Source organism: Piliocolobus tephrosceles, chromosome 4 (assembly GCF_002776525.5).
Source record: "Piliocolobus tephrosceles isolate RC106 chromosome 4, ASM277652v3, whole genome shotgun sequence".
Taxonomy (NCBI): Eukaryota; Metazoa; Chordata; class Mammalia; order Primates; family Cercopithecidae; genus Piliocolobus; species Piliocolobus tephrosceles.
This window is the reverse complement of record NC_045437.1, coordinates 156,109,205-156,181,293: the sequence shown is the minus strand read 5'-3', so window position 1 is coordinate 156,181,293 and position 72,089 is coordinate 156,109,205. Positions and strand designations below refer to the sequence as shown.

The following is a 72,089-nucleotide window of genomic DNA, read 5'->3' as shown; positions in this document are numbered from 1 at the left end:
CTGTCACACTTACCCTAGACCTCTTCATAATCCATTTCCTTTTCACCACTTCCCCCATGCACTTTGAGCTCACTTCCACCTCAAGGTTTGGTTTCACACCTAGCGGGCCCTCTCATATCTTTATTCTCCCTGCCCTTCAAGGCTTGCTCAGGACTTGCCTCTTCCATGCAGCCTTCCTAGATTGCTCTCATAAGTGGGTGTCTAAAATCCTATCCTGAACAAAAGCTCCTTCTGCAGCTTCCTGGGTATACCCTGGGACTCAGCCAGCAGGATTGCTGCCTGAGGCATTCCCAAGAAGCGTGTCTTCCCCACCCAACCCTGAGCCTCCTCGGGCCTGGGAATTCCTCAAACACAAATCAGCAAAAGGCCAAAAACTAAGAGTTTATACCTGACACCATGCAGAGCTAAGGAGTTTTAGACTTTTTCAGGTTTGGCTTCTGTACTTTTAATCAAGTTTACCTTCACCTTTGCTGGCTTCTCTTCCTCTGCTCAGCCTCTAAATACGGGAAGGCCCTAAAGCCTGGGGTTTCCAGAACTCTGCCATTCCCCATCTACCCTCGCACCCCTGGGGAGCCCATCCAGATGTGCAGTTGTCAATGCCACGTCGGTGCCCACGGCTTCCTTGTTTCTATCACAGGCCCAGACCTTTCCCCTGAGCTCTATCCTGGGTTGTAGACTCAAGATCCTCCTCCCCTGTCTTCACTTGGAATGACTCAACATGTCTGAAACTGCACTCTTAATAACCCTTTTAATTCCCACCTGTTGCAAAATTCATTTCCCCCACCCAGGCCTCTTCGTCTCAGTAAAGGATACCACCAGTCGAGTATCCAGTTGCTCGGGATAAACATCTAGGCATCACCCATACGCCTCTCTTCCCCTCACATTCCACAGCCGAATGATCAGCCACTCCAGACAGCTCTACCACCAAAATAAATTTTGAATTCAACCACCTCTTTCCACGTCCACTGCGTCATCCTGGTTCACTCACTACCATCTCTTGCCTGGGAGGACCCTCTTCAGTCGGCTTCCTGCTGCCAGGCTTGCATCTCTGTGGTCCATCCTCCACTAAGGGGCCAGAGTGGTCATGTCACTCCCAGACGGAAACCCTGCAGGGTTCCCAGAGTCTCAGACTAAAATCAGAACCCCTTACCATGACTACAAGGTCCCGCATGATTTGTCCCGTGACACTTCTCCATCCCCAGTTCCTATCACACCCTTCCTATGGGTCTTCCTTCTGGTTCTCAAACACACCAGGCTTGGTGAAGACTCAGGGCCTTTGCTCCAGCTGATCCCTCTACCTAAAGCATTGATTTTTCACATTTCTGCATGATGGGATTCTTCTTGTCATTCACTTCTCAAGTGTCACCTCCTCAGAGAGTCTTTCCTAGACAACCCGGTTTAAACCCACTCAACCCCACGTCATTTTCTACTCCATGTCTCCACTTTATTTTACATCCATGCAGCTATCACTGCCTAAAGGCATCTTGTTCATTTATTTACATACCCATTTATTGTCTGTCTCCACTACAGAATATAAGCTCCAGGGGAGTAGGAGCTTACCTGCCTCGTCCACCACTGCATCCTAGTGCTCAGGACAGTGCCTAGCACTTGGGAGGCGCTTAATACATTCATGATTGTTGAGTATCTTCCCAGCTCTATGACATGGGGGCTCGGCTGGTTCCTTCATGGTAGCACTTCTGCTTTGAACAAAGGAAAAACATAAACTGGGCCAAGGTTTCCAAAAGACAGTTCATTGGAAGATAGCTCCCTTTGGGACATCGTGTTAACATTCTGTTGATTGGCTTTCCAGGAAGAACAGACTCTGGCAAAGGAAAGGCTAAGATGGGCCAATGAGTTTCTCAACCACACGCCCACACTCCTCTCCAGAAGTCAGCAGCCTCCTGTCCAGCGGAGGAGAGTCCGCTCTCCTCCACACTGTCCTATAGAAATGCAAGCCACGCATGTAGCTTGGAATTGTCCTGTGGACACATTTTTAAAAAGAAAAAAAGAAACGTGAAATAAATCTCAATAATACATTTTAACCCAACGTATCTAAAATATCATTTTTCATTGCTTCAGACAAATAATAAAATAGCATCATTTCAATCAACATAAAACTTTTATTGAATATTTCACTTTTCTTGGTACCAAGCCTTCAAACACCTGAGTGTCCTTTATACACATTGAACATCTCAATTTGGACTAGTCACATTTTAGAGACTCAGTAGTTACATGTGGCTAATGGCTGCTATATTGAACTGTGGGGACCTAAAAATAACCAAGCTTCACACATGTAGATTCGAGGAAAGCATAATGTCAAATGTAGGATGCAGTTTTGTTCTCATATGTTTAGTCTTTTTACACAATGCAGGTTTTCTTGCCATAAGACTAAAACACAAAAGCTGCATTGATTTTTCTTCTTTTCCCCTATGTTTCTGCAATACATTCCTTTGGCTTGCCTTAAATTTGCTGCATGTGTAAATAATGGGCACCAGCCCTTCCCTGCCAAGGAACAGAAGCAGTGTTTCCCCCCCTCCCCATGACATTGCTACCATCAGCCTCCTATATTTCCTGGCTTTGAGTTCACCAAGAGACTATTATAGTTTATTAACTGACTTCAATAGGGATCTGTTTCTAATAGCAGAATTAATGAATCCTATAAACCAGTCACACAGGGTGAGAGCAACTCCATTGCAAAGATACAATATGCTTATTTGGAAATCTGAGCATGTGTAGGAATCATACACTTTCATATTAGCAAATCTCTCCCCTGACTCCTACAACTAGCTTATTGTACTGGGCTAAACACCATGCAACAGGGGCTGGGAAACCAGGGACTGCCACCAAAAAGGACGGCAACAGCCTGCTGAAGTGAGAACACAAAACCTGACACTAATACTTCTCAGGCTTGCCTCTTCGGGTGGATCCAATGTGGGAAGAGTGAGAAATTTAACTGAATTTGATGCAGTGAGTTTTTCCTGAGGGCTGGCTGGGTCTTCACACAAGGATCTGGGGAGGAGAAAGGGAGGAATTGGGCAGGATGTGCATCTTCTGGTTGGAGGTTGCAGGGAAGCCACGTGGAAAGTGAAAAGCAGTCTTCCAGTGCTCACCATAACAAGCACGTTCCTGTCTTGGAAACTGAATTGGGCAGGAGTCCCTGGGTGTGGCTGGAGGGTGTTGGTGGATAATCTGTACTCCATGCCAATGCCCCTGGCACACCATAGCAGAGAGTGACACCACCCAGCCCAGGAGCTAGGTCACACTAGAAAAAAAGATGATGGAGAAAAACACGAGGGATGGCTGCAGGCTTCCTTCTCCTCCTTTCTTTTGATGTTCTGGAGAGAAAAGGTTCAGCTGACTCAGTGGACCGAACAGTTAATCTTGCCCTCACAATAAAAATAAGGGCCAGAGAAGGCACAGACAGTGAAAAGCAGCATTAAAGGCAAGCAGTAAACCAAGCAACTATGTCGAGAGCGGAAGTCTGTCCAGTCAGCAAGCAGGGATCACAGGGTGGCCACCATCAGTGTCATTTTGAAACAAATTGCAGCAATGAGAAAGATAGTTTAAAATTATCTGGAAAATGGAGTAAGAAACCTCAGTGATGAGAAATAACTACAGTATAGTAAGGGAAGTTCTAAACTGTGCCCTAAGTGTTTCTATTTTCTTAAATTTTGCTCCAATTTGTTTCCCCTCATACTGCACACATGTATGTGAGTTACATGGCTTGTTCCAGGGGCTTCTCAAATCCAGCTCACATCAGAACCAAACCCAGGGCCTCGCCACAGAACAACTGAATCCAAATCTCAGTGCGAAGGGTCTGGGTATCAATACGTGATTTTGAGGTGCGGCCAGGGTTGAAAACCACCACTCTAGGATAAGACTCGTGGCCTAAAAGGACAGAGATATGGATACTGATCCTCTAATGGAGAAGATTCTAACAGGTCAGGCTGCTCTTGGAGTCATCAACATGGCGAAAGAGTAAGCTCCTGTAGCTGGAAGGGGTCTCGCAGGGAGTGACTACAGCAGAGGAGATTCTTGAACTATTTGGCTAAAGTAGCTTCCAAATCTTAGACACCAAGAGAATTAAAAATCAAAGGCTTCCTGATGATTTTTCTGGGAAGGGTACAGTTTCCATTTCCTAACTCAGGACCTGAGATCTTGAGAATGCCTCCTGCCTGATTTATGTTTGAGAGGTGGCCTGAGAGATTCACCTTGGGTAGAAAGCCTGAGGCGTTCTGAACTATTTCCATGGTTTATGGGAGCAATGGAACAGAATGCTTGAAATACGACTGTCCTCAGAAATGTAAGATGTGGCATTGTGGTAAGGGTAATTGGCTGGCTCATGTGCCAGGGTTGGTACACTGGAGATCAGAATTACCTGGGGGAATCTGGCTTTAAAATACACATGCCCAGGCCCTTCCTCCAAATCTACTAAAGCAGAATATTAGGGGTATGGTTTGGGACTCATATTTTTAAATATTTTCCCAGGTGTTTCTGCCACAAAGTCAGGTCTGAAAACATTTAGTGTATAGTCTTCTCTGATCCACAGGTGGGAAAGCTTAGGTGACTGGCCTGCACAGCAATATCTTAAAAGCTCTGTCTTCTTGATACAAGTACCCAGAATTGTACGAAGGGCCCCAAAAGGAGGTCCAGACTCCTGTAGGGTTGACCAGGCAATCCCATGCATTATAGAGACCAGCAAAGACACTCCAGCCTGACATTTACAAAGACCTGCAGAATCATTTAAAGGAAAACATAATGACATACCTATTATACAATACAGAGGAAGACAAGAAAGACAGAGTTAAGCGGGCTCTGGGCAGCCAGGGAAGGTTCCTTAGACCTTACAGAACAAGTAGGATCTTCATTCATGGACAGGAGGCCTGAGCAAAGTAGCCAAAGACTAAGGGGCCGTACTGAGCACTTTGGAAGCTGACCTATCTGAAGGCGAGGATGCTTGTGAGGCAAGTGGGCTCCCTGCAGTGAGGGCACATGGTAGAGTGGAGGCCTTGCTCTCTGGGCTGCTGAAGCGACTCCAAATACATGGTTCCCAGCTCCAGGTCTCCAGGACCACCTGGGAAAAGGCAGGGCCTGAGAGTGTGGAGTCAGGTGGGCAGTCTACACTGCCCAGGTGAACTGCTTAGGATGCAGGTTGTCTCTGCTGATTCGGATCCTTCCAAAGTTTGCACAGTCTTGGTTTGCTCAGCACCACTCTTCCCTCCTAGAGATGAAAAGCCCAGGGAAAGCCATTTACAATGGAGATGCTGACCTGGCACTCCACAGGAGCCTGAAGGATGGCACATTGATCGGCTCCCAGGCCCTGCAACTCCCAGATAACCCCCGGGCGAGGCCAACACCACCAATCCCCACTGGACTGTCTAAGCAAGTAAGTGCTGAGAGGTTTGGCCATCGAGCAGCAGATAAAATACTGTAGCTCTCCAAACCCCACGAGTGTCATTCTGAGGGGAAAATAACATTATAGGTTTGTGTTAGGTCATTGGCTAATTAGGTGAAATGAATAAGTAGATTTTAAAAGCCACACTGCCGGCGACTCTTCAGACAGAGGCACTGACACTTCCTCTCTTACCTGAGCTCTGGAGACTTGGGGAAAAGGCCATGGCACCAGGTGGCCCCAGGGAGGGCCTAGCCTCTGGTGCTTAGCTGAGGCTCTGAACCAAACTGGGAGGAAGTGACAGGGAGATCGATCAGGGGTGTAAAGACTGCTGTACTCCAGGCAGCCCCCATTCAAGCCTCCCATGGCTCCTTGCTGCCCACAGATACCCAGGCCCAGGCCCACTGCCTCACTTGCCCTTCCCAGTGGCATCCCCAACACTCCTGGGCCAACCTGAGAAAGCAACACACACATCTAGAAACAAACCCTCATGTCGTGTTGAGGTTCACTATCCCGCTGTGTTAACCTTTTCACTTCTATTGTTATTTTTTAAATCCTTGCGACAGCCCTATGAAGCTGAGTCTATTATCATCCCCGTTTTACGGATGCAAACACAGAGGCTCAGGTCACACCGCAAGTAAGGAGTGGAGCCAGGGTGTGCAAACCTTGTCTTGTCTGACTCCAAGGCCATGCACTTGTTATAACTAATGGGAGTTCCACTGTATCAGTCACAGTCCGGTCAGGGAAACAGAAACCATGCTAGGTCCTTCAAATAGAGGAGCTTTCTCACGGTGAATTGCTTACCAGGCGCCGTGACAGTAAGAAGGAAGATAGGGTGACCAAAGATTAGGTAATGCAGGAAGCCAATATCTCCCCAAGGACTGGGAGTCACAAAGACGAGAAAACGTGACCTAGACCTGAAGTCTAAGAGGACCGGCTTCTGTCCCAGGAGCTGAGAGCATGGAGGAAGGACCACAGCTGCCCCCGCCTCAGAGACACCCCTAGAAGAAGACAACGAGCAAGAGAATGAAGAAGAAGGAAGGCTCCTCTCTCTTCCAGCCCTCTGATCTCCCGTGGACAGAACTTGGCAGGGAGCCAACTGGAAAGGGAGCCCAGAAAATGCAGTTTGTGGGTGTTCTGGGCCAGAAACACAGGGTATGGAGGGGCGGGTGAAAGCTGGGACAGAGAATAAAGAAACAGCATGACCTGGCACAGTACTAAGTGCTTTCCATACCCTAAGTCACATCATCCTCCTATCCTAATAACCTATGATGCCAGCACAAATAGTGACCCCATTTTAGAGATAAAGAAAATGAATCTTGAGAATACACATGACATGTTCAAGGTCATCCAGCAGAATCTGGATTCAAACCCATATCTGCCTGGCTCCTAAGCCCAGGGAACTGGGGGTAAACATGGCAACCTCGTCCAAGAGAACTTCGATCCAAGAATCTCACGGCATGCGGCCCACCTGAATGACTCTCCTTCCACGTGGTGCAGTCCTGTCACCACTTTAGGGAACGTGAGCACGGGGATGAATCACATCTTACCTTCTCACAGCCCTTGGCATGCTCCAGGTCCCAGAAATTCTGACAGCAGCAGCAAGAGTCAACAATGGGCTGTGGATTCACAGCATTTATTCCGCAAGGAGCTGCCAGGACGGGGAACACACAGCATGGCCATGCAGGGGCTGTTGGCCAGAGAGGCAGCCCCATCACAGAGCCCAGCAGCAGGCCAGTACTGAAGGCCTGGGGCTTGCTGCTTTGGGTCACTCCCAATTTCATCCACATCCCAAACTCCACTAGCTCTGCGTGCTGCCTCCTTGCTGGATCCAGTTACTGGAGAGGGGAGCCGGCTGTGTCACTGGGGAACTTAACAAGGCTAATTCCACTAAAACCTCCATTAACTTTACTACTTCCGTGTAAGTGTTTCATTGTAAATAATGATTCCACACTGCAGAAACACACTGCCAGAATCTCCCGGCGGACATAAAATTAAATCCAGCCCCCACAGCCTTCTCACGAAGTGCATTGTGATAGCTGCATAATCTTCCAAACCACAGAGGGCTGCAAGCGCTCTCCACCAATTTCAGGGGAGGCTTGACTTTAATCTGCGCTAACGAACAGATCTATGCACCCCGACACCTTCCTCTGCTTTACACCAAATCCCCTCTCAATTCAGATTCCTTTTCTAAGACGAATTGTACCACAGTTCTGAGCACAAAAGAACCTCACTCATCTCAGACAGGGACTTGGCTTAAAGTCCCCCGCCCAGCCCTTCTCTTCCAACAAAGTCCAGCAAAAGATGTTTTAGAAGATATTATATATACCCACACGTACACACATACACGTATATATATATGTATACATACACACACACATACACAATTTCCAGGAAGAACAGCAGAATTTCTAGACCCAAGGAGATCCGCCCAGCCCTCCACCCACATGCCCAACCCCCACACACATAGCTTCCCCAATCCTTTCTCAATGCTGGGTCGGAATCTGCTGTTTCCCTGCCTCACGTTTGCATGGAGCACCTCCCTCCAACCCTGGAGAGAGACTGCACGAAGTTCAGCTGAAATAAGAACCACCTAGAACAAGACAGTGAAGTCAACTTCACTTTGAAAATAAACAGGCATGCCCTCTGTCTCTCCCAGCCTGGGCAGGGGGCAGGAACAGCTTTTGGGTGCAGGGCTCTTGGGAGGAAGCCTTTCCTTCTGAGTTTTTAGATACAGGTTTCAGGGATGCCCGGACCACCAAACCTCTGTCTGTTCCCTGCTCCCACCCTGCTCCTCCACTCTGCTCAGTGGCTGAGAAGCACAGAGGTGTCATTGCTGAGCTCTCAGGAGCCTCTCTGACCTCCTGGAACCCACACAAGGCTCTTCACCCTCTCTGCGTAAGGACGCTCAGCCTGAGGGGCGCATTGAACTGCAGGCTATAATTTAAGTGTCTGCTTGTGTGCTCTTCACTTGCTAAACTCATAGCACTATTGGAGTCGCAGGCAGGTTTAGGTGACCCGAGAAATTCACAATACATCCACAGATCAAGATGAAACCGAGCTGCCCACGCGTTGTTCCAGATGAGACCTCCTGTTTCCACATTCAAATTTCCAATTCTGATTTTAAAGAAGAAAAGCAATAGTCGGTTTATCAAAAACTAAAATCCTGAATGAAGCCTTGCACATGAAGAATATTCAGGCTGAGGGACCTCCACATCAACTGCTCCTGGCCAGCACCTCCTTGTTAATCAAATGACAGCATGGCAGCCACCCTCCCTGCCCTTGGAGATGGGCTGCTGCGTTTAATCCTCACCGCAGCCGCATCAGGCATTCACTTCAGCTCCATTCTTCACATGAGGAGGTGGCCACTCATAGGCACACTGACTTGCTCAAGGTCACACAACTATAGAAAATGGCAGAAGGAAGACTCAAACTTGGGTCTTCTTGCTCCAAATCCTCTTCCCAGCATGGCACAGCGCAGGTTCTGCAGTGCCTCATGTCAGCAGGCCTGAGGGGTTGCAGTCGCAGAGGCCCGTGTCCTCCAGGGCCCCTTCCCACCAACACCTCCTCCCCCAGAAGTCCTTCCCCACAGAGCAGCGCAGCTTGCCTGGGCCGGCTGGGACAGTCCAGCTGTCAGGCTGCATTTCTCTCCACTTATTTCTGCTTCCCTCATGACCTCAGTTTCAACAAGATGTGCCTTTAAATTAGATCCCAGAAGGAACTTCAAGGCAAATTCCCACATTTGTGACGTTTATGGAACTTGTCACTGTTTATGCTATTATAGTGCCATCAGCTGTGAGGGCACATTCTTCCTGGTTACAACATTGTTTTTCTTCCCTTTGGGAGGGAAGCACCCTTGAAACCAGAGGCTTGTCTGGTACCAGCATAACCTCCTCATTCCCTACTCCACTTACGTCTATTTTTCTCTGTGGATCATGTACATGGTCTTTCAATTTCGTGTCTGTGATTTATACATTACAGTGTTTGCTATCCTCTGTACAACAGAGAGAAAATAGTTACTTTACAGGAAGAACAATATGACAGGCTCCCAACTCTACAACATTCGCCAAACCCAAAGCCAAGTGCAGCTTGAGCTTTTGTAAGTGCTGGAATTTAGGCTTCATGTTTCACTTTCTCTTGTAGGCAACTAAAGAGCAGAAACCAACTCTCTGTGGCCAGCCCTGAGCTAGGGACCAAGGAGGAACCAAGACATGTAATATCTTATATGCCCTCCCTGGGGACTTCTCAACTTGTTGGAGGGAAAAAAGATTCATTAAACTACTAGAAAACAATGCAATGTATGTTTTTGATAGTGTGTTCTAATAAATAAGCTGCTATTTTCAGAAAAGGGTGGTAATAGGAAATGTTTAAGATTTGAAGGGAAGTTATAAGAGAAAACATTGATTGTGTTTGAAAACTATACATTTTCTGAAAACTTGTTTTAATGGATCCCTTTAAAAGCTTAATACAAACTATCTCATAGGCTGTTGCCAAACTTTGAAAAGTCCACAAGGAGGTAAGGAAAGAAAATTATTAAATTGTAAAAATACTGATTAAAGGAAGAAGACCCTTACTTTAGAAAAAATAACTTTTTTCCGGTTAGTCACAGAATTTCTTGAGGGCTTCGTGCTAACATCATGCCTTCAGCAAAAGGTCATGATTTCTTTCTCATCTTGTTCTTGATAAGCCTGAGCTAAAGACAGACCCTCCCTGGAAATGAGCCATCAAGGACGAGAGAGACAGCAGCTGAATGTAGTAGGAGGGAGAATGAAGATGAAAAGTAAAAGCAAACAGGAGTAGGACATAGCTACAGTGACCACATGTCCTGGCTTCCTGGGTCAATTCAGTATACACCCATTGTTCCAGCATAATTATTAACAGTGTCCCTTTTCCTTACCAGAATAATCCTGATTGGGATAATAAGTAACACGGGCCACTCTAGAAACCGTGGCAACAAGAGTTCAGAGGCAGGAATTGTCAGTGTGTGCTCAGGGGTGAGAGGTGCTATGAAGACTCCAGCTCAAGTGGAGAGTTGAGCACATGAGGGGAAAGGGAAGAGGGCGCTGTGGAGGAGGTGCAGGGCTGGATCTAACAGGGCCCAGGAGCCAGCAGGGAGGAGCTCCTACTTCATCCTGTGGGTATATTAGGGAGTCACTGAGGATTCTTGAGCAGGATAATTATGGCCCCAGGCAACAAGCTCAGAAAGGACAAGGAGTGAGATACCAGAGGCAAGGAGACTGGTCGGAAATTCAGTTGCCAGGAGTGGTGCAAGGAGGAGGAACACAAAAGGCAGGAGGATCAGACACCAAGGGTCTTACAGGAGCCCAATGGGGGCACAGTGAGAAGGGAAGAGTGAAGACAAGTGACCGTGGGGGGTCACACTCAGGCACATTTCTCAATCAAACCTTCTGCACTTCCTGAGTGACGAAGATGACTTTCCTCCAAGACTGCATTGCAAGAACAAAGAGAAAAGCTGATATGACAAAATGCTTAGAATTATGTCTTTGATGTATGAACACTCCTCGCCCCCTGGACCCTGATAAACAGAGTTCACCCCGGATTCCCTTGATGGATCCAAAGTGCACATCTTTAATAACAAGAGGTCTCTGAAGGTAGATTTCCTCTTCCATTTGTGGAGCTATTTCCATTTTTAGGGTCTTGGAGATGCTTCCGATTAATTGTTAAGTTAGCCTTTTGAGACCTCAATTTATATGCAGCATTGACCAGTGTCTGCAAATAATCTGAGCAGAGGAAGGAAGATGTCCTTAGGAAATTAATGTAATCGTTTCAGCTCATTATTTGAAGAGCACGTTCTCAGAGCCCAGAAACTTCATTCATTCATTCAAAATTGCTCTAAAATCCAATTAAAATCAGGGGTCACATACAGCACCATTGTTTATTTCTTCATTACTGAGAGGGGAGAGTAGACTTTAAAACTGCAGAAATCTAAGGAAGGTGAGGGTGGAGCCGTGGGGAAATCACGCAGGGTCCCCAGTGAAGCCAGAAAGCTAAGGATGTGAACATTCCGGGGGGCGTCATGGAAAGGCACACTCACCAACGCTTCTGGAAAGGCAACATTTCAACAAGAATATGAATCCCATCTTTAAGAAACAGTTTTTAGTCCTTCAGCAGACATTACACATCCTTTTTCGGACCCATGAACTCTAACGCCAAGCAAAAGGAAGTCCAAAACCAAAAAACAAAGAGTAGAGAATTACCTCCCAGAGGTAATTCTGCCAAAAGTCTGAAGATACATGGGAAGGAAATGTGATTCGTTTATTCATCAGTCCTTTTAACAATATCCATAGAGCTCTTACCTAAACTACAGCAGTGAACAAAACAGACAGTATCTCTGCTCCGGAGTAGCTTACATGTGGGGGCGGGAGGTGGGGTTGAGGACATGGGCACGGAAACCGACCATGAACAATAGACAAGGTAAACAGGTAAAGCATGTGGCACACTAGAAGGTGATCAAGCACCACAGCACTCAGGAGACAAACGTTCAAGGCAAGAAGTCAAGAACTTCTGGATGAGCAAGAACGAAACAGGCAAAGAAAGCAGGGTCAGGAGCTGGCCACCACCACGCTCCTGGGCCATTTGTAGGTCCAAATCAGCCCCTCTCAAAAGTAGCTTCAGCACCCCAGGAAATACATTGAAATGAAAACATCAGAACAGAGTGTCCCACAGCAGCCCTTCTAGTCCCCTGAGCAACAATCACATTCCACAGGAAAGGACTTCAGCACAGCCCCAAACCATGCCCCTGTACCCAGAATCTCTCCCCAGCCCTGCACTCTCCTCCTCTCCAGGGGCTGGTTCAGGCCCCCTCGGACAGAGGGAGCGGTGAGGCCTTAGTCTGAAAGTCAATCTTAGGGGACTTGTCACACAGAGGAGAGATCTCACTAGAGGCCAGATCCTCAGGATATCAGAGACTCAAACACCCAGCAGGGCTGAGAATATCTCCCAGAGAGGCAGTATGGTGTCCCGGACAGAGTGCCCCTCTCTCCCTCCCCACTCCTCCACCAAGCTAGAAACCAAGGGAGTCCTGCTGGGCCAGGAGCCTGCTGGGACACATGAACCAGTCCACTCTCTTATCTCAAGTCCCTCTGTTGTAAAATGAGGAGGCTGATTGGGTGGTTTACTGACCAAGGTCAGCATACCCTGGAACTGGAGCATAGGGAAGTAAGTCCTCATGCCCCCTCCAAAGCCAGCCTGCCCCTGGGGAGAAAGGGCCAGATGGGAGGGCTGCAACTCCCCTCTGCAGAACAGCTCCCCTTTTCTTTGTCTTACATGTTGAATTTCCCCATAAGGTTTAATTTTTTAAAGAATGTTGCTACTAAATAGATGTTTGAAAGCTACTTTTAGTGTTCTGAGATAAATACCTTTGAAGAGACAGGACAAAGAGCAAAGTGTTTTTCCCTCTGCCCCCACATCACCCAGGCACTCAAGACAAGGCTTCTGACACCAGACGCACGGGAGGGTTTTCTCACACGCCACGCAATTCTGCAGGTGATTCTCTAGCAGACACCAGCTTCAATTCAATTCCGACACTGTCTACCTGGAGAGAGCGTCAGATCCCGCAGGACTGCTCCCACTCCAGATGCCAATCATAAGTAGTGGCTTGCCACCTATGCTTCTGATGGACCCACTATAAATGAGGGTTCCCACATCCCCCTCCTTGAGTTCAATTAATTTACTATAGCAGCTCACAGAACTCAGGGAAACACTTTACTTACATTTACCAGTTTAATCCAGGTGGAAGAGATCCACACAACAAGGCATGTGCCCCTGCCCCAAGGCTATCTAGGGGCCACCAGCCATCTCAGAAGCAGAAAAAAGACACCCATATCCCTCTAGAGATTCCAAGGGCTTCGGGAGCTCTGTGCCAAGAAAGGGGGATGAAGACCAAATGTATATTTCACAGTATCACAGTACCTGAATGTATTTTATCACCATTAAACAAGAGGTGATGCATGACTCAGCTCCATCAGAGAAGTAAGAAGACTCGGGGCAAAGAAGGCCCTGTGCCTTTCTCTGACGCACTGGAAGCACCTACTTGTGTGCCAGCTCCTCACCAGGACCCACGTTGCCAAAGCAACCAAGTTCGGCTTTTCCTGCCCAAAGCACACAGGCATCCTTGAGCAGGGGAGAGGTGGAGCCAGGCATGCACCGGGAAACCACCACATGCCATGCCCAGTGGCTGAGCCCTTTGACCTGCCAAGGTTGCTGAATGGTACTTGAGTCTAGGACTCCCACCAAGACACCCAACTCCACAGACAGACAAGTTAAGAAATCACAGGGTGAATCTCCTTCAGAGGGTGGCTGTGTATAAAAACTGAGAGGGCAACACAGCTTCCTGCCTGCCTTTTCTTGGCGTCCCTGGAATCATTCATTATAACCACAGGGCAAGAATCTGGGGTGGCAGAGATGAAGAGGCTCAGTGGGCTGGCTCCACCTCCTCCCTTCACAGAGACACGGAGGTCACTCAGGGACTCGGTGCCTTGCCCGGGAGTCAAAACCAGGCCTCGGGTCTCCCTAGTCCCATGCCACCTTGAAGGACACACGCCCCAGAAACCACAGCTCACTCCTTTTTCAGGACTTCATAGTCAAGAAACAAGCCCAGCCAACCCTTTGCTCGAAAAGTCCCAAGGCTGAGATGCAGGTCTTTCAGGTGGGCACCAAACTTTGGTCTAGAATTTTGAACTCATTTCAAAGTGTTTCTCAAGATGGTTCTTGTCTAATTTCCATATTAGCACAAACTAATATCTCCTCATTGCAATTCCTCTGCCTCTGCAGCCATTTACCACTGCACTGACCTTTGCTTCTAGGTTAATTATCAATAGTTTTGTCTATTGAAGAAATTGAACTGAATTAGCTTAGTTTTAATCTCTCATCAACAATTCAAATGACCATTTCCCACAGATGAAAACTAAAATTGCCCAGGTTGGGTGGATGCAGCAGAGCCACCAACTCCTAATGAGGCTTCACCAGGCAGGGAGGGGCATGGCCCTCACCAGTAGGCATCAAAGCCCTTCCCCTGGCGTCCCATGCTTGAGTGCCCTCGGTCTGGACTGGACACATGCCAGGGAGCACGAAGGATGTCCCAGGTTGGTCCGGCCCTGTCTGACAGCCCATTAGCTCCAGCTGTCAGTGACATCTGCCTGCTCTGATTACCGTCAGAGCTGCGGAGAAGCAGCGGCCCCCAGCATCGAGCTGTCTCCCCCCGCACCCAGCTGTCATCAAGCATTGTGCTTCCACCTCAAGGCACTCAGAACCCATCCCTGGTTGCTATTTATAACCTTCCTGTGAGGTCGTCTGCCAGTGAGGCTGTAGAAGGGGTGCGCCACTTCAGGGCAAAAGGCCCCAAACACCACCAACTTCCTGCCACTGCCTCTAGGTGAGAAGCAGGCAACTTCTGAGCTGAGCAAAATCAATTCACAAAGTACATGCAGCATCAGGTCAGCTTCCACTGTGCTCCATGGCTGGGGACTCCAGGCTACACGAGGGGGACACTGAGACTAGGGTAGCTTGCGATGTCACCAGAGGCCTGGAGAGATGGATTCAGATGGCGCCACATGGCTCCATGCTCAGCCTGACAGGACTGCCTCTGATATCTAAAAAGATGCCACAGTGATTACAGAGGGACTGAAAATCCCAGCCTTTGATGTGTGCTGAGCCACCCATGTTAGGTTCCTGTGGCTGCCGTAACAAAGGACACAAACTGGGTGGCTTATAACGACAGAAATGATTCTCCCACAGCTCCGAAGCCCAGAAGTCCAAAATCCTGCTGCACCAGACTCCCTCCAGGGACTCTAAGGGAGAAGCTGCCTTTGCCTCTTCCAGCTTCTGGTGGCCATCAGCGTTCCTTGACTTGTGGCTGTATCACTCCAACCTCTACCTCTGTGGCCACACTGCCTTCTCTTCCTGTGTCTTCTCTGTGCCTCACATCCCCCTTGCCCTTTCTCTTACAAGGATACTTGGATGCAGGGTCCACCTAGGTAATCCAGGAGTATCACCCCATCTCAAGATCCTTAATTTAATTTCATCTGCAAAACTCTTTTTCCAAGTAAAGTCACACACACACGGGGCTCACCTTTTGGGGGCCCACCTATCCAGCCTATGGGAATAAAGCAAGAGTCTGGCGTTTAGAGTCAGGAAGCACTGAGTTTGAATCCCACCACTGCCACTGACTTAATAACTACGACTCTGTCTTTTCTTAGGATGTCACCAGCACCGAGTGTGATTCCAATAAAGGGGCCCAGCAGGGCAGGGATCTGAGAACAGGCCTTGCCCTCCTCCCCTCTCACCACAGAAGGCCCAATGGCACGCCCAGTGACAGTCCCGCCCCAGGCCCAGATGGGAGCCGGAACCTCGTGGGTCCGTGAAGACGGCCTGCAGAGGAGCCATTTGCTTTCCCCACTCAGGGAAGCAGCACTCTGTCACCTCTCATGATACTGCATCGTCCTCGGCTCTGGGACCTGGCTGCCTGCCTGCCTGCTTGTTTCTGCCTCAGCGCCCCCAGCAGCACCAATAGGTCTCCATCCAGGCTTTGTTTGCTTTTAATTACTAAGCCAACTAAGCGAGCCCCCAGCACAGACACACCTGGCTGCCTCCGACAGGTAATGAATCGCTCAACCATGTTCAAGGACAGGCCTTCCTGACAGCAGCGGGGCGATCAACTGAACAAAGTCAGGGTGAGCTGGGAGGTCAGAGAATATTGACTAAGGAGTGTCGCAGACGCCTGCCTCCCCGACACTGCCGCTGAGCTCAGCTGATATTGATGCAGACACAGTCTTGGGACCACAACTTTCTGACCAGGAGGATTGATTTCTCTAGGAAAATGGCGAGTGGACACTGAGCAAATACTCTTATATATCAGCACCAACATGGAGATCCTTTAAACATCACTTTTCAGTGACCAAGCAAAGAGTTTTTCTTAAGGCCAGAGAGAAGACATCCAAGTCTGTGAACTCCTCTAGTATGACTTTCCTCCTCAGGCTGAAAAGACCTGCAAAGCCATGGGTTTCTTCCATACCATCTCACCAAAAATTCTGTACATTGTACACAAGCTGGTCACACACCTCCCTGGAGCCATCCTCAAACAGGAGCGGGTCATCTTCGACGACCCAGGGTTGACAAAGGACAGAGCATGAGGCACAGGTACAACTGGGAGTCTTGCAGGTTGTGAGGATCAGGATTTGCCTCAAAACCTGAGAGGTCAGCCACACCCGGTGCGTCAATAGCTATCCTAGCCCCCTGGGCAGGAGAGAGCTGCCAAGAAATGCGGAACACTTGGTATCTCCTGGGTCACAGAGCCATCGAGGGAATCCAGAGGGTTGGCCACCCCTACTCCTGTCCCTGGCAGCAACATGGAAACTCCACCCCGGCGGACACAGACCTGTGCACTGGGAACATACGGTCAGTGTTCAGTTGCCCTCCTCTGCTGTGTGTTAAGCTGGGGAAGATTCCCTAGTGGAGGACAAGGGCCGGGAACAAGGCTGGCTTCATGTGAGCTGATGCGTCTGGCAGCTTCCTGGGGAACCAAAGACACCAGGGCTGTGAGGGGAAAGAGCAAGTGCGCTTTTGACCCCTGTCTCATAAAAATTCTAAGTACATACATATAGGTATACATAGGCACAGGTGCCTAGTGGATCCTCAAGTTTGTGCATTAAAGTGTTCACAATGCTTCATCCTCAGACATGGGATTTTTCACTGTGCTTTGTCTCTATTTTCCAAATTTTCTACAATATACACCATATTACTTTTATAATGTGAAAAAGTGCTATTTTTTTAAACTATACAAATGCAAAGAATTGGCACGCTTAATCTCAGATCACTACATCCATTCTGTAGGAACAAGTGCCCTATTTGTCAACTGTTCGTAACAGACTGTGCCTAATCAAATTCTAGAAAAAAACCCAGCCACACCCTCGGCCAATTGTGCATCAGGCACTATGGGCACCGTGATCCTCCAGGCTCAAGGGGACACTGGACTGCTGGTTCCCTCCTCTGCAAACACTGAAGCCCCAACACCACTGTTTATCCCATTCAAGAATAACCAAAAATACAAAATAGATTTCATAAATCACTTTGTCTTTACAGTTCGCTCCTCAAGGACACGCATGCAGGCTTCTAGCAAAGACGATGCAAAATAATAAGACAGATGTAGTAACTAATACGAAGTGCTTGCTTCACTAAACAAAGAGCTTTTGATGCTGTAACTCAATTTGCGTTGGCATAATAGGATCTGAGTGGGGCTAAGAGGAGCCACATAACAGCAGGCAGGCAGCCTCACCAGCAGAGGGGAGCATGGAAACACATGGCAGAGCCCCCTCCCCGGGGCCACGTGCTTCTCATCTGGGACCTCCGAAAGGCACCATTTCATCAGGTGATCCTCAGAGGAATTGCTCATGTTCCTCCAAGAAAAGGCTCAAACAGCTGGGCGCGGTGTCTCATGCCTGTAATCCCAGCACTTTGGGAGGCCAAGGTGGGAGGATCACCTGAGGTCAGGAGTTCAAGTCCAGCTTGGCCAACATGGTGAAACCCTGTTTCTACTAAAAATACAAAAAAAAAAAAAAAAATTAGCCAGGTGTGGTAGCATGTGCCTGTAGTCCCAGCTACTCAGGAGCTGAGTCAGGAGAATCGCTTGAACCGGGAGGCGGAGGTTGCCGTGAGCTGAGATCGCGCCACTGCACTCCAGCCTGAGCAACAGAGTGAGACGTGGTCTCAAAAAAAAAAAAAAAAGAAAAGAAAAGAAAGAAAAAGCTCAAACATTTCATGGTTGTTTCTGGTACCAAAACCCAAACCAAACAGCCCTTCCTTCCCTGTGCCCTGCTCTCCCATTTATTTATTCAGCACCTGCTCTATATTGAGCACCTACTGGGTCCACCAAGGTGAGTAGGGAGAGGAATTAGATACAGCTGCCAACACTCAGGAGTTCACAAGCTGACAGATGCCTTCCTCGTGTTGTCTGGGGGAGAGAAAAGGTTCACGGTTTTGCTGCCCCTGCTGCCCCGAGAGTGGTAGAAAAGAGCCAGAACTGCTGGCTCCCAAAGGTCCAAGCCCGGGGAGAGATAGAAGAACCTCACGCCAATTCTTCTTATGAAGTCTGTTCTCCTCAAAGAGGCCGTTTCTAGAGCCTTGCTGCTGGGACTGAGGAAGAAGTCCTTCCTAGAGACAGGGTCTCTGGGGTTTGCTCCAGGGAGACCGGTCAGCCTTCCTCCACCCTCATAGCTATAGTCCCACTGCCGAGAAGATGCTCTGGGTCTGGGAATCCAGTGATCTGCCCTGGCTCAAGACTCCCATGAGGCCTTGAACAAGACCCTAGCCCCCACTAAGGGATGGAATCCCCCCTGGTGACAGCCAAGGTTGTCCTGGATGAGGACGAGGAGTGGGCCCACCTCTGCCCTCAGACAGGCTCTGAGGATGCTTCCCTGACATGCAGGCCCCAGTGACAAGATCAACAAGCATGTCCTCACATCAGTGGACAAATGGGCTACTGAGATAGTCATAGCCCTGACCCAGAACTGTGGGTGTTCATTTTGTGCTCAGACTTGAGTACCCAAGTCAAGGTAAAAGGATCAGAGGGGTGTGAGATCTGGAGCTGCCTCAGTGATGAGCTAATCCCCGACTGAGCAGGCTTCTTGGCCATAAATCTGGATGTAACTGTGTCAGAAGAGCCAGCCACTTGGCTCTCTGTACCCAGGGGTGCTGCCCAGCATGGCTAGAAGCAGCTCTCAGAGGCCCTGCTAGGGGCCGGGTCTGGAAGCACCACCGCATGGAGGAAGCGGGGGGCCACCATTGCCAACAAGAGCACAGGGCTGGGGCGAGGCCCTGCCTCACTGTTCTCACTCTCCCTCCATCTCTGTCCAACCTTCCAGAGCCAGGGAAGGGACACAGAAGCACAAATGCCTTCTCAGCAAGCTTCTATGTGATTCTCACAGGCACAGAGACCGTCAGGACAGAAAATCATCCCCGCTTCCCAGATGAACAAACCGAGCCTCAGGCAGGGCCGTGCTTGAAAGGACAGAGCTGGCACCCATGCTGGCCTCCTGCCTCCAGTCCCAGCGCTCCCTCCTCTGCGCTGCGCTGCCTCATTTAGGGGAGTCCTCATCAATTAGGTGAACACCCCAGACTGCAACACAGCCTGAAGCACCCGCCACCTGGCACTGGAGCTTCCTCTCTTCTCCCATCCATCTATTTAAAGGCCGGGCCTGGGAACTCAGAGAGATGCTCTCTGTTCTCTGCTTGGCCACTCACCAAGAACAGATCACCTCTGAGCCTCAGGTTCCCCATCGGTAAAGGGCATCCAGGGCCTCCCGGCTCTCCCCACTATAATTATAGGGGCATCTGGGAGATGTTCACTAGCTGTCAGAGTGCTGAAAAACACAGGGCTGAGACCCTTAGCAGGTGGGGAGTGCAAGTTATTTCTGCCCTGTTGTTGTAAAAGATACTGAAAATGAAACCGTGGTTCCACACAGCCCATGAGCCAAGGCTGTCCACCACAAAGTGGATGGATTTAAACTCTGAGTGCTCCTAGAGGAGGCAGCAAGAGAGCAGCACCCCATGGAAGGGTATGCCTGCAAGTCCCCTGGTCCCACCTCTCAAACAGCAAGGCACATCCAGGCTGCTGTACCTGTGCATATGGAGACCTTCCCTGAGCTACTAACTCCAAGAAGGACAAGGGCCCTACATCTTGACGTTACCAAATTCCTTTTAATGACTCTTAAGTGCTTCCTTACAATTTTCTATAAATCCACCAGCTCATCCCCACCCCAGAACTCCACATGCAACCTCATTAGGAGGCAGTAAGTGGTGGAAAATATTGATACTTCTGGCTAATGGCGTTATTAATACCATTACCATTCATATCGCCTCGTAAACAACTCTTATAGGACATTTAGCATGGCTAAGTCCAAATGAAGATAATATTGTTGCTAATTATATCTCTATAAACTTACTTTATGGCAGGGAACAAGGGCTCTTACATCTCTGATTACTCAGTTGCCAGAACCATAAGGAAGTAGGAAAGACTGCATGAAGACGTGCCCTCTGGGGATGATTCATTATGAGGAAGTGTGGTTTGCAAGAGCACAAGAGCTGTTTGGAGATTTTTAAAAAGAAAGGAATGCTAATTTGTGAGAGAGGGGACAGGGAGGAAACATCTCAGGGAGCCAGAACTGAGCAAGGCTGACTCTCTGGAACCGCTGGGCAGGATTCGCAAGCTGGCTCTCTTGGGTCCCTGTGTCCAAGGGTCAGAAAGTAGCCTAGGTAGGGCATGCTTGAGCTGCTCATTTTGGTGATGAATACACGGTGGAGCTCCAGGGAAAGAAGCTGAGCAAGTGTCTTCATCTCATGAGAGGGTTCTAAATCCAGCAGCCCTACTATCACGTTTTGAAATGATTCGCGTTTTCTTATTTACTCAGTGGCTTACTTAGCACTTGTGGACTTAACTGGGGCTTGCCTGAAGCTGGTGGAGGGGTTTCTGCTGTCTCAGGAAGCAGTGTCAGCCTTGCGATTTCGCCTCCTGCATTGTTTGGAAAACATTACTCCCAGATAAGAGTCCAAAGTGATTACTCTAAAGGAAGCTGTGAATAAGAAAATAAATGTTTTTCTTTTTCTCTTTCTAGCTGAGCTCAGACGATTTACAGTATTAAATGTCCCCTCGTATTCGGGAGAACTAGAATTGATTTTTTTTTTCTTAAAACTGCTCATTGCGTTGCTTATAAATTTCTGTAGCTGTTGTTATCAAGTTGTAAATTGCAGTTATGAGAATCACCACAGACTGATGGCAGTCATTCTGAGGGAGGACCAGGTCTGTGTGGACAAAGGCAATTCAGGCTTTTGACAGACATTTATAGTCCATTATCTTTAGTTCAGATTTGATTAAGAATTGGTGAAATCTCAGTCAGATACTAGGTAGGAATTTACCTTCTCTCTGCCCATGGGCCAGTCCATACAGCTATTCACCAAGTATTTCCAGCTTTTCTCCCTACATACATTTCTCCATCTCTTTTGCAGTTAGGCAAGATCATTAAACTTGTTTTGGCCAACAAAATGTGAGTCTGAGTATCACATATTAGTGCCTGGTAGGTGGTTTAAAACAAGGGGCAGAGAACTTTTTTATAAAAAGCCGGACATATATTAAGGCTTTGTGGGTCATATGGCCACTGTCACCAACTATCCAACTCTGCTACTGTGGCACCACCAAAGCAGCCACAGATAATATGTATCTAATGGTGTGGCTGTATTCCCATAAAACTTTACTAATGGATACTGACATTTGAATTTCATATAATTTTTGTGTCACAAAATCTTCTGGTTTTTTTAAACCATTTTAGAATGGTTTTTAAAAAAAGTTATAGAATGCACAAAAAAAAGTGACAGGTCGGATTTGGTCTCAAGGCCATAATGTGCCAATCCCTGCCGTAAATAAAATCAGGGGATGATTTGTTATATCCCCTCTCCCTGCTGAGACAGCTCCACCATCGGTCCAGGTCCATGAGTGCCCATGAGGAGCAGAGCCCACAGTCAGTCCCCACTGGACATGGAGACTGAGCAAGAAAGACACTTGATTGTTGGAGTCACTGAGATTTGGGAGGTTGTTACTGCAGCAAACCCACCCTCTGAAACAGTCTATGAGAGATTTTTTTAAGATCATTAATGGACTAGACAAAATTGCAATATAAAGAGATTATTAAGGAATGATTTTTTTTGAAACGTACTTTATTTTTTGTAGTATCCATTTTTATTAAAATCATAAATTATGCATAATATTAATCTGTTCATTAAAGCAGATCCTGAATATGCTGAAACTTGACAACATCTCCTACCTCTATTTAGAATCACCAGGAAGTCTCAGGGTCATGACTTTTCTTTTCCTTTTCAAGGATATTTACATTCAGCCTGGGTTTTCTCCTCATCTGTCTCATCAGGGACACTGACGGTTTGGGAATCTCAGCCTCATACCAAACCTTTCCGTCTTTAACCCAAGAGATGAGTAGGATTCCAGACAGAATTAACCATTCCAGACATCACATTTTAATAATAAATGAGACAGGAAGAGGCAGAAGGAGAAAGGTATGCCATGTGACTTCGGGGATTCCCCTTGTCCTTTCTGGGTCTTTTTTCCTCCTGTAAAACTGGGAGTTGGAATAAATAATATCTGTAAGCTCTTTTAGTTTAAATATTCTAGGACTAGATATAATGTCCAACAATTTAAAACAAACCCTTTTGGATCTGACTACAAAAACAAACTAGAAACAGCCTTTGGACCCACTCAATCTAGCTCTTTATCTAAGAGTCTTCTAAAGAAGTCAGATGTGTCCCTATTTTGATCCCACAGAATTAATCTAGAATGACCTGGAAACTGAACAAAGAAGAAACACAAATGAACAATGAACAATGAAAGTCTGAGAAATATTCGGTCTTGCTAGAGATTAGAGTAATACAGATTTAAAGATCAAGAACCATTTTCCATCTACTGGCTTTGCCAAGGTTCATAAGCAGGATCATATCCCATGTTGGTAAGAGGAGGGAGTCTAGAGACCCTGTGCTAATGGGGAAGTAAGTTGGCATGGTTTTTCCAGAGCAATATGTATTGAAAGCGATACACATGGGCATCCCCTTTAACCAAGCAATAGCACTACATCTACTATTTTTTGTTTTTTCAAAAAAATGGATAAGCACAAGACTTAGATAACACAACAAATGGATACAGCATCATTTCTAATGACAAAAAAAATTAGAAACAGTAAATAACTAAAGGTAAGGAATTATATAAATTAAAAATGGTACCTTGATAAAGTGAAATACCATCCTGCCATTAAAGATAATGCTGCCATACATTATATAAGCCTAATTTTGCGGGGGGTGGGGGGAGTAAAAATTATAGACATATGTAGAAAAAGGACTGGAAAACGTATCAAGATGGAAATACCAAATATCAAAAATATCAAAGTACCAAAAATGGAAGTAGTCATCTTTAGAGGTGTTAATTTTCTGAATTCTACTTTTCATTTTCCATATTGTTATAGAATCAGAAAAAATAAGCATTAAATGGAAGTAAAAACTAAAAAGTATAAATCTATATATTTATTGATTTCAAAGGTGTTCCTGACACAATTGAAAAGTATTTTTTCTAAGTTAGCTATCAAATAATGTGTATAGTTAGATCCTGTTTTGGAAAATGAGAAAAAGACTGAAAATATCTTTATGATACTTATAATATATATGATACATATTTTATGAAAAATGCTTAAAAATTAAGTGATTTGTGGGGTAGGGTTATGAGTGAATTTTTTTCTTCTTGTCTTTTTTTCTGATCATTCTACACTGAAGATACATGTGTAAAAACAATAAAAAGGAAACAAAACTCTTTAAAAATAAGTGAATTAAGAAAGATCCAGATGCTTCAGGCAAGTTTGCTCTCAATGCTAAATAAGTTACTAGATCAGTCCCCTCCTCCTACACACACAAAAAGACAGCAACCTCCATGGTCTTCTATAACTTCCCCACGATTCTATATCACCACTGTGTGGATGAACCGGCTGCCTGGAAGAGGCAGGAGGGAACACTGAGAGCCCAGTACACTTAAGACTAGGGACACACTTTTGATTCCTGCTACTGACTCTCAAGGGTCCCGATTCTGATATTCTGTCTTTCCACTTTTGGGCATCTCACAGCCAATACCCGTCAGCCCATGTGTGTTTTGTGTGTGAGCCTCAATTTGCTGACTGATATAAAATACTAGGCAGTAAGAAAAATATGGTTCTGGAAGAGCACCAAATGGAGGTTTGGCATTCTTCAAAGGTCTTACCAGTTCCTGAAATTTGTTCAGGTAGTTAGACACCCAGGAAGCAGGGAACTTACTGTGTAACACTTGGATGTAGCAGTATACTTGATCTGTATCATATGAACCAGGAAGATCTCTCTTCATGAGTAATCTCTATTTATATATACTACAGAGATCTCCATGAGCACATAAGACCACAGGTAAAGCAAGCTCTAAGAAAATGCCTGCCCCGCTATTATTTTCCATTGATACTTGTTTTTATTTAATTTGTCATCTGCTAGTGCTAACTTCAAATAAAAGGTATCAGGACCCAGATATTTAAGAAAAAATATATGGGAGAAAACTTAAAGTTGAGAAAACTCTATTAACTTGAAAAGAAAATTTCCTACAATGATTATAAATAAGTCTATTTCTGCTTTTGAGTCTAACAATTTTTGCTTTCTATATTATGAAGCTATGTTATTAGGTGCCTATAAATTTGGATTTGTTATAGATTCCTAGTATGTTGACCCTTTATCATCATGAAATGATTATTTTTATCTCTAGTAACGATTTTTGCCTCTACACATTGTGCCTCTGATTAATATTTGCATAGTAAAGGCACAGTAAAAGTTACTTTTTCTCCTTTTACTTTCAATCTTTTTGAATTCTTACACATAAAAATATGTCTCTACAAAACATAGTTGAGTTTTGCTTTTATCTAGTCTAACAATCTTCATCCTGTAATTAGTCTATTTACATTTGATGTAATTACTGATATATTTGAGTTTATAATCTTATTGTTTCATTTCCACTTGTCCTGCTTGTTTTATGTTTTTCTTTTTTTCTTCTTCTGGATCAAGAATTTTCACTATCTCATTTTTCTTCACTCTTAGCTAGTTAGTTATGCATTGTTTTACAAATCTTATAGTGCATACCCTATAATGAGTACGTTCTTGACTTGTTAAAGCCTAAAGTAAATTAGTATTTTGTATTATTTCTTGGACAAATTAAAAATTTTAATTTCATTTATCCCAAACCCACTGCCTTTTGTGCTTTGTGTTGTGTATTTTAATTGTATATTTATAACCCTAGAAGACATAGTCAGATTTTTACCCATACGTATATATATACACACACACGTATGTGTGTGGATATATTTATACTTTTTGTTGCTCTTCATTCATTCCTCAATTACCATGTTTCCATCTGGGATCAACATCTTTCTGTCTTCAGAAGTTCTTTTATTTTTTTTTTAGAGTGGATATAATAATTTCTCACAATTTTTGTCTAAAAATGTGTCTCTGAAGTTTTTCACTGGATATAGAATTCTAAGTTGGAGATTATTTTGTTTCACTATGAGTGATATTTCAGTGCCTTCAAGTTTCTGCTGTTTCCTGGAAGTCAGTGTCATGCTCACTGTTGCTTTTAGAAGGAAATTTATCCTTTTTTCCTCTGAATTTTACAAGATTTCCTCTTATTCCTTGATTTTCAGTCGTTTTATTGTGATGTGTCTAGGTGTATTCCTTTTAATTTTTTCTGTGTGGGGTTCATAGTGCTTCTTGAATCTGTGGCTTGATGTTTTAGTATGTTTGGGGAAATTCTTGTCCATTATCTTTTCAAATATGGCTTCTACCCACCCTAAGACTCCAGTTACGCATGTTAGACCATCTCACCATCTCACATATTTCTCTTATGCTCTTTCCTGTATTTCCTATCTTTTTTTTTTTTCTGTCTTTTAAACTGGAAGTTTTCTACTGATCCTTCTTCCAGCTCACTAACCTGCTCCTCCACTGCACCTAATATGCTATTAAATCCCTCTATTGAAGCCTCAGTTATTGATTTCTCAATTCTCAAATTTCTATTTGATTACATAGTTTCCAATTCTCCACAGAAGTCTCAGTGCTGTTGCTTAGTTCTTGAACATATTAACCACAGTCATTTTAAAGCTCATGATGGAGAACTCCAATTTCCAGGTTTCCTGTAAGTCTATTCTCCTACAGACACTGTCTCTTGGTTTTCAGTCAATTATTGTCTTTGTGCTCACCTAGTTATTTCTTTACTGGATTCCAGATGCTGTAGAGATAATCTGAGTTTCTGGATGATGTGGCTTCGTTCAAGAGAGGGTTCATGTTTGTTTCTGGTGGCAGTTAGAGTAGGAAGAGATGACCTTAATCCAGTAAATAACTGAGCTGATTTAATGATGGCCTTTGTGAGAGCTGGCTTATTTCAAGGTCAACTTTATTCTTATAAATTTCAACTCAAAGTTGGGGAGGTGTTTACCAGGACTTCCTATCTGGTAGAACCACAATTTTCCCCTGAAGCCCCATGAAAATGCCAAAAGCTATGATCAACATCTCAGGCATTTCGAGCGACTTTCTGCTCAGCCTCTCAGCAGCTGCATTCACGTCAGCAAACTTGGGTAAAAGTAGCACCAAGTATATGGCTCTCCCCTTGGGATTTCCCTTCTTTATTTTTATTTTTTATATATATATTTTGAGATGGAGTCTCGCTCTGTCACCCAGGCTGGAGTACAATGGCACAGTCTCGGCTCACTGCAGCCTCTGTCTTCCAGGTTCAAGTGATTCTCCTGCCTCAACCTCCCCAGTAGCTGGGATTACAGGCACCTGCCACCACACCCAGCTAATTTTTGTATTTTTAGTAAAGACAGGATTTCACCACGTTGGTAAAACTGGTCTCGAACTCCTGACATCAGGAGATTCACCCCACTCAGCCTCCCAAAGTGCTGGGATTACAGGCGTAAGCCACCGCGCCTGGCCAGGATTTTTGTTCTTCCAAGAATCTTGGCCCTTTTAGCCAAGCTCTTGTCACCTTGATAGCTTTCCAAAGACTTCAACTCATGTTTTATTTAATTTTGTAGAGTTGTATTCCAATTACTATGGCAGCAAAACAAATTCCCCTAAAACTTAGTGGCTTGAAACAATGTCAGTCATTTGTTATCTCCCACAGTTACTGTAGTCAGGAATTCAGGAGCAGCTCAACTGGACAATTCTAGCTTGGGGCCTCCCATGAGGTTGCAATCAGATGCTGGCTGAGCTGGATAATTCTGGCTTGTGGCCTCCCATGAGGTTGCAATCAGATGCTGGCTTTGGCTGGGCTCATCTCAAAGGCTGCTTCACTCACATGTCTGGTACCTAGTCTGGGAAGACTCACATTGCTAGCAATTGGGCTCCTCCATTGTCTCCAACTATCTTTATGTACTCTCTCCCTATAACTTGCTACCACGTGGAAGCTTCAGATTAGTTGGACTTTCACAGATTGGCTAAGAGCTACCAAAAGCATGTATCCCAGGGGAGAAAAGGAAAGGCAGGAGGTAACTTCTATGGCATAGTCTTGAAAGTCACACAGTTTCACTTCTACTGCATTCTGCTGGTCATGACAATTACAAAGGCCCGTCTGTGTTGAAGGGAAGAAACATAAAAGCCACCTCTCAGTGCAGGTGAGTCAATGTCTCCCTGTAAGGAGACATCACACACATGGGCACACAGCATGGGCGAGCTAGTGATGTGGCCATCTGGAAAATACAACTGCCACAACGGCTCCTTGATAGGAGGTTGGTCTCAAACAAGTCAGTCTGCCATTTCCAGGAGTAGAAAATCCCCTCTCTGTTAACTTGCAGTTTTCTGTCATTGAGAAAAGACTGCCATGACTGTGTTCTAATGGAGATGCCGCTGTGTTGGAGCCCTTGTGTCAGCTCAGCTGAACCCATCTTCTCAGAGACCCAGTGAGAGCTTTGGCACCATTTTAGCAAAGCTTAGGCAGACATGGCCTGAGTCTCCTGCTGCCCCACTCAGACTCACTCCCAAGGCTGATTTCTAGAAGCCCAAAAAAGAAAATCCACACCATTCCTCATGGTCCACTCTACCTTTGCTTTATTCCTGCAGATGAGTACTGCACAAAGAATATTCTGTAAAAACGCTGTTTGTACAAGATACGAATTTTGTTAAAAATTTTTTTCAGAGAATTTAACATATTCTTTCCCCCTCTTCCAGATTCATAATGCATATTAGCATAAAGCCTCCGAAAAGTCCTGTAGCAAAGAAACTTTGTTTCATCCCCATTTTCATGAATTTATTTAATGACAGAAAGTGGGTTGAGGGGCTATCTTTTTATTAACAGGACAGAAATTAACACCCCATGAGCATTGTACAGAACACGCAAACATTGAACTAGAGCATCCCTAGACTTCTGATCCCACACTGCTCTTGTGGGACTGTGGAGCTAAGTTGTTCATAGTAAAACATTGTGTCTCAAATTGCCTTATGGGAGTTAAGTCATAGCTGAGCGCCCCTTTGCTGAGTGGTATGCTTTTTTGGGTGTTCCACAGCAAAGATGGGCCATATACCATTTTCTAAATTAGGCTGATGAATGCATCAACCTTTTCCACCTGCCAGTAACACAACAAGAAGTTTTTAAAAGGCTTTTGTTTACTGTCTGCCAATACACATGGGGCCATTAGCCAGTTGGCAGGTCTTGTGTGAGCTTCATTTCTGCCAGCTTACAGTGAGCTGCCCACTCTTTAGCTGAGAGCCACGATCAATGCCCCTTCAATGCTAAAGGGCTGCAGGGGTGAGAGGTGGGAGAGAGTAAGAAACAAGGAGAAAGGGACAAAACCTTCCTTCTACCCTCCACATTAGACAGCCCTCCCACTCAAAGCCTCATTACAGGCATTGCTGCCTGTCTGTTCTACCAATCTCTTGATAATTTAGATGTGTTTCCAATTGAGAGCTGTGCTGTGTAATAAAACAGAGACAATCGACTCTTCCTCAGTGTTGTAATAGCCTCTCTGTGTGTTTACTTGAGAACAAATGCTGTTATAATTTCTTTGGGGAATCAATATCTTCCAGTGCATATGCACAGCCCTATTGGAGGTTCAGATTGTGTAAGGAGAGAAGGGGAAATTTATTGCCTTGTAAATGCTGGCAGAAGGTAGTAGGTTTAGTGAGAGCTGTAATTAAACTTTTGCTGATAATAAAAAATGGAGGCAATAAACACTCAGATTTTCCAGTCCTCAGTCTCAGAATGGTTGAACCATCACAGGGTCCTGGACTCTTGCTGGTCTCTGCACAATTAGCCTCTGAAGGTGAAGGTCCCAGGGCCCAAAGGCTGCCAGCTCCTGGGCCCTTGAGATGCCCTCCATGTGCTCACAGGCCCATCTGCTTTCTTCAACTTTAGCAGCAACAAAGTCAACCTTTATTTTACCAACTGCTTCTAAAGCTGACTATTCAAGTCAGAGCTACCAGGCTAAAAGTCTACACAGGATTTGAGAATGAGGAGTTCAACCTGGAGGCAAGGACCTGTACTCCAAAAAGAACTGAAGTATAAGGGGAGGTAAATCACTCCCTTCTCAATCTTTCTGCAGGGGGACCCCTCCCCCGGAATTCACTCAAGTCTTCCAGAATAGCACACAAAGATTTTCCAAAGGTGATTGCTTGTTTCTCAGCTAAGCACTTGCTGTGCAGTTTTGTATGGGCTCTAGGTTTGATGGAGGCAGAGGAACTGCACGGTTGGGAAGGGGATAGACACCTCCTCATGCCCACAAGGTGGCAATGTCCACAAGGTACCACTGATACCTTGCCACTGGCTAAGGACATCTGTATTGTCTTTTCCAGCTGGGATGAAATCACAGTCACCTCTCTCCCTGCAATTCCTGGCTGTGTCCACAAGAGTGTCCGACTATGGACGAAGGAGGCAATTTCTCTGGCCCACTGAGATAGGGGCTTCTTCAAGGCTTCTTTGGCCCTGGGTATCAAAGTAAGATCAACTGGCCTGGGAAAATCAGAAAATATCCCCCCTCACCAGCTCCACTACCACCATCACCCATAGGTTAAGTTCCCAAAGGGGAAGAACTTTGTCTATAATCTCTGTAGCCATCCAGACAATAAATATCTACTGAGCTCCTACTGTTTGCCATGCATGGTGTCACTGCACCCAGCACCAAACACTTGCAGAAAGAACAAACAAGTGAACAAACTGGCCTCCATATCCACCAGGAGGTTCCTCTGAGAACAACACAGGAGCCTGAGTTCTTCTAGAAATAATAAGATGCTCCATACTGAGCACCTGCTATGTACCAGATGGCCTACACAGCCCTTTACACATGTCCATTCTCTCTTTTCATCTTTACAACCACTCCCCACTGTGAGGTGGAGATGGTGTTGTTGACAGTAGAGGACAGTAAGGCTCAGAGGGGCTAGCCGTGTGCCCAGAGCCAATGCCACCCAACACACAGCACAGGGCCGCTAGCCATGTGCCCAGAGCCAATGACACCCAACACACAGCACAGCACAGGGCCAGCGGGGAAGGCCCCAGGTGATGGTGCTCCAAAGCCCACATTCTTTCCCTTATGCCATGTTCCCTGTCAACAACGTCACATGAACCCTTCACCTGCCATCACTTGCCTTCTCCTCGCAGGGTCTGCAGAGAGAGCAGGTAGAAGGTGCAAAAAGAAGCTCACCCCTGAGTACTTGAGAGAGACTAGCAAAAAAAGGGCTGAGCAGGGCTGCCAAGGAGCACCACGGGGAAGCAGCAAAGGGGTCTAGGGCTTACCTGTCCATAGGAGGCAGGCCTGGCCGGGACCGCTGGCTGCCGGCATTTCTGGATTCTGTGCCTTTCTCTCCTGTCTCATCTTCCACCCTGCTTCCCTCCTCTAAAATGTTCAAAGGACTAAGAGCCTGCAGGGAAGCTCAGTCCAGTGCCCTCGCCAGCCCAAATGCCTCCCACTGGGTGGCCCTTAGCCCTGGGGCTCCTCCAGCCAGTGCCAAGCTTATGCAGCCCCTTTGCAAGGCTGGGCACATGTGGTGCAAAACCAGCTGGGCACCAGACGTAATAGGGTACTGGTGAGGTGCAGAGGCTGGCTGGCCCCAGAACGCAAGACCGTCCCGGCGTACAGCCCTCTCCTGGGCAGCTTCCCCTAGAGAAACAAAGCTTCCAGCAGCGAGTCCCAAGTCCAGGATGGACCTGCACCGATTCTGATGCTGTGCCTGCAATCTCTTTCTTCAGATGCCTAGCACTTGCACAAACTTCAAGTTGCTCATGTCCAAATGAGTGAGGGACTCACCCTGTCATGTCAGCTGCCCTGGATTCACCCACAGGGAGCAGCAGGCCCCAGGGGAGAGTCTGGAGAAAGTGTCCACATTTGCAACTTTCCAGCTCTGGGGCTTCTCCAAGATACCCAATGGCCCCAGATGAGAGCTCCGGAGCTCAGGCTGCGGTGGGGACCCTAGGCCGCTGATTATCCAATAACATTACCAGCAGGCATTAAATCTATCCTCAGTTAACCCAATGTCTTAAATAATAAAAAAGATTTTGCACTGGGGATAAATACTGTCTCATTTTCTCACTCTCACTGGTCTCCTGTCACTGTGCACTTATTAATACAATTGCTAATATACAGCTCCCAATCAGCCACTAAAATGCTGCTGTTATTCCTACTAATTTGACAATAAAATATGGCTGTGCCAGGCCATAAAAAGTAGGCTGCCATGTGACTGGGGGCTCTGTGGGAGGTAAGCCAGGGAGCCCAGGGCTCTAGACTGGCCACCGGGAACTGAGCCACCATAGCCACAGCCCTGCAGGCCCTGACTTCCAAGGACCCAGAGACCACCAGAAACTCAGAGGTGTTCCCTGCTATATTTCCATTACTATATAACAAATTACCACAAACTTAGCAGCTTCAAACAACACTCATTAATCATCTCACCATTCTGTAGGTCAGAAGTCCAGGCGTGACTAAATTCTCTGCTCAGGGGCTCACCAGGCTGAAGTCGAGGTGTCAGCTGGGCCACATTCGCAGTGGGAGGCTTGATGAGGGCGGAATCCACTTCCAGGTGCATCTCAATCAGGCTCTTGGCAGATTTCTGTTCCTTGCAGCTGTAGGACTGAGGTCTGCTTTCTTGCTGGCTAGGGCTCACTCTCTGCTCCTAGAGGCTGTCTCAGGTCCTAGCTCCCGGCCCCGCTACAATATGGTAGCTTCCTTCTGCAAAGCCAGTGGGAGAGTCTCCCTTCAGTCTTAAACTGCATAATCTAATCGGGGTGGGGGTAGGTGATACCCACTCCTATCCACAGTCCCACCACGCTCAGGGGCAGGGGCATTGTGCAGGCCATGCACAGCAGGGGTGGGAATCTTAGAATCCTGCCATCTCAGAATCCTGCCCACCACACACAGATTGAAGATCCTCCACTTCCCCGTCTTTGTGTGTAGGCAGCCTTTCTGCTGATAACTGGACCTTGGTTCTAATCTCACTCCCCTTCCCCCACATACCAGAGAAGAATCCTAGAGCATCTGGCGGCTCTCCCAGGCAAAGCCTCCACACCTGGCCAAGTGGAGAAGAAAGCAGTAGGCTCAGGTACTGTGGATGTGCAAGGGATGGACTGAGGGGCTCAGGAGCAGTCCTTCCCCAGGCCACACAGCATGGAATAGGTATTTGCAAAAGCATTCTCTTCACCAAGTAGCAATAACTCACTTCCAATCCAAAGAAGGCCCTTCCTCAGACCTTCTTAAGGCTTCTGTTAAAAAAATCTCCTCTTCATAAAGCTCCCAACTACGGAGACAAAGCAAATCCCGTTATCCACCAGGTTATTTCCTCACCCTGGTTCTGGGCACCCAGATTCCTGGACCCCACCCCCAGATCAGTGGACCCAGAGAAATGGGATCTGCCTTTGTAAAGCTCCCAGCCAGAGCTGCTGCCCAAGAGCCCTAAGGGAGAAGCAGGCCTGGGGCCTTGCCCTGATCCAGCTGCTTTCAATGAGCTCTTCAAGCCCAGAGAGGAAACAAAAACAAACTGGTTTTTGATTTGAAGAATCAAGTTTATATGAAAATCCACGCATCGCAATTAAAACACCATAACCCCAAATGACCCCGACAGCCTCCCAGATAAAGTCCACCTTCTTCCAGCTCCCCATTCCCAGGCCTGTACAGGGGGCCCCTCACCCTGTCTCACCGGCCTTCTCCGCTCCACCCAGGGCCCCTTAGTCCTCCAGAGCCTTTACTCCTAGGTCCCCTCAGCTGGGAACAGTTTGGGAGGCCGAGGCAGGAGGATTGCTTGAGCCCAGGAGTTCGAGACCAGAGAGCAACACGGTGAAACCGTGTCTCTTAAAAAAAAATAATAATAATAATTAATTAGCTAGGCATGGTGGTGCATGCCTGCAGTCCCAGCTACTCGGGAGGCTGAGGGTAGGAGGACTGCTTGGGCCCTGGAGGTCGAGGCTACAGTGAGCCATGATCACATCACTTGTACTCGAGCCTGGGTGACAAAGTGAGACCCTGTCTCCAAACACACAAAAAAAAGGTCAGATTTTGCAAAATCTGCAAATGAGAGTCAGACTCAGGTGACCAGAATCAACCTCTTTAGGAATAGATTATTGGCAGGTGGAGACGTCACCTAAAACCCTTATCCCACCCCCTAAACTCAGGTGGCAGGAGACAAAGACTTGCGGCATGGCAACAGACCGTGACTTTAGAATGAAGGCGGCCACAACCATCGGCGTGACTATGAGCTGCTGGGCATCACTGCCTCTCTCCTGGCAGCAAACCAGCCCCACACCAAAGCCTTGGGGCAAATCTCAGAGAACAGGCCAGGCAGAGGGCCCTGTCAGGGGGGTCAGATTAGGTCGTGTCCTGGGGATAGCTACATGCGGCAGTCCTGCCGCCCACCCCCCGTGTCTCCACACTTTCCCTGGCGTCTGGGACCTGGAGACTCAGAACATGTTTGCATCTGTCAAGCCCAACAAGTCATTAATTACACCTTGGGGAAAGTCACAGAGCAGGGTGTGGATGGGCAAACACTGTTCAAACATGCCGAGGCAAACCTTGAGACTGTGTTTGACGCTGCTGGGGTTATTGTGGTAAGTCTCTGTTTTGGTTGACTACAAATCCCAAAACTTTCCAGTGTTCCTTTTGAAAGGTCTTTGAATTGAAAGATTCAAGCCTATACTGCTCCTACCTTCCCTGAGGGAGTTCCCTCAGTCACTGTGACCTCACCTATGGTCCCTGAGGCCTGAGGGGTCCTCCCCAAGGTCCCTCTCCCAGTCCTCAAGATGAAATTTCCACCCTCAGAGCTAATGCCAGGGGGTAGGAGGAGGATTAACCTTTGTCACAGCCCTCAGCCTGCTGCTGCTCTGACTCAGGATTCTAGGAAGGACTCTTGGGGTCAGGAGTCTTGTTTGGTTTGTTTGGTTCTAAGATGGAGTTTCGCTCTTGTTGCCCAGGCTGGAGTGCAGTGGCGGGATCTTGGCTCACTACAACCTCCACCTCTCGGGTTCAAGCAATTCTCCTGCCTCAGCCTCCCGAGTAGCTGGGATTATAGGCGCACACCACCACCCCCGGCTTTTTGTATTTTTAGTAGAAATGGGGTTTCATCATGTTAGCCAGGCTGGTCTTGAACTCTTGACCTCAGGTGATCCACCCACCTCAGCCTCCCAAAGTGCAGAGATTAGAGGCGTGAGCCACCGCGCCCAGCCAGGACTCCTGTTTTACAAGTGGACTCAGGCTCACAGCAAGCAGGGTGCTATCTAGCTTCAGCTGAGCTCTGAGTTTCTCGAACTGTAGAATCATCTAGGAATCCTGTAAAAGTGCCAGTTTGGACTCAGCAGGTCTGGAGTAGCACCTGAAATTCAGCATTTCCCACATGCTCCCAGGTGACACCCATGCTGCTGGTTCACAGACCACACTTTGAGTAGTAAAGCTCAAGAGTAGCACTGCCCAGCAGAAACAGAAGCAGAGCCACATAAGTCATTTTAAAGCGTCTCCTAAACACATCAAAAAGTAATTGTCATAATGTATTTTATTTAACCCAATGTGCCTAAAAGAGTATTATGTCAACATATAATGAATATAAAAAATTACTTATGAGATAGCTCACATTCTTTTCTTGTACTAAGTCTTCAAACTGCAGGGTGGATTTTACCCTTACAGCACATGTCAATCTGAACTAGCCACATTTCGACACTCAGTGGCCACATGTGACTAGTGGCTGCTGTTCTGGACAGTGCAGCTCCAGGGGATGGGAGAAAAGGAAAAGAATATGAGAGGAAAAAAGAAAAATCAAGGAGCCGCCACTGGGTGACCCACCTTGGGACAATACAGAAAGAGCATAGTAATGAGTTCTAGACTCAGCCCTGCCTAAAGAGAGTCAGGTAAAGTCTGGGCCTAGGCCTTTCCACCAATAAAATGGGTACAGCAATGCCTGCCCATCACTAGGCCCAGGATCTGGGCAAGACACTATTCCCAGCTTATGGGGCCTGTCAACATTGGATTCTGCAGAGCAGAAACCTAGAGTCTTCAGGCAATAATACCTGGCTCCCCAGGGTGGGGCCTGAGCCCTCCAGAAAGCTCCAACAGGAGAGTCTTGCTGTTCACTGTTCACACAGAGCCTCCTGGGGGCCTGGGTAGGCTGGCAGGGGCTCTACCCCCACTCCCAAACCACCCTGAACCATCTGGCCCTATTTAGGAAGGGCACTTTGCTGTCCCTGTGAACTGAGGAAACGCAGGCAGATAGAAGTAGTGCTGCCCATGCCTCTCACACTGCCAGAGGAGCTATTTTCAGGTCCTTGCTGCTGAGTTCATCTTCACGTCCTTTGCTCTTTTCCCTGTGCTTCAAGAGCTGAAGCACCAGAGAGGCCAGTCCTGGTGGGTATTTTGGTCTGGCCACTTCCTGGATCTCTGAGGCCCAGTAGGGATTTGGGGGAAGTGAACTTTGTAGAATTCAGGAGCAGGGTGGGGCACGAGGTTTGAACACCAGCCTATACTAGTGAAGCACTGAATGCCACATATAATCTTAGTTGCCTACGCTTTACAGACATCAAAGCTGTGGCAGGAGGAGGAAAAGGAGCAGGAGGACAAAGGTAGAGCCAGGCTAGGTGATAACATAACCCAGCAAATCCCTAAGCCAGGACCTGAGCTTTCCAATTCCTGGTCCTGTGATGCTGCTGCACCAGTGGATGCCAGGTGAGCCAACTGCCCACCTCTGGCTCCCCTTTGGGGCACCAATGGGCACAGCGTCTGGTCCAGCCTCCAGGGAGCCACACACACAGCTCAAGGGCCTGGTTCTCTGAGAGAGCAGTGAACCTCCCACCAATGCCCTGGACTCTTCCAGGCCCTGGTCAAGAGGCAGTCTTGTCCCAGTCAAACAACAGCGCCTGAGCCAGGGGTCCTCAGCGCCTGCCTGTCTCACATCCCTGAAGGAGGTACCCACAAGTCCTCCAAACCCCAGCCAGGAACCAAGCAACCCCAGGCACTGGAGGGAGCTTTTAGGTTAAACAGAGGCAAAAAGAACGTGTGGACTCCTTCCGCACCAGCTGGAAAGGGAAGGTGGGTCTGATGGCCATGCCATCTCCCAGCAATCCCCAGAAGAGGGTCCCAGCAGGAGAGGTCGCCGGCCCCTACATCACCCTTGATATGAGGGCACTCACTCATCTTCCTTTGGGCCTTGATGAAGTTAATAAAAATAAGTAATCCCCTACCCTGCCCACTGAACCACCTCTTGGTCAAGCTCTCCTTGCTCGGTGATACAGTACGTACTATTTTTTCCCAAGCTATTTTGTCCCCCAACTGGTCCAAGGGTCTGAGGAAAAGAAGCACTCCCAGTCTCCCCTCCCCAGCCTAAGACAACTTCATCATGTCAGGTGGGCCCTGGTGCCAGCGGCCCCTTGCTGTCACCTCCACAGTCCTTTGAGCTCCATGGGTCTGACCATGTGTGTCCTCATATCTCATAGCATTCCTCTCATGGTGCCAGGCCTGCACATGGCAGACCCAGTGCCCCCTGCTTCTCTCCTGGAGGAGGAAAGTGCCAGCAGGGTGACCTCTGCTCATCCTTCAGAGTTCAATTTAGACATCACCTCTTCCAGGAGGCCCTCCCCAGCTGAGCCAGGTACCACTCCTCCAAGCTCCCACAAAACCCCATCCTTCTGCATTCCCAAGGGAAACTGGGAGGTAACATGGCATCTTTGTTTGACCAGTGACTGGTATATGCAGTTGGTACTCCAAAAATTCTAGCTCGTGGAATGAGCATGCTTCTTAACAAATCCAGCCAACCACATGGCCTGGGGCACTGACACACACAAATACTCAGACACAGCAAACACACCCTCCTGAGCCATGACGGCAAATATCCTGCTGAGAGCGCCTTTGAAGTTCAGAGAAATGCTGGGCACAGTTCCTCAGGCCAAGATGGGGACAGCTGAGTGGAGATAGGACCCCTGCCAGTGCCACTGCCTACCCGCTTCCCCCACCCCAAGAAACCTACACAGCACTTTCAGGAGGAAAAGCAGCCATCAAAGAAAGCATCTACTTCCCTCGACAGCCAGACCCCCAGAGATTTTAAATGGAAATAAAATAATCTCACTTCGTCGCCCCAACCACAGACAGGCACAGTCAGGGGAGAACAGCCGGCTAACTGCTTCTTTGAAGAGGCGAAGACTCTTTTACCCAAAAGCTATTTGTCCTCCGTAAATGGGATTTTAGAAACAGTGCTGAAAGGGAGGCTATGGCCGCAAGAGCCTAAGCTTGTATTATACATTAGAAAGATATTTAGAAATAAAGCATGATTAAAAGGAAAGCTATAAATGATAGCCGAGAGCTCCAGACCCTCCGAGGCCTTCATGCAAATGTCTTGCTGCTCCGTCCGTCCCAGAAATCTGGGCCAAACTGTAACAATCTCTTTGATTTTTAAAGAACTGTTGTCACCCCAGCTGCTTTGAGGGGCTCTGTTCTGTCCCTGGTGGTGGGCTCGGATCTGAGGAGGGGAGGGTCTGAGCAGAGACCAAGTACTGGTGCCGGGGGTCCCCTTGGAGCCGCAGTCCCACAGAGGTCTGTGTGCATGCTGACTGACTCCCCTCCGTGGGCTCCCCTGAACATTACCTGGTCCAGGAGGCCTCCCTCATCCATCACAGGGCTAGGTCGGTGTCCCCTTTTCACAACACTCATCACACCCTGTGCCACCAGGCTGTGTGTGGCTTCCATGGGGTAGGCAACCCTGCCCTGCTCTGGGCAGTCAGTGAGATTAACTAAAGAATGGTGTGTCCTGCACACACACACACACACACACACACACACACACTAAGAGGCACGTCAGGAAGGAGGCCAAACCTCGGCCAGTAGACACCCGTGTAGTCAGCCTCACTTGGTCTTGTTAGTTATTGCTGTTATTATTAACAACATTCATCAGTGATGGCTGCAGTTCTAGCCTTTGGCTAATGCCTCCATTTATGCTTAGCATTCCATTATTGGAACACTAAGCATGTGGGAGTTATTTATATCCTACTGCTCAAGGTCATCACCAAGGTCTGATTTCTCAAATTCAAAAAACTTACCACCTCAGGCATAAATGAGTTAATCACTGTTAAGACCCCCTTAGAACTATCATAGGCTAAACTCTTCTGAATCTTCCCTTTTCAGAGAAAATGAGCTTACTTCCTGTTGTTTTTTAACTGAAGACCATACTTTATTCAGATTTTAGTAGTTTTTGCCTGATGTCCTTTTCTTGTTCCAGGATCTTCTCCAGGACCCCAGTTACCCTTAGTTGTCACATCTGCTTAGGCTTCTCTTGGCTGTGAGATTTTTTCTCACACTTTGCTGGGTTTTGATGACCTCAACCGTATTGAAGGGTACTGGTCGGATGTTTTATAGAATGATATCCTCTATCAGAATTTGTCTGATGTTTTCATCATTATTAAACTGGGTTTATGGGTGGAAAACCACAGAGGTAAAGTGCCATTTTCATCATATCATACCTGGAGTACATACTATCAACATGATTTATCACTGTTGATGTCTATATTGGTCACCTGGCTGAAGTAGTGTTTGTCAAATTTCTCTAGATCTTTTAATCGAAATCTTTCCCACCTCTCTAAAGGCCACATCAAAAATCTCCTCCTTCTAGAAGTCACCCCAGATTACATGTGCACACACAGGCACACGTACTCTATTGGCTCCTCTCAGGACTTCGCACATCTCAAAGTATTTCAGATGTCTGTGAACTTTCCAATCTTATTTTGACTGCATGCTCTGTGAAGCAATGACCTAATGCCCAGCAAGCATCTAGCATACAATGAAAAGTGACCACACATTTAGTGCTCACTGATAGTACCTCACAGGCACTATCTGGCTATAACCCAATGAGGGAAGAAGGTCTCTTGTTATTGCCATTTTACAGATGAAGAAGGATCTTGTACAGCAAGTAACCAGCGGAGCCAGGATCTGGCTGTGTGGCTGTGCAATCGGTTCCTTCTTGGCTCTGCTCCACTCCTTCCCCCGTGGGTAGGTAAGCACTCTCAGGTTATCCTCCACAACTGGTTCAAGGACATGCTGCTGTAATGGAGGCAGAAACGTTTGGTGGACTGAGACTCTGGGGCCTCCAACAGCAGCACCAAGGACGTGAGGCTCTGTCCCACCCAGGCTCTGTCCCACTCCCAGCCCTGGCAAATATGGACCATGACACCAGCACACCCACAACCCTATAAATCCTCAAACAACCACAAGCTTTCTTTCTTTTAACGTCAGATGGGTAATATGCTCACGTCATAATGAGGCTTAAAGGAGGCACACCTCACATGAGTATGAAAACTCAATCATCACACTTAGGAAATACAAAAGATCAAGCCTTACCATTTTTGACATCCAGAGACAGGAGGCTGGGCTGTGTTAACATGCTGTGTCAGCGAGAAGTTGAATGATGTTCGTGGAGCTGGAACATCTCTCATAAATTTTGTTTTATTAAATTTTAAACTTTAATAAAACAATGACACAATTCAAATAGCAGCTCTTGACTTCCTCATCCCCACCACCTACTATCGTGGGTTCTCCAAGAACCCTCCCACTGGCAGAGTCTTCAGAGTGTTCAAGGCTTTCCTATGGTGTTGGCATTGGACTCTGAGCCCTGGACCAGGGAACCAGAAGACAGGGGGCCTAATGGGAGTAGATGGCCTCAGAAGGTCCTGGTGGGCACACAGCTAGATATGACCCAGGCAATCAATATGAGAGGTTTCTGGTCTTCAAGACAGCAGAAAGAGAGAACCGGTATTGTTAGCGCTGATTAAGGATGAGGCTCTCTGTTGATTCCCCAGGGACCCAGATTTCACAGTGGAATTCAGAGCTAGGACCCCAAGTTTCCTAGAGTCAGACAGATGGTAAACCAGGCTCCAGAACAATCACCCACTTCTCTCCAACAGCTACACCAGAATAGCAAATCCTCCCTTCTGTGCCCCTTCTTCTCTGTCTTCCTTCAGATTCAAATAAAAGGTAGGGAGCCAAGTAATCAGCATCCTCTCAGCCAGGATACTACTCCAAACTTCACTTCTCTGAATCATGCCACCACCACTCTGGCTCTGGTCGGGGGAGATCAGATGACTATCCATGTGTCCCCATATCAGCCTCCTTCAGCAAAAAAGGAAGTAAGGAGGTCTCTATATCTGGGGGCAGGGCATAGCTGAACAAAAGGCAGCAGAAACTTCTGCAGACTTAAACATCCCTGTCTGACAGCTCTGAAGAGAGCAGTGGTTCTCCCAGCACAGTATTTGAGCTCTGAGAACGAACAGACTGCCTCCTCAAGTGGGTCCCTGACCTCCATGTAGCCTAACTTGGAGACACCTCCCAGTAGGGGCCGATTGACACCTCATACAGCTGGGTGCCCCTCTGAGATGAAGCTTCCAGAGGAAGGATCAGACACCAATATTTGCTGTTCTGCAGCCTCCGCTGGTGATACCCAGGCAAACAGGGTCTGGAGTCGACCTCCAGCAAATTCCAACAGACCTACAGCTGAGGGACCTGACTGTTAGAAGGAAAACTAACAAACAGAAAGGAATAGCGTCAACATCAACAAAAAAAGACATCCACACCAAAACCCCATCTGTAGGTCACCAACATCAAAGACCAAAGGTAGATAAAACCACAAAGACAGGGAGAAACCAGAGCAGAAAAGCTGAAAATTCTAAAAACCAGAGTGCCATTTCTCCTCCAAAGGATTGCAGCTCCTTGCCAGCAACAGAACAAAGCAGGATGGAGAATGACTTTGACAAGGTGACAGACATAGGCTTCAGAAGGTCAGTAATAACAAACTCCTCCGAGCTAAAAGAGGATGTTTGAACCCATCTCAAGGAAGCTAAAAACCTTGAAAAAAGATTAGATGAATGGCTAACTGGAATAAACAGTGTAGAGAAGACCTTAAATGACCTGATGGAGCTGAAAACCATGGCACAAGAACTACGTGACTCATGTACAAGCTTCAGCAGCTGATTCAATCAAGTGGAAGAAAGGGTATCAGTGATTGAAGATCAAATTAATGAAATGAAGCAAGAAGAGACGTTTAGAGAAAAAAGAGTAAAAGGAAATGAATAAAGCCTCCAAGAAATATAGGACTATGTGAAAAGACCAAATCTATGTTTGTTTGGTGTACCTGAAAGTGATGGGGAGAATGGAACCAAGCTGGAAAATACTCTTCAGGATATTATCCAGGAGAACTTCCCCAACCTAGCAAGGCAGGCCAATATTCAAATTCAGGAAATACAGAGAACACCACAAAGATACTCCTCGAGAAGAGCAACCCCAAGACACATAATTGTCAGATTCACCAAAGTTGAAATGAAGGAAAAAATGTTAAGGGCAGCCAGAGAGAAAGGTCGGGTTACCCATAAAGGAAAGCCCATCAGACTAACAGCGGATCTCTTGGCAGAAACCCTACAAGCCAGAAGAGAGTGGGGGTGAATATTCAACATTCTTAAAGAAAAGAATTTTCAACCCAGAATGTCATATCCAGTCAAAGTAAGCTTCATAAGTGAAGGAAAAATAAAATCCTTTACAGACAAGCAAATGCTAAGAGATTTTGTCACCACCAGGCCTGCCTTACAAGAGCTCCTGAAGGAAGCACTAAACATGGAAAGGAACAACCAGTACTAGCCACTGCAAAAACATGCCAAATTGTAAAGACTATCAATGCTAGGAAGAAACTGCATCAACAGGCAAAATAACCAGCTATCATAATGACAGGATCAAATTCACACATAACAATATTTACCTTAAATGTAAATGGGCCAAATGTCTCAATTAAAAAACACAGACTGGCAAATTGGATAGAGTCAAGACCCATCAGTGTGCTGTATTCAGGAGACCCATCTCACATGCAGAGACACATATAGGCTCAAAATAAAGGGATGGAGGAAGATCTACCAAACAAATGGAAAGCAAAAAAAAAAAAAAACAGGAATTGCAATCCTAGTCTCTGATAAAACAGACTTTAAACCAACAAAGATCAAAAGAGACAAAGAAGGGCATTACATAATGGTAAAGGAAGTAAGGTGGTCTCCTGCACAGGAAGGGCAACGTGGCCCCCCAGTTCCCCCGTGACACAGCAACAGCCTCAAGGACCCTGCTTCCTCATCCCCAGCCCACTTCTTGCCATTCACTGGAATGCATGCCTTCTAAAATCAGACTTCCTGCAGAAATGCTTTAGGAAAAAACATTACAAAACAAACTGGTGACTGCGAGTAAAACACTGAGCTTCCTGGCACCCCGCCTGACATGCCCCAGTCCCTCCACCACACACTCATGATGAAACCCCTGGGAGGCTCCCATGGAAGTTCAGCCTACTTAGCTCAGCACCCTTCAAGCATCATTTCCAGCCATCATCACTTTTTTCCAGACCAGAAATCTTGTTGAAAGAATGGAAGAGGCTGGGCGCGGTGGCTCAAGCCTGTAATCCCAGCACTTTGGGAGGCCGAGACGGGCGGATCACAAGGTCAGGATATCGAGACCATCCTGGCCAACACGGTGAAACCCCGTCTCTACTAAAAAATACAAAAAAACTAGCCGGGCGAGGTGGCAGGCGCCTGTAGTCCCAGCTACTCGGGAGTCTGAGGCGGGAGAATGGCGTAAACCCGGGAGGCGGAGCTTGCAGTGAGCTGAGATCCGGCCACTGCACTCCAGCCCGAGCGACAGAGCGAGACTCCGTCTCACAAAAAAAAAAAAAGAAAGAAAGAATGGAAGAGAAGAGAGAAAGAGATCTGCTAGCCTCGGAACTAATCCATTGTCATTCCAGCCTCAGCTGATGGCCCTCCATCAGCTTTGTAAAGCTTTCACTATGAAGCAGCTTCTAAGTCCAGGCAAAGAAACCAGCCTATGGAATTCCATCAAGGATCCAGGAATCCTTGGAGCTGGCACTACAGACCCTCCCCGCTGGTGCTGGATTTCAAGGGCCTCCAGGATTGCTGACTGTCCGTGCTGCAGCCGCTGCTTCCCTCACTTCCACACCAGGCCCATCAGGTTTTCTTCAATTCTTAATGCCCTTCAAGGATAAACATGTTTCCTTAAAATGAAGAAATTTTTTCTCCCCCAAAGGTGAGAATGTTTCACACTAGGGAGAAGAATAGGAGAAACAGTTCAATTAGGTTTAAGGCATACACCCACTAAACCCACTCTTTTGTAATTGAAAGTAATGAAGTTTAATAAAAAACCAGCACAGCCCCTTCAGCGTCAGATTAGATAGCTGTCACTGAAACTCATTTGAGCGCTGTCTTTCAAGGTTCTTTCCGCAGGGCATTGCAATGAGCAAAAGCCAAGGAGAAGGAGGAGAGGTTAATAGTTCTGACTCCCTTCTAATCAGCCTCAGCTGGGAGGGGATTCTGGGATTGGATGCCTGATGCCTGCCAAAGCCCCTCGCCAAGACCTATGGAGCCCACATCAGGGCTCAGCCTTCACAGTCACTTCATGCATTGACTAGGCTGGGACCACACAAATGTGCACACATACACACAGACACACACACACAGCAGGCTTGCGGAGGCCAGGCCACAGCGCCCATCCCTGCCAGCACCCTCTCTCACCCAGCAAGGGTCCTTCAATCAACTGCCAAGGAGACCAGGGTCATCAACCCACCGGCAGAATGCTCACTCTGGCCAGGGGCATTTTCAAGAGAAAGATTCATAGATTCACCCCTTGAATTCTGACCCTCTTCTCCTAAATGTCATGGGGCCTCGTCACCAAAGCACAACTAAACGGAATCATCGAGCACCTTTCACCCAGAACAACTACTCCCCGTGACTTCCCTAGTCTTCTCTTCCATGTTCTTATGACAAAAGTAATAGATGTTCATTATAGAAAATTCAAAAAATACAGAAAAGTCATAAGAAGAAAATGAGAATCTCTCATAATATCACCACTCAGAAATCACCTTAACATTTTGGTTTATAGTCTTCCGCATATTTTTGTGTGCATATGAAGACAGGTTTTTGGTTTTGTGGGGTGTTTTTTCTAAAGTAAAAATGGAATCCGAACATTGGCTTCCTTATCTCTATTCCTATCAAAGTGCATTCTCTCTCATACAGACTCAGAATCTATGACTCCCGCTCCCCCAAAACCCACCTCTGGGCACTCACGGAGCTTGTGGCACCTCCTTCATTTGTCCCTCTATCTGCATTCTCACTGCTTTGTGGCTGCATTCAGATCCCCCAGTGCTCTAAGGCCGGGCTCTCATTACCCTCCTCGCTGGTCTGCCCTCCTAGCCCAGGAGGAGGGAGAGGTTAATTGGTTTTTGCCCACCAGCTGTCTGTGTTGTAAACACATCTGAGCAGAGTTCACAATCAATGCCCTCTCTAAGGAACGGATTGTGTCAATCCCAGAGGTTGGTCAGATGATGGTACATTCCAACCATGGACTACTATGCAGCCATGCATAAATGGTGCAGTGGGACAATGTTGAAAACTTGGAGAAATGTTAGAAAGCAGCATGCACAACAATATTTACAGTAACTTGTGTACATTTATAAATACACACATATACCTATAATAATGAAGTGATATGCACTAAAAAATTAATACTAATCAGCAGATTATTGAAAATTTCTTCTTTGTGCTTCCCTGGATCTTCCAACATTTATATATTGAACATTTTTGCTTTGGGAAGTTTTTATTTTTAAAAACGTAAAAGCTTGGGAGGATTTAAAGAAAAAGCTGCTTAGAGCAATGGTTCTCAGATTTTATCCGCATCAGAATCACCTGGAGGATTCATTAAAACACAGATTGCTGGGCCCCATGCCTGGAGTTTCTAACTCAGTGGGTCTGGGTAGGAAAGCCTGAAAATTTGCATGTCTAACACGTTCCAGGTGGGGCTGATGCGGCTGGTCCAGATCCTTTCAAAACCACTGTCCTAGAAGCTCCCAGCAGATGGCATTTAGGAAGAAGGCAATACCACCATGTAGAATCAATGATGGGGAAATACCTCCTCACTCCTGCAGGAAGACATCAACCTTCTAGGGATACCTGAGCTTTGTCCCACATAGACAATGCACAATAGACACCGCTTGTGTCCCTGAATTGTGTCCAGAGGACACTGATGGCCTCTCCTTTTCCCAGAATGGGCCCTTCAAGACCCATTCACCTTGAACTTTTTTGGACACTGCTCTGTCCTGCCACTGTGCCCTGGGATCCAAAGAGATGCTACAGGAGAGATGAAGGGCGGGTCAAGGAAGCTGCCAAGCTGTGAGCTTCTAAGGACCCAGGAAAGCCCCACATAGAGATAGCCAGACACAGAAAACAGATGTCAGTGCACGCTCCTCCCCATCAGGGAAGGACTCCTCATCCTGTGGCCCCATGTTGCCGGAACACTCTTCCTTAAATAGCAAACTCTCCTGAGCCCATGCCTTCATTCCTTACTTTCAATTATCTGTCTTGTGCCTAGCTCGTCATCCTATCTAGCCAGACAGAGAAGAAACCAATTATGGCAGTGCAGGGAGGCCCATCCTAGGACCGAGGTGTACACGAGGGCCATTGGCACACCAGGGAGGGCCATTCAAATGGTCCGAGGACAGCAAAAGTGTTTAAATAACATTGGCTCAACAAAGCAAGACAGCAAAATGGTTAAGAAGGTGGGCTCTGAGCTCACCCAGGGCTGGATTCAAACCCCAGCTCTATCTTTTACTAGCTTAACCTCTCTGGACTACAGTTATTCCACCTGTAAAGTGGGTGGGTAAGCAGTTTCTAAGATGATCCCCAATGATCTCTGCCTGCTGTATTCACACCCCAGTGGAAACCCCTCCCCTTGAGTTGAGTGTGGCTGAATCTAGCCACTGGTTTCTAATAAATAGAGTATGGTAGAAATGATGGAACGTCACTCTTTTATTTTCTTTTGAGACCAGGTCTTGCTGTTGCCCAGACTAGAGTGCAGTGGCATGATCATAGCTCACTGCAGCCTCCAGCTCCTGGGTTCAAGCCATCCTCCTGCCTCAGCCTCCTGAGTAACTAGCACTACAGACATATGCCACCACACCGAGGTAATTTTTTATTTTTACATTTTTGGAGAGACAGGGTCTCACAATTTTGTTCAGGCCTCAAGCAATCCTCCCCCCACGGCCTCCCAAAGCACTGGGATTACAGGCTTGCATCACTGTGCCTGGCCAGGATGTCACTTCTGAAATTGAGGGCTGTGGCTTTCACTTTGCATTCTTCCACTCTCATTCTCTTTCTCTTTCTCATCATTTGCTCTGGGGGAAACAAGCTGCCAGGCTGTGAGCAGCCCACTGGAGAAGCCCACGTGACAAACTGAACTGAAGCTTCCAACCAACAGCCAAACCGGAGTTGGGAAGTGGGCCCTCCCCCAGTCAAGCTCTTAGACGACTACAGCCCCAGTTGACACCTTGACAGCAGTCTCATGAGAGACCCTGAGCCAGAACCACCCAGCCAAGCTTCTCTTTGATTCCTGACCCACAGAAACTGAGAGATAATACATATGTGTTGTCGTGAGCTGTTATTTGTTACACAGCAGTAGATAACTAATACAGTATAGATAGTAGTGGTACCTGACTGCAGGGTCGTAGTAAGGAGTGAATGGCAAGTGCAGGTAGAGCTCCTAGCACAGAGCATGGCACATAGTATGTTCTTACAAATATTATTAATTACAGTAGAGAATATCTGCTTCCCACAAGTGCCCCTAAAGGAGCGAGTCTGGTGGTGTCATTGTGGGCACATAGCAAGCTGCAGGTAGAGAGTCAAGGGTGCACGTATCCTTTCCCATTGCAGCTGTAACAAATTACCAAAAATGTACTGGCTTAAAATGATACAGATGTATTACTTTATAGCTGGGGAGGTCAAAAATCCAAAATGGATCATACAGAGCTAAAATCAAGGTGTGGGCAACCTTCTGGAGTATCTAACAAAAAATGTGTTCCTGGCCCTGTCCAGCTTCCACAGGCTGCCCACATTCCTTGGGTCTTGGGGGCACCGCTCTGAACTCTGCTTCCATTGTCACATCTCCTTCTCTGACTCTGACACTCTTGCCTCTTTTTTTTTTCCCCCGTTTTTTTTTTTTTTTTCTATTTTTTTTTTTTTTTGAGACAGAGTCTCACTCCATCACCCAGGCTGGAGTGCAGTGACACCATCTCGGCTCACTGCAACCTCCGCCTCCTGTGTTCAAGTGATTCTCCTGCCTCAGCCTCCCAAGTAGCTGGAACTACAGGCGTATGCCATGATGCCAAGCTAATTTTTGTGTTTTTAGTAGAGACAGGGTTTCACATGTGGCCAGGCTGGTCTCAAACTCCTGACCTCAAGTGATCCGCCCACCTCGGCCTCCCAACGTGCTGGGATTACAGGCGTGAGTCACCACACCCAGCTGCCTCTCTCTTAAAAAGACCCTTGTCATTTCATTGGACCCACCTGGATAATCCAGGGTAAGTTTCCCGTCTCAAGACTCTTCACTTGTTCACATCTACAAAGCCCCCGATGCTGTGTAAGGGAAGCTATGCACAGTTCTGGGGATGAAAACATGAACATTTTGGGGTACATGATTCAGCCTACCATAGCAGGATTCCTCCAGGGTCTCTGAGCCCTCTCTTCCCCAGTCAAGGCTGTTCTCTGTTCCTCCCACTAAAGAATTCCTTTCCAGGCTGGGCGTAGTGGCTCACACCTGTGATCCCAGCACTTCAGGAGGCTGAGGGAAAAGGATTGCTTCAGCCCAGGAGTTTGAGACCAGCCCAGGCAAAAAGGCAAGAACAAATTTTTTTATTTTTTTATATAATTAGCTGGGCATGGTGATACACACCTGTAGTCCCAGCTACTAGGGAAGCCAAGGCAGGAGGATCACTTGAGCTCAGGAGTTTGAGGCTGCAGTGAGCCATGATTACGCCGTTGCACTCTAGCCTGAGTGACAAAGCAAATCCCAGCTCAAAAACAAAATGAAATAAAATAAAATAAAATAAAATAAATTGATCTGAAGGCCGCCTCTCCTCTCAATGTTCTCCATGTCTCTGCCACCTGATTCTTTAAAAAATCAGGTTGAGATAGGAAATCTTGACACTGTATTCCCACAGGACTGAATTTAATAAGTGAAGATTTTGGTTCTCACACATTCCGCAACACTTCAGGAAAACAAACAACATATCCTCACCGCATCTCTAACACTGATAGCAGCATGAAAATTCCTACTTCCTGTTCCAGCAGCTACAAAGTTGCTCACATGAGAAAAGGTGAATTATTCAGTGCGGTGTTTAACTAGCATTTAATGTTTGATCAATTAGCAATCTTTGATCCATTTCCTAACAGTAGGATGTCCCTGGCTGCTGTCACAGGATGAACGAGGCTCGTTTCAGAAGGTGGCTGTGGGTGTGGGCTCACGTGTATGCAAGTGTGTGCACATGCATGTGCAAGGGGGAAGAGGCGTGCACACACACCTGTGACCTGTGCATGAAACACAGAAGCAGAAGCAGCCCGTATTGAGATTTGGGGACAGCAGAGCTTCACAAGTTAGCAGAGTAGATGTTTCCCTGGGAGTCCCCTGCCTCGCCCAGCTGAGCACCCACAGGGCTACCTATGCCCAATCAGCTTGCATCACTGTCACCGCCACCATGGCTTTGGCAGCACCATATGGGCACACAGGACAAAACCAGCATAGGGTCAAAGAAGCAAGTGATCCAAACTTGGGGGGCTCAGTGAAACCTCTACTCCCAGATGTCCTGTAGGTTTGGACTCAGTACCACCAGTCCTTGCCTCCCACCTGCAGCCAAGCCAGACTGTGGAGGAGTTTAAGACCTCATGTAAATGTTCTTTATTCCAACAAAGGGATTAATTAATCACCTTCAGATGGATTGCCCTCTACTTTGCCAATTGTCACTTGCAGGAAACTGGATACTTGCTTTGATCTTCAGTTTCTAAAATGAGAATGTTACCTACAAAGCCAGTCCCCGCCCAGAAAATGAGGTCTTTCCCTCTTTGGTGCCACAAAGCCAATACACATAATCAAAAGTGAGCATCAAGCAGTGCAGGCTTTATTTGATGGCTGTAGAACTGAGAAGCAGGAGGGGCCAGGTGCGGTGGCTCACCCCTGTAATCCCAGCACTTTGGGAGGCCAAGGCAGGTGGATCACAAGGTCAGCAGATCAAGACCATCCTGGCTAACACAGTGAAACCCCCGTCTCTACCAAAAATACAAAAAAATTTAGCCAGGCGTAGTGGCAGGCGCCTGTAGTCCCAGCTACTCAGGAGGTGGAGGCAGGAGAATGGCGTGAACCCAGGAGGCGGAGTTTGCAGTGAGCTGAGTTCGTGCCACTGCACTCCAGCCTGGGGGACAGAGCAAGACTCCATCTCAAAAAAAAAAAAGAATTGAGAAGCAGGAGCTTGGCTTACAAATCAACTTCTTGACTAGTGAGGGGTGAAGGGGTTAAAATGTAGACACCAGGTAACAAGAACGCTGCAAAAAGAGTAATGCTACTCCTGACCCATTAGGGAGAAGCCTGGGCATCACACAGACACACAGGCACACATATGCACATACATACGTATATACACATACTCATGTACATATACACACATACACTTCAGGAATCTCTCCAGTCAAGCACAGCTCATCTTGGGAGCTAAGAGCCAGTAACAACTCTGAAAGAGACTGTCTTCCACAGGTACCTTCCTACCTTCAGCTCAAGGCTCCTAGATGGGAAAGGGCTGTAGAGAGGAGGACTTCTGATCAAACATGGCCCAGGACCTGGCCACATTGTCAGAACCCTCCTGCCACCTTCCCCTATTTCTGAGCAACTGTACAAGTCAAATGTGCTGCTTAACAAACCAAAAGTGGCACTTTTATATCAGAATGAGGCTTTATAAGTTTCTGTGCCTCTCCCACTGTGAAGCAATTTTGGCATATCCATTTATTTGTCCCAAACTGTGAAAAGAACTGGGGCTTTTGTTGGTTAGGTATTATTAAACACGACCATCATCACCTCCCATATATGTTATTGATTGAGATAAATGACACTATTTTTTACTTTAAAAAAAAAAAATCTGCACCTAATGAAGTCTCTTTGGTGCCAACATCTCAGCAGTAGAGATAAATGAGAAACAATTTCTTGGTATCCATTATTTTAAATTACAGCCATCAACCCTGATGTCATTTTCAAGGTTTATTGAGTTTTCTTAGACTATCATCAGCTTCGACATTCCACACATGTAATAGAAACCTGATCTCAGAGAGGTTTGATGGCCTCCTTTTAAAGCCTCAATGAGAATGAGCCTCATATCCTAGACTCCCCAAGAAACCTTCCAGAAACTTCCAGGCTGTCTTGGGCAGACCAGGAGAGAGAAAGAGAGGGAGAAGAGAAATCTGCAGAAGGAAGAGAAGTGGAGGAGGGGAACAACCAGAGGGGGTCATTGCTTTCCTCAACTCTCTCCAGAGCACAGAGGCTCATCCGTCCCTCTCCAGCCTCCCAGCTGAGCGGGGCATCACTTCTGGGTGCCTGGTTGCCCAGCTGACTTCTCCCAAGCCTCGCTTCCCTTTTGGATACAAATTCCATGGAAAACTAGACCCACCAGCTACTTGACTACAGCCTGGAGTAAACACTTAGTGAGAAGGCATTTTGACACCATAAACCCTCAGAGAGTCTCTCTCCATCCTCACTCCTGGGCAAGTCCCTCCAGACTCCTGCGACCTTCCTCCAGCCGCCACAACTGACCTGGCACATCCCACATTCCACACTGTGACCTCCAGGGGTCACTGATAGACCAGGAGAAGCTGGCACATAAGCTCATGGATCACCAAGGGAGGTGATCACAGAGAAGGTACTGCTATCCCTGTGCAGGGAAGCTGAAGCCCAGAGAGGCTAAGCTGACACAGTGTGGCCACACTGTAGGAACACTGGTGGCTTCCACAAACTGAATCACAAATAAATGGAAGGAAGTCAAGAAGTTCCAGGCCCGCTTGCTCAGGAGCAACCTCTGTTCCTAACTATCTGAAAACCCCAGGCTGTCAGAGCCTGCAGAGGCTTCTGGTGTATGGATACGTCGGCATGTACACCCAGGCTCGTGTCTGTATGTAGGCACACATACGTGGGTGTGCACATTCATTTGACAGATGTTATTGAACACCCTGTGTGTGCCAGATCTTGGGAATTCAGCAGGAAACCAGATAATGCTGGTCCCCCCAGATTGTATCATCTAGAAGGAGAGACAAATAGTAAACAAATAAATTTAAAAGAAAAGTAGGTAGGAGTCCTAGTCAGAAAGTAATGGCACCATCAGACCTGCTACTTGGAAGGGGGACTGTTGATTAAGGAGTGTGTAAGGCAGTACTTAAGGAGGAAGCAGTGACCTCTAAGCCTGAGAGTCAAGGGAAGAGCAAAGCTTCTGGAATGCTGGGAGAGGAACTGCATGGAGGGAACCCCCTGACGGGGGCCGAGGCCTTCCTCAAAGGGACACAGAGGTCAATATATAAACGTGCCCATCTCCCTTTCTTTCCACCCTCCAGCCTCTGGCCTGTGCCCACATTGAATAAATCCAACAAGATGCTGGAGGCAAGGGAGCCCCGTGGCATGACCCATGCATGGGAGCTTCCCAGCCCAGAGCCGGTGGCAAGGGGTGCAGAGTTTGAAGGGATGAGTGGACAATCCAGATACAGAAAGACAAATTATTGCTGGGCAGCATGGGGCAGAGCAATAAGATGAATGGGAGGGAGGTCAGGAAGATCTTTCCAAAGAGTGACTTTTTTAAGGAGAGAGGATGAGGATGAGCTGAGGACCTTGGAGGCAGGCACATGCTGTGTGAGGAGGCTCAGGGTAGGAGGGGGCTAGAGGTGGCAGCAGCAGCAGCAGCTCCCACAGGCCAAGAAGAAGGTGGTAAGAGTCCAGGCTTCATTCTGAATGTAATTAGAGTCCACTGGCAGATTTGAGGAAGAAAGTGACAGTAAAGGGGTGACACCCACAAAGATGTGAATGAGATAGGAGGCGAATGGCATTCAAATTTAGGCAGCTGGAAAGCAGATGGGTCAACAGTGACTGACACAGCCGACCAGGGAAAGCCAAGTCGAAGCCAGCAGTGGGGAAGTCTGGAAGCAGCTGATTTGCAACCTCCTCAATGCCACCCGGGCTCTGGAACGAGAGGCCCACACGCCTGTGAGAGTTGGGGGAAGGTGGCACTGCACACTGAGGGGCTGCCAGAAATTGATGGAAGAAGCACTGGATCCCCGGCGCCCTCCTCGCCTTGTACAACTGAGAGCTGCACCCCACCCCCACCTCCCCACTTGTCTCTGGCAGGCTAGAAATTTGCTCTCAGGACAGGCTGGTCCCCAAGGGCTGCTCTCTGGGACCCCAGGCCCAGCTGAGCGAAAGATAAATGAAGTGGAAGTCTACTTACCAAATGGCAAGAGTCCCAGCCCCTCCCCTCGCCTGGTTCTGATAACATTAGTGACCTGGCTCACAGGAAGATTACAGCCTCAAGAAAAGAGACTTGTAGATACAGACACACAAGGGTCCCCCTTTCTGGTGGGTTGTCATGTCCACTCAGAACCTCAGAATGTGACCTTCTTTGGAAACAGAGTGTTTGCAGATATATTAATAGTTGAGGTAAAAACCAAGATGGGATCATATTGGGTTAGACTGGTCCCTAATCCAATGAGAATGTCCCTGTAAGAGACAAAACATGGACAGAGAGAGGCACTGGGAAGGCAGCCGTGTAAAGACAGAGGCAGAGACAGCAGTTGTGCTGCTGTGACCCAAGGACACTAGGAGCCACCAGCAGCTGGAGGTGGCGGCCCTGACTGCAACTTAATTTCAGATTTCTGGCTTCCAGAACTGTTATAGTCATTTGTTGCAGCATTTTTAGGAAACTAAAGATATAATACCCCTCAAATCCAATTACCCTCTGCAGTGAGGCCCACTGCTAGACAGCACACGGCGTGCACACACATCACACACACACACTCTTCCATTCCACGCTTTAGTGCCTCACTCTTAAATACGTGCACAGCTCTGCCGAGCTGTAATTTAATAGGATACTCAACATTTTCCCCAAGGGAGTGGGGCACGGAGTTCAGACAGCACTGAGGTCTTCTTCCTCCTTGCTGCGCGGCTGCCTGGCCTTGCTTCTCACCTGAGGAAGCGGAGACAGCGTGAGCCTCCATAAGCAGCATGTCCTCTCTCTCCTGCCTCCCTCCCATAGCAGCCAGGGCCAGCACTCCCCAGAGCCCAGCAAATCCTGGCAGCCTACCCACTGAATTGCCACCCCTTACTGGCCCACCTCCTAGAGCACAACCCCTGTCAGGATAAGCATACCCTGGCAGCTCCGTAGAAGATGCAGAGGCCATACCCTGGGGCCACAGGGATGTGAGGGACCCGTGGGGTCCGCAGTATCTGTCCTCACTTTCCTCTCTTTGCGTACACTGCCTGGGCCTAGAGACTGCCCAGTCCTAGACTCACACAGCCCCTGGAGGCCTGAGCTCCATCCCCGGCTGAGCGGGTGATAGGCCATAAGGCAGCCCCAGCCCTGCCGGAAATGCAGAAAGCCAACATTACACTCCCCAGTATTGCTTTTCCTTTCAGAATAAGGTGTGGTGTCCCTTTCAGCATCTGCAAGGTGAGAGGCCAGCCCTCCCTGGCTTCAAGCTTTAGGCTGGAGCCCCTTGTCCTCCAATCCTTTCTCCAACCAGCTCAGCGCTCCAGGTGGGAGAGCAGCTCCAACCTCAGAGGGCTCCATAGTTCTGCCCACAGGATGCCACCCCTTTCTGGGCATACCCTGCTCAGAATCCCTAAGCAGAGAGACAGAGGAGGAGCAAGTGCAGACACCTTGCTCTGGCCTCTCAGGCCCCCTGTGATCTGACCTCGAAGGCTCTGGCCCCTCTTCTTGCACCCCATGCAAGACAGCCTGGATCACGCCTAACATTGTCGTCTTTTCCTACCTCTGAGCCTTTGTCCTTGCCACTGCCTCAGCCCAGACTGCCTTTCCCCTTCCTGTTTATCAGCCCTGCCCATACTTGTAGTAAGAAGTGACTCAGCTCCAGCCCCCACTCATAGTCCCCAACACATCCCTATGATTTTTCTTCCATTCACTGAGATCAGGACTTGCTCAGGCCCAAGCTGTGTACTTGGTCTGAGGACACAAAGACTTAAGGATGAGACTCCTGCAGTGGCGTTTGAACCGCATAATCCTACAAGCCAATTCTGTCTCCTCCACTGGACTGTGAGCTCCTTGGGGGAGTTCCCTCCCTGCTAAGCACACACGGCCACCCTCAGGGAAATGCAGCAGCCACTTTGTGATGCACTTGGTGAACACACAGGTAGAAACATGTCCACAGACTCCGGGACAGCCAGCACTGCAGTCTGCAGAGACACAGCTGATCGCATGCCCTACTTTGCAGATGGGAAACAGTCCTTTGAGAAAGGAGAAGAGGCTCTTGGGAGGAGAAAAGCCCAAAGTGCTCCTCCAAGGATAAAAAGGATGGAGAATGGAGCCTTGAACTTAGGTCCCTTGGGGCCTGGGAGCCTGGGTTCACATCAAGTCAGGTTCTTCCCTGCCCTGCTCTGCCCTGCCCTATCCTCAGACCCACAACAGACATCCTCATCTCATTCTTGCTCCCAGACTTTTCCCTTCTCCTCTTCATAACTTGCCCCACTTCTTCCAGAAGCCGTCTCCAGCTCATTCTGTCCCACTCCAGGCAGATCTTGCCATCCGCTCGTCTTTACAGTAAGCTTTCCAGGGCCACAGTCCTGCCCTCAAGTACAGCCGGAGCTTGGGATCCTGTCCATGGCCTCAAAAGGTGGCCCAGGCTGGGGGGAGTGCTCGCTGGGTCGCTGGGTGACATTTAGCCCACCTCTCTGACCACTTGTCCTGTAGCTTAAATATTAGTACCTCGGCTCATCCAGGATTACTGAGGCCTTTAGGTGTGCCAGGCACAGTGCTGGGTGCTAAGGGAACAGCAGAAACCAGATACGCTGCACCCTGTCCTCATGGAGCCAAAGCCCGGTTTGGAAGATGGCCAGTGAGCAAATACGCAGAGCTCAGGGTGAGAGCCGTGCCGGTACCACCCTGGGGAAGGTAGCACCATTTCCACACCACACTCTGTCCGCTCCCCCAGCTTCCTTGACATGGAAGAGAAGTTGCCTGAGACCTACAAACTACAACCCGTCCCAGCCCCATGCTCTTAGCCAACTCGGGCTCTGGCAGGTGTCGGGGGAGTAGGGAAGGGAGGGGGTATGTATGCGTGTGCATGTGTGTGTGTGTGTGTGCGCGCACGTGCATATGCATAAACGTGCCTGTGTGCATTTTCAAATACTTTCAACTTTGCAAAATAATGACATCTCTAACATAAAAACAGGGAGCCCATCAGCTGCAATCTGCCATTATATTTTTACTAGGACCCTCGTTGACTGAGAGTGTAATCTGTAAGATAACGTAAGTGCTAATAATATTTTCCGGGGAAGCATTTCTCACTGTTACGAACACAAAATGCTGTTAGGGGGTATATTTGTTAACGTTGATGAGACATAGATTACCCAGCTTCTGCAACAAGATGGGAACAGGCTGATTCTTTTCCCCTCTAAGCTGCTCAACTTCTGAAAAAAAATTAGCATAATGTGCTGAACGTTCTATACAATTCTAAGTTAATCTTAAAAACTCCTTTGTGATTCCTCTCCCATTAAAGACTTTAAATATCTTTATTCTCTGTTAATAGAGCAATTCATCAATGTATTCCTCTAAAAGGTAAGTAATATAGAAATATTAGATGGGGGCGAGGGGTGACATGTTACATAAAAAGGAAGGCTCCATCAGAATAAATATGCTAATTAATACCGTACCACTTAGTAGGTGCTTAATAAATGGATATTATATTACTTGATTGATCGAAATTCCCTAACATTTATAAAATAAAGCTTTTCAATATCATGTCAAGATTTTTAAAATACGAAACGCTTAATCATCATTTCCTGTTTAATTTTAAAGTTGGGTAGATTCTCGAAGCCCTCACGTGCGACCGGCTTTCCTGCCCAGGGCTTGGATCTCAGACTTTGACAGAGCGCCACCTACTGCCCGAGCCTCACCACCTTTTTGCAGACCCGCTATTAATAAAATCGCCACAAGAAAAAGTTCTAGAAAAGAGTGCATTTTATTATCAAGCATTTAGCCAGTCCTTACTCTGTATGAGGCAGACCCTGGGGGAACAGACAAGACAAAACACATCCCTGCTCCGAGATATTCAATCTACAAGAGAAATGACCAGGGAGGCAGAGCTAAACGGGGTGACATCCACCACGGGGCAGGTTACAAGAGAGAAGCCCAGGTCAGCTACAGGTCCCACCAGATGACTGGCCATAAGCAGGCAAAGCCTTCTTCCTCATCCACTCAGAACCCTTTACACACCCAACACAGCTGTCAGGTCTCTCCTGGTGCTGGCCTCTGTGTGAAGTAACGGTCCTCGACCAGGACAGTGATGATGGCTGGTCAATCAGGACTTGGGTGCTGGCCATTAAAGCTGTACTGTGTGCAGGAAGACTCACAAGGAGCAAACAAAGGCTTTGGCAGCTCTCAACTCAGGCCTGTTCTCTACATCGCAAACAGGTTGTATCCCCATGTTGGTCAGAGATACAATTAAGCTATTGATCCTCGTGCAAAATGGGCATTGATAAATCAATACGGAGCTGATGCTGTAGATAAACAGCGCGAGTCATCAGGAGGCACGGCATGTGTAAATGATTCGATACAGATTGGTATCTGGGGAAATTCTCCCTCAATATGGCCGAGAAAGCCGAACGCTGTTAGGATGAGCAGCAGCTGCTTTTGCCCTAATTTATTGCTGTTCTCTTATTTACTCAACAAGAAGAGACTGAGCACCTTCTGTGAGCTTGGCTGCGTGCTAAGTCTGAGGACACAGGAACAACTGAGCCTCCCCATCACCATTCCCCATGAGCTCATGACCCAGGGCAGAGCTGGTAGAATTCTCCCTGCCCTCTGGAAGGTGGGAGACCTGAGTCAGGGTGGTCCCCTGCTGAGTACTTGCTATGTGCCAGGCCCTAGGCTGGACATGCTGTGGACAAAGCTCTCAGTCTCCAGATGGGTCCTGAGATAGGAGTTCCTGGCCCAGTTTTACTACTGAGAAAACTGAGGCTTAGAGAGGTTAAGCGGTCACATAACTAATAAGTTGTAGAGTGGGGATTTGAACCCAGGCTGCTCAGTTCTAAAGCCTAGACTCTCCCCTTATCTGGTTTATACAACCAATAGCTTAGATCTGATCATCAAACAGGCTATTTCCACAACCAAAAACCATTCTCCCATCACAGGCAGCCAAGTGGCATTGACCACATGAGAATGGGGACTCCTAAGAGCAGCCTTGCCTGACCTGGGAGGCCAAGGCCCCTAGCAGGTGGGTAGAGCAGGAATACAGTCACAGACACACAACCACTAACCGCATCTCCCTTGCTAACAGAACCCTGGTGCTGTCCAGGCATCCATGCAGCAGGAAGGCTGGCCTGTATCCCAGCCCCACGGCAGGATGTGAGGCTGGATTAACCTTCAACCAATTAGGGCAGTTGCATTCCTTTGCTGATGACTAGCTTAGGAATAAGCACATTACAAAATTCTGGCCAAGGAGACATTGCTCAGGAGAACAAGTCTGCTAGAGAGCCTCCTGGGAATGGAATGATTTCTTAGCTCTTAGAGACACAAGAATCATTTTTCACCCACCATATTGGCAAGAACCCAAAAGGTTGAGAACACATGCTACCAGTGTGGGGAAACAGGCCACTCATACGTCGCCAATGGGAGTATAAACTGGTATCAATCTCCATCTCCCAAAAAAATCTCCCCTAAAATAGCAGTGAGTATCTTAAAGTGACAGAAACCCACAAGGACAAAGAATAGAGAACATGGTAGAAAACAAGTTATATCAACAAGACTTTGGATGTTGAAAAGCAGAGGCAAGAGCTAACTGCCTCAGCAGATCAGAAGGAGCTGAAACCTAAGCCTCCGTTTGCATGAGTGAGCCCATTCAGAACCCAGAAAACCCAGGAACTGAGAGAGCACCAACTTCCTCAGAAAGCAGAGGCAAGGTGGGATTGACAACAGGAGGAAATTAACACTCAGCAATAAGAAAATTAACAACTCAACTGAAAAGTGGGCAAAAGACCTCAACAGACACCTCATCGAAGCTATACAGATGCCAAATAAGCATATTAAAAAAGATGCCCTACATTATATGTCATTAGAAAATTACAAATTTGGCCAAACACTGTGATGACTTGGCTCTTGCCTGTAATCAGAGCACTTTGGGAGGCTGAGGCAGGAGGATCACTTGAAGCCAGGAGTTCACGACCAGCCTGGGTAACATGGTGAAACCTCATCTCAAAAAAAAAATTTTTTTTCAATTAACCTGTAGTCCCATCTACTCTGGGGACTGAGGCAAAAGGATCATTTAAGCCCAGGAGGTCAAGGCTACAGTGAGCCCTGATTGTGCCACTGCACCCCAGCCTAGGTGACAGAGCTAGAACCAGTGGAAGGAAGGAAGGAAGGAAGGAAGGAAGGAGGGAGGGAGGGAGGGAGGGAGGGAGGGAAGGAAGGATGGAAGGAAGGAAGGAAATTCCAAATTAAGGCAATAAGATACCACACACCTATTTGAATGGCCAAAATCCAGAACATTGACACCAATGCTGGTGAGGATGTGGAGTGCCAGGAACTCTCATTCATTGCTGATGGGAATGCAAAGTGCTACAGCTACTTGGGAAGACAGCTTGGCAATTCTTACAAAACAAAACAAAACAAAGAAACAAAAAAAAATTTTTCACAAAAAAAGTCTTGAAATTAAAAATATGACAGCAGAAATGTTTTAATCAATAAAGTGTCTGAAAAATAGAGAAAATCTCCATTAAAATTAGGGGGAAAGTAGAAAATAAGAAAGATAAGTAAATTCAAGGATAAATCTAAGAGGTCCATCACTCAACTAATGATTACAGAAAAAGAAAATAAAACAGAGAGAATGCAGTTATAAAAAATAATATAAGACATTGCTCCAGAACTAAAGGGACTGTATTTCAAGATTGTATTGATTATCTAAGTGCATGGCACCATGAATTAAACCTAAAAAAGAAAACAAACATATCCCAAGGAACATAATCATGAAATGCAGAACACAGAAATGGAGAAAAATCCTAAAAGCTTCCAAAGAAAATAAGCAGCTCAAATACAAACCTTGGAATCTGAAAGGCATCTGATGTCTCAACAACAATGGAAACTAGAAGACAGTGGAATAATGCCTTCAAATTTCTGAGGGAAAATGATTTACAATCTAGAGTCGGCCATACTATCAATCAAATATGAGGCTAGAATAAAGACATTTCAGATAAACGAGGTCTCAAACACACTTACCACTTTTTCACCCTTTCTCAGGAAGTTCCCAGAAATATTTTCCCCCAAAGAACAGAAAGAACCAAGAAAAAGCATGATCCAAAAAGATGGAATCCAGGGTCCAGGGAATGCCCTGGTTGATGGTGACAAAGTTCTAGAATGAAAACCTGCTAGAGAACAGCAGTCTAGACAGAGGTGGGGCTGGGAGACTCTGCAGGGCTGTCTGAAAAATAAGCAAACAAATAAAACAAGCAGATTGCCTGAGGTGTTTGAAATATTCAGAGATTTTCAGTTCTGTCATGGAGTTTGAGAAATAATTTGTAATTGGTACCTATAAAACAAACAAATGAAAAGAAATGGGGCAATTATTAACTTCTGAGAAAATTAAAAGTTGTACAAGAAAGAAAAATATAATCATAGTACTACACATGGCTCACTGTGAATAATGGCTACATAGTCATAATAATGTAAACATTGAATATTGACTTAGCCCAAAATGAAGATTTAACATTCTCAGGAGGCCAGGGGAAGGGGGAGCTTGTGGGGGCCATGGGGGAGGTTGTGCAGGTAATAACAAGAAAAAAGCCTTCCCTTCCACAAAGGGAAGTCAATTGATCACCTCTAAAATGGAAAATAAAAAATAGTAGTTACATCAAGTTTCATAGAAATATAGAGAAAATACAAGAAAAACTCACTTAAACACTGAAAACAGGTGAAACCCAGGAGATGGGAGCAGGGGGTGAGGGGGCAGGGCACTACCATCTTTCACTACAAGCCCAGTAGTGAATACCTATGTACACAGAACCTGGATAGAATATTAAAGAAGAAGAAAAAAAAAACCACAAAGTGTTTGCTGATCTCCTGGCATGCAGTCAGATCTGCATCCACTTTGGGGAGGCTGAGAAACAGCGAAGGACCCAGCTCCTGGCCTCTGGAACTTATAAGTCAGCTGAGAAGCAAGACAAGAAAGAACACAGGCTGTTTCAATGGTGCCCTGTTACAGTGCTATGGCAAATATCATGCCTCTTTGCACATGTATGCAGGTATTTCTCTAGGCCAGAGATCTTGAAAGCTGAGTGGTTGGGACAATGGTGTACCTGGTTTAAATTTTAATTGCCCCCTGCAAAGGCTGTACCAGCATACACTGCCACCAGCAAGGAGGCAGAGTTCTCCCTCATCCTTGCTGATGACACTTGATAATAGCAATCTTTTTAATGCTTGCTGAACTGCCAGGTGAAAAAAATTGCATTTTTTTAAATTTACACCTTCATTATTACTGGCATGTTCTATAGTAAATAAACAGGGAATAGCCTGCAACAGTTAAAAAGGGTAAGGTGTTGGCAGGAAAATATCTCCGAAATGTATCGTTATAGGACCAACACGTTCCTGCGTTTGCTGCTCAGTAACAGACCAATATACTGAGACAGCAGGGTTTGTGGCAGAGAAAAGAGTTTAATGATCACAGAACACTGAGTGAGGAGATGGGAGAAGACCCTCAAATCCATCTCCCTGAGGAGTTCTGGGCTGGGGTTTTTAAGGGTTTTTATGGAGGGTGAGGGACTGGAAAATCATAGTCACTGATGGTCAGGGTAAGGGAGATTGAATCATCTGGATGTGGAAATTGCATACTCTGGTGAGTCAGCTCCTGTGGGGCCCTTCACACCAGCTGACATCAGTATTGAAAGAATATCTTAAATGGAAAACAATGTTTTATAGTGTTCAAGTTATTGTCTACAGAGCAGTTAAGAGGAACTACAATCTTGTGACAGGATCTACATGATTCTGAGGCAATTGGCACCAAACAACTATGAGGAAGCAGGAGGTCAGACAGCAAGCTGACCTCATGATCAATGCTGGGTGTGCTGCAAGCTTGGTTTACTGTGATTTCTCCCTCTCCCTTCTTTCTTTCCTTTTTTTTTTTTTTTTTTTTTTCCTTTGAGACAGAGTCTCACTCCATCACCCAGGCTGGAGTAAAGTAGCATGATCTCAGCTTGCTGCAAACTCCACCTCCCAGATTCAAGTGATTCTTTTGCCTCAGTCTCCCGAGTGTCTGAGATTACAGGCGCACATCACCGTGCCCAGCTAATTTTTTGTATTTTTAGTAGAGACGTGGTTTCACCATGTTAGCCAGGCTGGTCTTGAACTCCTGGCCTCAAGTGATCTGCCCCTGAGATTACGGCGTGAGCCCCTGAACCCCGCCCTCTCCCTTTTTTCTTAATTTTATAAGGTTTATAGGTACAATTTTATTGTTCAGTGAAGCAAACAAGTTGCAAACAATATGTAGCAAATGATACTACTTATGTTCAGAAACATGAAAACCTGTGTGTGTAAATTCTTAGGAAGAGGTATGAAACAAGACAGAACAAAGCATAACTTTGGTCCTCTGTGAGAAGGAGAGAGAGTCAAACTGGTGGGTGAGAGGCAGTGTTCTCAAGAGAGACTTTCACCTTCTCCATAAGGATAGATGGAAGCAATTGTAGGGAAGGAAAATAATTTTCCTTCTACTTTTGTGAGTTCTTAGCTAGGACTGCTGTAACGAAAGACAGATCAGCAAGAGAAAAACAAATAAAAGCTTATCAATATGCATATTTCATATATACATGGGCAAAAGGTCAGGGAAAGAGTAACTCTCAAAGAGGCGGTTTCAACTCTAGGGTATATAGCATCTCAACAAAGAACAATACATTTTTAGAGAAGTGACGAGACAAAAGAAAAAATCCTTGAGTCTCTAAAGGAGGCAAATTGTGGGAAGGCAAATATATAGGAAACAAGTGGTGAAGACTAATTACTAAATTTTGGTACATAGATTCCTCTGGTGCAGTCTCCTGACTAATTAGGGTCTTAATTGTCTTTTGCCATCAACTTTTGTCCTTCCTGGTAGAGAGGGGAGGAGGGACACCTTTGTAAATGTATGTCCTGTGTTAGGCAAAGATGGGGAGGGCAGAGAAATTTGGGTGTAAATTCACGGGAAAAGGTATGAAACAAGACAGACCAAAGTATAACTGTGGGCTTCTGTGAGACGGGGAGTGAGAGGGAATATTCTCAAGGGAGACTTTCACTTTCATAAGGATAAATGGAAGCAATTGTAGGGGAGGAAAAATAATTTTCTTGTATCTGCTTCATCTCAATTGCCTTTAGCTCAAAATAATCCTTACGCCAAAGTGGCATTTTAGGGGGTGGCATATTCTGCGACCCTTTGCAACAGAGCATAGGAATCAAATGCATAGGCTCTGGCCTGCCTGGGTTCTAAGTTCAGCTGTGTGTTCTCAGGCAAGGGTGTCCATGTTCTCGTGCATAAAAGAGAAATAATACCTACCTCATGGGATTATTTGGGGATTAAATGTAGTATACATACATATATTCAAACACATAAATGTCTAAAATTAGGACTGTATGTTAGCTTTTATCATCCATACTCTGATTTCTTATCGAGAATTATTTCATATACTAATCATGTAATCTTTTCATCTTAAAGAAGGAAAAGAAAAAAGTGAAACCAGGTTTGGACAAAATATGACAAAGAGCTCAACCAAGCCAAGAGTTCACACCCACAGAGCGAATCCAAAAGGAACCTGTTCAGCATGGCCACCGCCACCAGCTGCCAGAGAGGACCAAGGTGAAAGACCCAGCACCCTAGGGTGGGGGTCCAGAGCTTGGCCCTACCCCTTACCAGTCGGGTGACCTGGCCCACCCATTCCCTCTTGGAACCACAGCCTCCTAACCTGTACAATGCAGGGTGGGGAGGCAGGGCACAGTGAGAGTCTAAATGGTCTTAGGAGTGTGGCTGCCTGCCATGTCAGCACCTCCCCTTCTCAGCCTGCACCTCCTTCTCCACAGCAGCTCCACACCCACCTGGGTAACCTGAGCCTTGGGGTGCCAAGTTCAGAGCCTGCTGCAAGCACAGGTCCTGCTGTCAGGCATTTGAACCAGAGCAACTCCATCTTGAATAGGGGTTGGGTAAAAGAAGACTGAGACCTACTGGGCTGCATTCCCAAAAGGTTACGCATTCTTAGTCACAGGATGAGATAGGAGGTCAGCACAAGATACAGGTCACAAAGACCCTGCTGATAAAACAGGATGTGGTCAAGAAGCTGACCAAAACCAGGATGGCAATGAAAGTGACCTCTGGTCATCCTCACTGCTCATAAGCAGTTACACTGCATTAGCATGCTAAAAGACACTCTGACCAGTGCCGTGACAGTTTGCAAATGCCATGGCAATGTCCAGAAGTTACCTATATAGTCTAAAAGGGGAGAGACCCTCAGTTCTGGGAAATCCTGGCCCCTTTCCTGGAAAACTCATGAATAATCTACACTTTGTTTAGCATATGATCAGGATATAACTCTAAGTATCCTCAGTCAAGCAGCCCATGCCGCTGTTCTGCCTATGGAGTAGCCATTCTTGTATTCCTTTATTTTCTTAATAAACTTGCTTTCCTGTTACTCCACGGACTCACCCCAAATTCTTTCTTACATGAGGTACAAGAACCCTCTCTTGGGGTCTGGACTGGGACCTGTTTCCGGTAACACTGCCAAACCAGGTCTTCCCAGAGCCCACAACTCTAGAGGCTCTGTGCCCTCCTGCAACCACCTGGAGGCCCCAAGGTCTCTTCCCTCCAGGCCCAGACACTGCCTCCCCTTCTCCTGCAAAAGCCAACCTGTCCACCCCAAATGCGGGAGGATGCAACAGTTTCAACAAGCCCCACATTCACAACAACGCTCTGTCGATCCCAGCATGACCCTGGGCCCTCAAAACGACTTCTTCTCTGCCCACATCACACGTAGTCTCTGGTCTGGGCCAACTGGGCAGCTGCCACCCCTTGACACATATCCCTGCCACCAGCACCCACCTCACTGAGAACCAGGTTCCCTGTCCTGGCTGCAGCCAGAGTGGCATTTCAGAGCCCACAGGTGCCCACTTAGTCTCCCTCTCCTTAAAACACTCCATACAAAGGCGCTTTTATCTTGCTTTGAAAGCTTTAAAAGTCTTTGCAGTGGTTTCCCCATGTTCTGGTCTCTTTCAGATGATAATAGTTTTAATTATAACAATCATTATAGCATAATACCTTCAATTTAGGCAATCAGCTCCATTTGGAATATTCAAATGGGAGGAGGGTGAGCTTGTATTTTAGAAAGAAGCTCCTAGCTTTGGCAGGTGCCAGCTACAGCCCCGGGGGTGGGAAGCCAGCTCTGAGGGGAAATGCCTGGACCTCCCAGGAACAGACCTAGAGGGAACCCCCCATTCTAGCCCAGGAATCCTCAGGCCTCCACAGGAATAGCCCTGCAACCCTCAGAGACCTGTTGCAGCTCTCCAGTGCCCAGAGAAGAAGGTGCTAATTCTTCAGTCCTCCAGGCTCATTTGCACAGCATTGCTGCACACACCATCCGGAGCAGGCCCAGCTGGCTAGTGTTTCCACACATGAGACACAACTTCCCCAGCCTGGTACTAGGCACCATGCTGGCAGGGTGACCAGTTGTCTGTCTCAATTTTAACTCTGAAAGTCCTGTTACAGGAGGTAGTCAGGCAGACATGAGCAGGACAGGAGAGAGCCCCCAACATGCCCCCACCCCTGCCTCCGTTCTGCAACCAGAAATGTCAGATGACCGTCAGATAGTAGTCAGGCAGCTGTTACACTGGCTCTCTAAAATAATAATTGCTCATAGCCGGCAACAGGGAAACGCAGTCTCCCAGTAGACAAAAAAACCCTGAAACTGGTGATCAGCAGCTTCCCAATGAGATCTCAGAAGTTGGGTGAGTGGGCTCAGCGTACACACTAAGAGGCAAAATGGCAGAGTTTAACTTGTCTATGACCTTCTAGGAACATTCCACTGGTAAGGGAAGAACGCCTCAAGTGAGCATGCGTACAACTCCAGTAAACACACTGTACATGCTCCCCTCCCAAGTAGTGGCAGGCCGCCGCACATGCGCACAGCCCACTTCAAGGGAAGAATCAGGGGAGAAGTAACACAAGACCCTGGAAGTATGACAACATAGAAAATCCCACGTCAGGTTAAACTACACACTTGACCTTGAAAGTCAGCCCTTTCCCCCTCTTCCAAGTGTACTTTCCTTCCTGCTGTAAAGTTTTTTAATAAACGTTCACTCCTGCTCTAAAACTTGCCTCACTGCCTCACTCTGACTTATACCCTTTGGTCAAAGTCTTTCTTCTGAGGAGGCAAGAATTGAGGTTGCTGCAGAAACCTACAGATTCACCACAGTCAGAGTCCTACGTGCCAGGACATCCCTCAGTCCTCATACAAACCCGGATCCTTGGTCACCCCACGTGCTAGGCACTGGGTATCCAGTGGTAAACCAGGCTTGTTCCCTGATCTGATCAAGCTCTCGGTCTAGAAGGGAGTGAGAGCTTGCAAAATATTAATAGGGATTGTTTTAGTGTCATGGGGCTGCCATAAAAAGTCACCACAAACTGGGTAACATAAAACTACAGACATTTATTATCTCACAGTTCAGGAGGCCAGAAGTTCAAACTCCAGGTGTTGGCAGGGTTGGCTGTTTCTGGAGACTCTGAGGGAGAATCCGCCCAGTGGCTCTCCCAGTCTCAGGTGGCAGCTGGCAATCCTTGGCGTTCCTTGGCTTTTAGATGCATCACTCCAATCTCTACCTCCACCCTCACAGGCCCTTCTCTATGTACTCTGTGTCTTCACCTCTTCATATAAGACCAGTCATTGGATTCAGGCCCACTCTAAACCCAGGATGATTTCTTCTCAAGATGGTTAGCTAATCACATCTGAAAAGACCCTATTTTAAATAAAGTCACATTCTGAGTTTCTGCATGGACGTGAATGTTGGGAGGATACTATTCAACCACTACAGGAATAAACTCAATAAATGCCAGCCGGGTTTGTAAAACTCCCATGGGACCTCCAAGGCTGGAGGGAGAGGAAAACGTTATTCATTCATTACCCAGATATTCCCTGAGCACCTACTACACACCAGGCACTGTTCTGCACTCTAGGGAAACATCAAGGAATGAAATCAGGAATCCTTGCACTTTTGGAGCTTCTGGGGAGTGGAAAAGGAAGGACTGGGAAAAAGTCCCAAAGGGTAGCCGGAATTTGGCAGACATAGAAGAATGAGGGGTTGTTCTGGGTCAAGAACAGCCCTTGGTGGGTTGAAAACTACGCGAGCCTGCGTTCTTAGACATAGGCACAGGAGAGAGGGCTGCTGTTGGTAAGCCTCCCTCAGCCCAGCAATGACTTCAGACCAGACCCTGAGAACAGTGGCAGAGATAACAAGTGGCTGGGGGTGTCTTTGGGGCCACGGCTCTATCAGTGCCCCAACTCTTGACAGGATGGTTGCCCATGTTTCCCTGCACATGTGAAGCGCCACACAAACGTAGCTAGTCCTCCAGCTCCGTCCTTGCACAGACCCTTGCCCTGAGCCTCTCCTTCCCAGGAAGGAGCTCTAGAGGTACAGAGTTCTCTGTAGGAGAAGCCTGGACTTGGTCCCGAGAGCTGTTATGTGAACCTCAGCTCATGGAACCTGGTGAGGATCTAACAGAAGTGGGACCTTTTCCTAAGGTTGGGCCATTCTGCTGAGGCATTCAAGGCTTTAATGATCACTGTCCTGAGAGTCACAGAATCCAGCTCAATGCCTGCCTCCTCCAGGAAGCCCTCCTGGACTCACCCCTCTTGTAAACACCTATCATACTTTCTTATAGCTGGTGTGTTCACTTCCTCTCACCTCCTCAACTATACCATACCATGGAGGTATTTCTATATTTCTATTTCCTTTCTTTTTTTTTTTTGAGACAGAGTCTCACTCTATCACCCAAGCTGGAGTGCAGTGGCGCGATCTCGGCTCACTGCAAGCTCCGCCTCCTGGGTTCACAACAGTCTTCTGCCTCAGCCTCCCGAATAGCTAGGACTACAGACGCCCGCCACCACGCCTGGCTAATTTTTTGTATTTTTAGTAGAGACAGGGTTTCACCGTGTTAGCCAGGATGGTCTCAATCTCCTGACCTCGTGATCCACCCACCTTGGCCTCCCAAAGTGCTGGGATTACAGGCATGAGCCACCATGCCTGGTTGGTATTTCTATTTTCTATGAAAAAGTGTGTTGTACATTCCCAGCTCTCGACCCACTCTGGTCACTGAGACCCTGGCCTTCTCCTGGAGCTTGACAAAATAACACACCAACCAAAATCTTCCCACCAGAGAATCCCACTCTAGGGCAGAATCAGACACTTCCTCAGTCTCCATCTCCTTCTGCTTTAAGTGTGTGACAGTCAGTCACCAAGTTATGCATTGTAGCCTTTTCCTTTTTAACACCAAGGAACCCTTCCTTCCGTGCTCCAAACAGTCATTCCCTACTAAGAGTCAGTGGTCCTGGGACTCATAAACTGCAAGTCATTACTAACCAGTGTGTGTCTTTCCTCCAGGCTATAATCTTTCCAATAAGCCATGGCTGGGCTGCAGTTCCCTCAAAGATTAATGTGCATGCCAATGCTAATGCATTCACCAATTGTCCTGTCTCAGAAGGCATCACACACACACACACACACACACACACACACACACACACACAGCTCTAGGGCTGGCTGGTCTCTCACCCTTCCTGCACACCACACCACCTTGGAAGGTGATGTGGCCAGGCTCTTCCCTCCCTCTTCAAAGTCTGGAAATGGACTGTGCAAGCCAACAGAAGCTTGTGCTGTACCCAGACTGTCCTTGACTTCTATGCCCTCCCCATATACCAAATGTCAATTTCCCAAGCTGATGGGGACACAGAAGGGGGGCGGGGCTCATCCCCTCACGGAGGAATTTCCACAGAAAGAATGATCAGTCTTGCCATTTCCCTGCTCAGAACTCTGGCCCGGCCTCCTGCGGCTTTTAGGATAAGGACTCACAGTTCACCAGTCCCAGGGGCCCCCGTGAAGCTGAACTGCATCCCACTGGCCTGGCCTCCCAGCCTCAGCCCCAAGGAAGCCGTTAGCTCCCTCAAGGCACCCAGCTCTTTCCTTCTTGTGGTTTGCCCCACTCCGGCTGGCCTCCTGGAACTCGCCTCTCCCTGCCGCCTGCACATGGCCATCTGCGTCCCAGGTCCAGTGTGGGCATGCCCTCCGCTGGCAAGGCTTCCCTGCCTCCGGAGTAATTCAAGTTTACTTTTTCTTCTGTAAGAGGCAATAGCACACGGTGGTGGACAGCAGGGGATCTGGAGTCAGACTTCCTGGTTCAAATCCCGGCCTGTTGCTCACTGGCTTGTGGACCGTGGACAAGCTGCTTAATCACTCTCTACCTGTATCCTCATCTTAAAGCAAAGCTAAATCCATAGAGTTGTTATGAAGATAAAAGGACAATGTCGTCCCATCTAAATGTTTTGAATCGTGTGGGGCACGCAGCAAATAACCAGTGTCAGCTGTTGTTATCATTACCATCACTTCTAATCTCGCATCACTCTCCTTCTTTTGCCTGCCCAGCCCTTCTCACGGGTGGTGGCTGCACAACTACTTGGTGGTGATTTGCTGACTGCTGGGATGTCAGCTCTAAGATGATCATAACCTGAAGCCTGGCATTGTGCCTGGCACGTACAGGTGCTCTCTAATTAACACCTGTTGATTAAAAATCATCATCACTGACTCTTCCTGACTTTAAGGGTCACTGTCCTGGTGGAAGAGGGCTATAGAGGAGAGAAGTGGTCGGGACAGATGCCGAGTGATGGGCTGAAGCCCCCACCGGGCACACAGATGGACAGGGCAGCCTGGGAGCCACTCTGCAGGCAGCTGGTGAAGCCAGTGCCTGATCAGGCTGCCCAGGCCTGGGGCCCAGCTCTTGCCGCTCCTCCCTGTGTGGCCCTGGACGGGCTTTCTAAACTTTCTGACCCTTTGTTTCTCCACTCGTAAAACTCCAGTGGGAGGCCAAGGCAGGAGGACTGCTTGAGCCCAGGAGTTTAAGGCCTGCCTGGGGCAACATAACAAGACCCTGTCTCTTAAAAATAAAAATAAAACACACACACACACAAACAAACTTTAGCAAGAAAGCTTCGGTATCTAGTTAAGGCAGCATCCTCTACAGGAAGAGCAAAGAAAGGCTGGCCCCTCTTTCTGCCTGCTTCTGGCGTGGCTCCTGGCTGTCCCCAGCATCTGCATTGCCATCTGTAGAGTATGTAAATCCATGCAATTAATACTCTTCATAATCTTACCGCAACCATTTTTCTTCACGAATGTGTTCAGTTTCAGGAAATACGGCATGTTCTGGAGGCACACTTACATTTCATTATCGCTAAAAGCTTAACTACCGTAACTAATGCTAGATTAATAAGTAACCTCGTCAAACAACTACTTTAAACCCTACCACACACACGGTCTCCCCGGTGGTGGAAGAGGGTGCTTTCAAACAGCGGCTGCGGCTGAGAAGGGGTCAGTCCAGGAAGTTAAGCAGGTCTAATTTCTGGATCTCCCTTGAGAGACTTTATATTATTCTATCCGAGCAATTAAATCTCAGCCAGAGCTATCAATTTCCTGATAAGCCTGGGACTGAAAGGAAGTCCAGGTGGAGTCCATGTGGGCCACCTGGAGCGTTCCTGATCCCCACACCAAGGGAGAACCCTGACTGGCCGGGACTGCAAACACACCTAGCTGTGAGGCTGTGTGCGCTAAGCACCAGGACCAGACAATGCTCATGTGCAGCTGGAAACTCATGTACAGCCTTTAAAAGTAGAAAACAAGCCACCAAGTTGAGAGACATCAAAGTCAGACTCTGGCTGAAGGCGCTGGGACTACCTCCCTAAAGCACAGCACATGAACCACCCCACTGAGGCAGCCGCAGGGAGCCTGCTCCCTCTGGCCCTTTACCAGCAATCCTGGCCCCCAGAAGTGCATGCTTTGTAAATTCCAAGCACAGCCATTTGGGCAGGTATTCATTATTATCGTATTTTCGTGACACAGGTGAGCGCAATGTCATAGTCAACTATCAGTGCAGGTAGGCAGTGGTGTCCAGAAATCTCTCCCTCCAGACTTTCATCCCACCTGTCACCTTCCTCAGAACCCCAGCGTTTTAGCTCATGCAATTGATTTGGGTTTGGCTGCTGCGATGTCTCTGGTTTGTGGAAGATGCTTCTCCCACAAGGATGTGTTCTGCTCTGAGAACTTGGTCACAGATACTGGATGATGCAGGGGCCTTCATCGAGGGGGCCCCTGCCCTCCAGTCACCTCTGCCCACTCTATGTGTCACTAGCTAGAGACTCCTTGCTCACCTCCCATAAATGCTCTGGGCCTACCCATGGCCTTCAGCGTAGCAGACCCAGCAGACCCAGGCCCAACTTGTAGGGAGTGGGCCCGCCCTCAGCTTCACAACTGGCAGCCAGGGAGGAAGCTTGCTCAAGGAAAGCCCATCCTGTGCTCCCTCTGCTCCAGGAGAAGAGATCGAGGCCCTCAAATTTCTGACTCTCTGACTGTCATCCATGTGAGACTACACAGAGGCCCAGAAGCTAAGCCTCCACTGTTGACCAGCTCTCCTCCCCAGGACCGTCCTGGCTCTCCCCGGGCTCCAGAGAGCAGCGCTAGCACCCATTGTGACACGGGTTACTGCTCACTCAGTGGTGCCTAGAGTCTGCATGCTCATCTCCCTGGCAAGGGCGGTGAAGCAGGGCAGGCCAGAGCACCTGTGGGCTGACAACTCCAGCTCTGCACCAGGAATTGTTTTGATCACTATTATCCTTCTTCCACGTATCCCACCAAAAACATCCATTTCTCACGAAGCGTTAAGAGTCCTGGACGACACTTCATGGGGAGTCAGAACTCCCCATCCCCATCATGCAAAGTGACTGTCTAGCAGAGCCTGCTGCTGAAGGTCACATGGACAGGGAGGCACGCATGGAACACAGGCGGTCTCATCCCCTCCCCCACACAGTGACCCTAGGGAAGCTCACTGGGGCAGGAGCCAGCCCTGCCGGCTAGCCTCCCCCTGCAGCTCCTCAGCCAGAAACAGGGAGGTTAATAAAACACAGGACGAGGGTCTCCCGAGGGACAACTCTTGGCTGCCTCGGAAGTTTACAAAAGCAGTGCTTCTGATGCCTCAAAGGCTGCCTGCCACGGCTTCCTGTGAATTATTACACTGCAGGTTTTCAGGACATTCTGACTGCAATGCCTTGGGAATTAGAGTAATTGTATTTTATCTGTTTGCCAAGAGTTTTCAGTAAACTCCTTTAATGTACTTTAAAACTCACAGCCCCAAATAGCAATGTGTGCCTTCTAGCTTATGCACCAGGCACTAAATAAACACAGCGTGATATATGGGGCTGGAGAGGACACTATTCATATATTTACACCCTTTACCAAAACACACATTCATCTTAATGACGTTACTTACCACATAGCCCAA

General features: G+C 47.4%; 1 non-coding gene across 1 annotated transcript; it reads right to left on the bottom strand.

Annotated features, from left to right (window-relative positions):
* Positions 1 to 39,675: 39,675 nt before the first annotated feature.
* LOC111531096 lies at positions 39,676 to 39,776 on the bottom strand. The gene has a single exon (XR_002728135.1). It is a non-coding gene; the product is annotated as a small nucleolar RNA U13 (small nucleolar RNA).
* Positions 39,777 to 72,089: the final 32,313 nt, after the last annotated feature.